A 72089-nucleotide genomic window follows, 5' to 3' on the forward strand; every position below is an offset into this window, starting at 1 on the left:
GGTAGTGGCACCCACCCTGTGGAACACCCTCCCATCAGATATCAAGACATCTGAAGACAGCCCTGTTTAGGGAAGTTTTTCATGTCTGATGTTTTTATTGTGTATTCTGTTGGGAGCTGCCCAGAGTGGTTGGGGAAACCCAGCCAGATGGGTGGGGTATAAATAAATTGTTGTTGTGGAGGCAGAGGCAGTAGAGGACTTCTCTGGCACCACAGTAGGTGCCTCCTGCCCGCCCACCCTCACCAGAGAGACAAGGAGAAGCACCTGCAGGTGACCAGAACCTAGAACTTCTCCAGTGAAGGGGGCACTAGGAGGGTTGCCATACGTCCGGAAATATGGCAACCCTGGCAGGAGGCACGTATGGTGCCTTAAAAAAATGAGATGAATGCCTGGATGGAAGCCAATTCTTGTGAGAGCTGGCTTCTCTGTGGGTGGGGGCCGCCGCCTGAGGCAGCTGCCTCGTTGGGCCTTACAGACGGGACGGCCCTGGTGAGACCCTAAGAAGGCTACCCCTTCCTCTGAGGCCACCTTCTTGCCCTCGGCGCCCTTCCAGCACCCGCCCCTCTGAAGCCGCAGCAGCTGCTGAGCTGACAATGGAAAGGAGGCATGTACTTTGCTCGGGAAAGGGCTGGGTCTTTTGGGTTCAACCAAGCTCTTGCTCCACTTCTGCTGCTGCTGCTGCTGCTTTTCTTTCCTTTTTGGCGGCGGCCGCCAGGGCTGGGTTTGCGCTTCTGGAGCATGTTGGAACTGGTTTCCACGCCCATCCCTGCCCACAACGCTCCTGAGAGCGAGCGCGAGGAGGACGGGAAATACCTGCGAGGAGGGGAGCCGTGTTGAAACTTGAAGCTCGCCACTTTTCCCCCGGTGCGCGCAGTTGCCTCCGCGCCAATTCCCATGCTAGGCGAAGCTTCCGAGGGGACGGACGGCCAAGCGCGCGGCGACGCAGCAAAGTAAGTGGTCCCGAGTTTCTTTTCCAGCCTTCCCCTCCGCCCTCTCAGTTTGGGCGAGTTTCTCTTGAAGGTGCACGGCAGGCAACGGAGGGAGTTTCCAATTTGCCAAGACACCAGCCTAGTCCCCCCCCTTTTTTTCCCCGTTCTCTTTTTGAACAGAAGCCGATGCGCGCCTGGTCATCTCACATTCCTCTCCACTGACGCCCTCTTTCTGTCGACAGGGGGGAAAGGTCTGACTCCGGTTTCTAGTGCTTTTTTGTTTGCCCAAGTGTGTAGACATTCTCATGGCTCCTAGTTTAAAATGGATGGGGCTGCTCTTCCGACGTGAGGAGAAAATAAAACCGAGGGCTCCAAGGAGGCTTTTCTCACTCCAGCCCATAACGGACGGGGCACAAGCCCTGGAGTTAATGGTCTTGTAAAAGGGAAGGACGTTGTTTTGTAAGGAAAGGACACCCGGTTGTATATCTTAGAGGGACTTGGCAGGACAGGAAAATAAGAGAGCTATCCAACAAAGTTTTGACTAGGGCTGTGTTCTTCAACCTTAAGTTCTCAGGTGTTGGTGTACTACAACTCCCATCATCCCTGACCATTGGCTAAATTGTCTGGGGAAGATTGGAGTTATAGTCCAATATCATCTGGGCACCCATGGTTGGAGAGACCAAGGAGTAAGGATAAGGTGAAGAGCTACCACATGATGGGAAGGGCAGAGTTGGTGTGATTTGGTTGTCTCCCTTCTCACCAGATAAAAATCATTCCTGTTTCAAGTGCCACAGTAATATTTGATGTGTTTCATGTGGAAGAGAACAGGGTTAAGAATTCCAGGCTATTTTCACCTGTGAGGCTAACATTTTTCTTTTTTTGTTTTTTGTTTAACTGATCTGGAAGGCAAATGCAAAACCTACATGGTTACTGGTGTACATTCAGGTTGTAAGGCTACTTGGGAGTAAGTCATTCAACCATGGTGGGCTTGCTTTCAGCATCTGAGTCTAGCTTTCAAGCAGTACTAGTAGAAAGACTGGACTGGTGGAAAGCAACCCTTGCCTGTACATCAGAAATGAGAGCCCAGTGGATGAGGCCAATGGCCCACCTAGTCCAGCATCCTGTCTTTGGAAAGCAGGCAGGCCCAACCCGAGCGCAATAACACTGTCCACCTGCGATTCTTAGGAACTGGTATTACAGTGCATTTGTTTTGCTCTTAAAATCAGATTCATCCACCAGCCGCACGACAGGAGCAGAAGCAGAATTAGTCGCAGAGTTCAACCTCTGTTAAATCAATAGTCTCACAAACGCACTTTTATTGAGGTTTAGATAATTAAAAACCACACAATTAATCAACCCAAAAAATCTTTACTTGGTTGCTAGCATGCTAACAGCCATCTAATTTTGCAACACATCATTTGTTCATCTATAACCAGGCTTTGGCGGATTAACATTGCATGACCTCTTAAATGTGTTGGGCTATTTTTTTGGGGGGGTGTTATTGCTTTGTTTTTGTTTTATTATGGATTTTGTGTTCTTGTTTTGTATTTTTATTTTGTGAACCACCCTGGATCTTCAGATGATGGGCGGTATACAGATGAAAGAAATAATAATAATAATTTGTTTTCATATTGCGTGATAGTGGATAAATTAACTTCAATAGTAAAACCCTTAAGGTCAAATGGGTAGAGCAATAGAATGCTTAGAATTGGTGTCCTTAATGTTTTTAGAAAAATAGCAGTAATGTAAAATGAAGGCTGGCTGATGAGAGGCATACTGTTCATTCAAACTTGCAGTCCACTTATTTTTTCTCAAGGTGCCTTATGTTTTGCATACCTCCTTTTAAGCCATTTCTCAAGGCGACTGTACATCTTACGTGGGCATTTATGTACATGCATACTTTTAAATCACATGTCCCAAATGTCATGGATGCTTGGAGGACACAGTCATCTGGAAGCTAAACAAGAACTGTGTTATTTTTCTCAAACACAAAAAACAACACAGCCACAGGAAACACCCAACTCTACCTCCATCCTGTTTCTTTTCCACCCGACTCTACCCCAGTACAATTAAGTCTAGTGCCTCCTAGAGAACAGAGGCAATATGACACTGTTATGGTTATACAAAAGGGCCTGATTTATTTAAATTTTAAAAAATTGTTTGGAGGACATCAGTATGTACCCAAAATACCCTCTTTTGGGTGTTACATTATACCACACTGAAGAAGACACAAAAACTAGGGCAGTGTTGGGTGCTGTGCTTTTTTTGCTCCTGGGTTCTTTTAATATTTCCCATATACAATATTTGCTTGCACTTTTAACCTGTAGCTAATCGAGCCCGTAACAATGAATTTCTATTATTCATATCAAAGAACTATATGTATTAATGAGATGAAATCCCTGATTCAAAAGGTAAGTTAATATGGCTTCAGTGGGGGGGAAAATGTTGAAGACAGTGATCTTAGTGTGATCTCCATTAAATTCAAATGCCTTGAGCAACTTCTCCATGAGCAGTTTGATTCAAGAATACATTCCCATTAGACACCTAAGCTTCAAATAAAACAACGTTGCGTATTAAATTTCAGTTCTTTCTTTGAATTTGTTCCCATCTGCTATAAGTGGTCTTTGCAGCTTGATCACCAGGCAGTAGCCTGTTCTGCATGCTTACTTGGAAGTGGGTCATACTGATTTCAGTAGGCCCCACTTCCTACTGGAGCCTTACAGCACATTCTTGTGCATGTTTATGAAGAAGTCCCTCTGTATCCACTGTGTTTATTCCCAAGCAAGTCTCCTTAGAATTGAAGCCATAATATTTTAAGCTTTTAACGTATATGGATACCTGTCCCTAACAAAATCTGATTACATTTGTTCTTCCTTTTTGTATAAATGGTAGATAATGTATTATACATGTTTAAATATAGGGCAGTAGGTCTTTTGCATCAGAGTTTTTGATACTTTCCTTGCTTTAAACCAGTGGTTTTCAACACTGTGCCGTGGCACCCTGGGGTGCCTTGAATGATGGTCAGGGGTGCTGCAAGCAACACTGGCCTCTGCCCCTCTTTCCTTCCCTCCCTCTGATGCCCTCTCACAACTCTGTCTCCCAAAGGCTTGTATGGCTGTTTGTTGCAGCAGCCCTGGCTCCAAGCTCCCCAGGCGAATGGTGCCTCTGGGGCTGGCCAGGGGGTGCTGGTTGCCAGGAGCTGAGGTGGCCTCAGAATAACCAAGCAAGCAGGTGAGGGAGCCCAGCCAGCCAGCCAGCCCTTGCTGTTGGGAATGGACACACAAGTCCCAGGCCCTTGTGGGGCAGTGTGAGAAGGCACCTCTCTTTGGGGTGGGGGGGCAACTGAGGCACCAGGGGCAGCAGCAGAGGACTCCCAAGGAGAGGGGAGGGGAGAGGAGAGGAGGCTGAAGGGAGGGTGTCTGAAAAAGGGTGAGAGGTTGCCAGCTTTGCATGCAAGGGTGACATAACTGGGCTCCTGAGCCCCACAGGGGAGCTGCAGAAAGAAGGTAGTTGGTCAAGGGAGCCATGGACTCAAAAAGTTAAACCTCTTCTTTAAACAGATATTACTAATCTGTTTGTTTTGTTTTAGAGATATTTTTTAATGACCTATATTATAAAGAACTGTTTCTCTTTTTTAAATAACAAATTATGAAGAAAGACAGTAGGGATGAAATAACACTTAATAGTTGTGGTACATTAGTATTGGTGTTATATAGTAATTAACTCAACAGTGCCATAGGTGTGGGTAGGTCTTAGTAGACATTTCTTTGTTATGTTATTAATGGCATTCTTGTGCAACAGTGGCGAGTGTCTGGAACAGTTATTGTTGCTTAATGAAGCATTGTTTTAGCAAGACTCATAATGTCCTAATTGGGTGGGGTATTATGTTTCAGAAGGGGATTTGAGAATGTACTAATCTGCGTGGATCACTTACAACTGCTGCTTTTCTTGTTTGGTCTTTCGTGAAGAATAGCAGGGGATTTTCTGAGGTGTGGGTTTTGGAACAAAACAGGTGTGCTGTAAATCAGTTTTAATAGGGATGCATACATTTGTTTTCTGATCAAAACAATGGTGTTGGTCTCTGACCCTGTGAAAAAGTCCAAGTTTATTTACTATGACCATTGATCCAGCTATAAAAGTACTTATTGGTTCCGTTCAGCTTCTTCCAGGGATCAGCTACAATGCCAAAAGTTAAAAGACACTGCAATTTAACATTTTGATTTTCTATAGAGGATTTGTGTGTGCGTGTGTATGGGTTTAATTATTATTATTCCCATAAAGCAGATGGGATACTAACCTGAGACCTAGTAACTTGCCTAAGGCCATTGATGGGCTGTTGCTTCCAGCTGTTCCACACACCTCCCAGAACCCAAAGAGGTGGCAAATGTTTTTATTGAACTGTTTTACAGCTGTGCTCTGTAGTTTCCATTTCATTCATTATTGACACTTCTGGAGCCTGTACTGATGAGTGCCTTAGAAATGACTGGTAGATTGGGTCTTAAGCATAACTTGATTTTGTTGGATTTTTGTTGTACTGTACACTGTTTTGGGCAGTAGAATCTTCAGCTAATTTAGTTAATGATCCATAAATAACCAACACCAATCTATGAGGAAACTGTTGGATTTAATTCAGTGATTTTAATAACTGTCATGTAATTAATTTTTCTTCACATCCCAGTTTTTAACCACATGCAGTATAACGTGGGTAACACATCTGCCTACCAGATAATGTGTGTGGGATTGCTGCTTTAAACGTATACAAATGCGATTCATTTACATCTATATTAATATCTGCTTGCTTTTTGTATTCTGTGCACATTGCTTATTATGGGGTGTGAGTCACAAAATATAGCCATCGGTTTGCACAGATCTGTTCATAAGCTAAAACATTTGTGTATTCAATTGCTAATAGATAAGCTGATGTTTTTGAGGATCTATTTGATGTCAGTAATGGTCTCTATAGAGTCTATACCAAACCAAAGTGAGGTGAAATTTAAGTTTGCTAGAACTGTATTCTGTGTAAGAAACATTTACTTCTCACACTTATAGCACAACTTTCCCCCAATAAGATAAGAGTGGCATTTCCCCCTGTGAAGTAGGATAGTCTTGAATGTGTGTAAGTGGCCAAGGATTACTTTAGCAAGCTTCATGGCTGAGCAGAGATTTAAATTAGTTCCACCTAGTGCACATCTGTCTAGGCCCTATGTTACACTCTCTCTAACCACTGAAACACCACATTGGTATTAAATCTGAATTTTCAGCCTGGGTGAAGTAATAATTCTATTTTCCTACACTTTCTCACTAGGTTCTGTCTAGGGCTGGGCAATATATCAATATATCATCCAAAACTGGTTTGAAGTCCATATGGTGTTACTGGTTTCGGAGTTTTGGACCTGGCAATACATCGTGAATAATGATGTGTATTTCAGCTGGGCGATATTATCGTCCAAATCTGGTTTCAAGCCCATATCATGATAATTGGTTTCATGATGTTTGTTTGTGTGTGTGTGTGTGTGTGTGTGTGTGTGTTATGTAAAAATCACAATGTGAGAAAAAACGTGAAGCCAATCAATGCCTCTACATAGCTCCATCCGTATTTCAGACATTGTGATATATATTGCAATGTTTAGCTGGTGATATATCGTGATGTTGAAAACCAGAATATCGCCCAGTCCTAGTTCTATCATAGAGACTTCTAGTAGCTCTTCTCTCCTACAAATGCACACTCTTAAGGACAGTGGTGGGGTACCTGTGGCCTGCCAAATGTTGCCAAGCTCACTTCCCATCATCCTTGACCCACTGGCCATGTTGGCTGAGGCTGATGAGATTTGGAGCCCAGCAGCACCTGGGGGGGGGCACAGATTATTACTCATGGTTGTAGATGGATCTGTACTAAACTGAGCTGAGTGTTCTTATAGTTGATTGCACCATTGACCAAGAACATAAGAAGAGCCTACTAGATCAGGCCAGTGGTTCATCCAATCTAGCATCCTGTTCTCGCATTGGCCAAACAAATGCCTATGAGAGGCCAGCTGGGAAGACCTGAGTCCAACAGCACTATTCCCACTTGTGATTCCCAGATTATTAATAGATAAACATGTTGGTAGGTGGGAGCAGGATTGGGGAAAAGGTAAATTCCAACTAATCTACAAGTGTCCTCACAGAATCTGTGAAGAACTGGAATAATGACCAAAAGAAACTCTCAGTTTGATGTTTTGTATTTTGTTTTTGAAAAAGGACTGTCTCACTGTGGTTAGAGATTTTGTGGCTGGTGAACAAATTGAAAGTTAATCCAGAGAAAACTGATGGTGTGATACTACAGTGCCTGCCATGTTAGGCTGTGTTTATTTAAGATATCTTTATACTGTCTTTCAAAGCCAAAGGTACTCTCAGGGTAATTTAAATAATAAAAAGTTAAAACATAAAGCAATTAACCATGCCACATAACGCCGTAGTGAAAGCACCAGTTTTATTCAGTTAGAAGCAACTTGGAACAGCCAGGTAAACAAGGTCCATTGAAAGATAATCACAGAAGGAGCCACACAATAGAATTCCATAAGGATGGGGCCATTACTGAAAAGGCCCAATCTCTTGTACTTCACCCCTCAAACCTACTGGGTTGTAATGGTGAGCTGGTGAGCAGGGCATCTGTGGCCAGTTTTATGGCCCAGGAAGGCTAGTTTTTAACCAATTAACTGAATAATAATAATTTTTTACATTTCTAGTTATGTATTACAAATCATTTGAAGATCCTGATAGAATGAAACAGTTTGTCTTATATGTAAGAACTCCTGATGTAACAATTAAAAAGTTGTTACACATGCCTTTAAAGAAAGGCACTATTTAATACCAGCATCCCCAAACTCGGCCCTGCAGATGTTTTGCAACTACAATTCCCATCATCCCTGACCACTGGTCCTGTTAGCTAGGGATGATGGGAGTTGTAGTCCCAAAACATCTAGAGGGCCAAGTTTGGGGATGCCTGATTTAATATATCAGCAGTGAAATTAAGTACCCAATACTAAACACATTTTAAGATATTAAAGTAGAATATGTGCTGGCATTGGCTTTGAGGAAGAAATATCTTCATTTGCTTTTGGGTTTTATTGCTAGAAGAGACTTTAGAAGAGTTTAATGTTAAAGTAGAAAATATTTCCCAGCTTTGTTAAAAAAAAAAGAAAAAGAAGAGAGAGAAAATCATTAAACTCCATCAAATTTAGCTTGGGGAGAAGAGAGATGGCACTTCTTGTGTGGCCTTTACAGAAACCAGCACTTCTGTAATTGAAAGTGCTGAAGTCTTAGCTTGTTGCCAGTCTCTCCAGTTAATTGGGATGCAGATCTTAAATCTACAGCTAAAGCTTTTCCCTGGGTGAGTTATCTTCATAAACTGCCATTTTGAACCTAGCCCACCCAAGATGTCAAACAAAATAAAGGCTAAAAGCAAATAATAATAACAATAAATTTCAAAAGCTGAATGAACAAACAGTTGATTAAAATAAAACTCAACCTGTATAATTATAGTAATAAGTAAACAAAAAGCAATTGTCATATACAATACAATGTGCTCAGATCATTCTAACCAGTCAATGCATACTAATAAAAAATACCTTTACCCCATGTCTTATACAAGAGGGTTTTAGTATTTAAGCACTCAGCTTGCCATGCATGTGCCAATTTGGTTTCTTCAACCTGCAGAACTTGCACTAGTGCAAGCACCCCACATAAGGTCTATTTCTGAGGAATCTATTGCTATGTTCTGGAACTCCCTGCCAATTTAAATCAGCCAGAAATCCTGGCTATGTTGTTTTAGGTGCCCGTTGAACACTCTCTTTTTTATTTATATTTGTTCCGGAAAGTCTACCCGGACACATATATTATTGGATATTTGCTTTTTATTGGTTTGTGGAATTTCTTTACAGTTTTATTTGTGCCCTTCTTGGAGTGACCCTTTGATCAAGTGGTACAGAGATTCTCTACATGAGTAGGGTTTGGCTAGGCTTTGACTGCAGGCTGCATGTATCTCAGAAGGGAGGAAAGTGATGGCCGTTAAGAAAATGCTTTCAGGGCAAGAGGGTTCATAAGAGAATGATTCATAAGGGAATTCTGCTGGGGCCTTTCAATATGGGAATACGAAGATTATAGATTGAGTTATATATATGTAAAACAGTTCCTAGTATTCAAATCAGTCAAAGCTTGCTCTTGGGTCCCATGGGTGTTTCACGGGGGAAATGTTCTAAGCCAGTGGTTGCTGCAGTGACTAATGGACTTGAGCTGTCCTTCTTGGTTACTTGTATGTTGGTAGAAGGAAGTGCTATCTTGAGAGTGTCCTGCATGTACAGTGGTACCTCGGGTTACAGACGCTTCAGCTTACAGACACTTCAGGTTACAGACTCTGCAAACCCAGAAATAGTACCTCAGGTTAAGAACTTTGCTTCAGGATGAGAACAGCAATCGCGTGGCGGTGGCACGGCAGCAGTGGGAGGCCCCATTAGCTAAAGTGGTATCTCAGGTTAAGAACAGTTTCAGGTTAAGAACGGACCTCCAGAACGAATTAAGTCCTTAACCCGAGGTACCACTGTATCTTGGTATTCCACTGAAAGATGGCAGCTCTGTTAAATTACCAAAGCTACAGTAATTGGTCTTCCACAAGCACTGGATCTCATTCTCAATGGGTGCACAAGACTAGCCAATCAGATAATGCCCAATGGCCAAGGTCTGCATTTACTAATGTGCCAGATCATTAGCAGTTGGATTTAAAAGCTCAGCCAAACCTACCTCAAAGGATTGCTGTGAGGATAAAATGGGGAGGGGCTGAACCATGTACACTACCTCGAGCTCCTTAGAGGAAAGGTATATACAAGATTTATATAGGTAATAAATCAAAAGAGAGCAGCATGATCAGCGATTTGTATATGTTTAGTAACAAATGTAGCACAGTGTTATTTTCTATGCATTTCTCTTTCTCAGCAATTAATATATCAAGTGTATTGTCATCATAAGGTGTGGGTGTGGGTATGTGTGGAGTGATAGAGAGAGAGAGAGAGAGAGAGAGAGTTGTAGCCAACAAAGTTGTCCTGTTGGCACTTGTTCAACAGAACTTCCTCTCCCTGCTGCAAAGGCAAATCACACGAATGTAGACTATTTCTTAAACTCTATAAAAGATAAGCAACGAATGTAGGTTTTACATTTAACCCTAACTGGTATCTCTTCCTGTGGCAATACTGAGCGGCTTTTGCTTGTAATGCAAGACTTAATGAACAAGTTTTGATATCGCTACAGATATATGTTGCTGCTTTCGAGAGCAATCAGGGTGGATACCTATAACCACCTTGCTGATTCAGTGTCTGATACAAGGTGTGGGAGAAAAGCAGTTCTTAAGCGTTTCTCTGCTAATTAGTCATGGGCGAGATGTAGGTTTGTTGTGGAGGCAAGCAGAAAATGGATTAGATCAGCATGGGAAAAGAAAGAGGAATGTAGTAAACTCAAGGGCACGTTCTAGGGAGCAGTGGATGAGTTGTATCTCCTTTCTATAAACTGTACAGGAGGCATGAGAGGTGGAAAGTGTTTGAAAAGGAGAAGGCAAGGATGGGTTTTTACAATGCTATTCTGTGCAAATGTATGTAGAAGTTCTGTTGAGTTCAGTGTGAATTGCTCTCAGATAGATGTGTGTAAAGCTGCAACCATTGAAGGTTTTCCTTCTTACTGTTCATGACATTCAACAACAGTAATATGTGTTTATACAATTATGTATAAAATCACAGAGACGTATACATTCAGGTGCTCTTAAATCCAGCCCATAAGGCAAGTTGAGTCAGTCACCTCAAGCAGCAGATGTGGTGACTGAGGAGCATGTCACCTGCAGCTCTCTGGTCTTCTTTTATTGGTGGTGTCAAACGGCAAAATGTCCTGGCCGGCCCTGTCTATATCTAATGTTTAGGGACCAGCAATAACCCTGAGGGGCTTCACAGGGAATATCATGGATTAACGACAAGCACCTCCCTGTCTTAATTTTCTGGAATCTCTGTACCAAATGTTTCTCAACATACCTGTGAAGTCTCATGACACTGTCATGAACATTTCAGCCACATTAAATGCCACAACTGGGTCAAAAGGGTACAGTTATACTTCCTTATCAGTCTCTAGGTTAAGATTGACATCCACCACTGTCTCACACCACACCACTCCCCAAACCAGGCTGGCAGAGGTCTGGAAAGTTTGATGAGACCTGGGTGTGTCAGTAGCTGGAAGGCAATTGCTCATTCTGCAGACTCGCAGGTGGTGATATAGTTCTCCTTGTTCCCAGCCATCCTACCCATTCCCTTGTAATAAAGTATCTCTGTCTCTATTAACCATTTCTAAAATGCCTTGTCTGTTTTGTGTCCTGCCTTTTAGAAGGACACGGTTAAAAAAAAAGAAAAAAGCATTGCCCATCAGAGGGGCATCAAGTGCCACTGAGTTCCAGACATTAACTGGATGCCATCTACTACTACTTGCAGCCATTGCTAACTGTTTGAATGCCTTCAAGCTGGTCTTCTAAGAAGCAGGTGCTTAGGGTGATGGGAGATGAGGCTGGACAGGACAGTAATGGAAGCAACTTAGATCTGTGAAGTGGCCTTGATGAACATTACAATCAAATGATGATAAACTCGTAATAAGACAACAATGATGGTTGCAATGTGCATGTGTTAAAAGAGCCATCAGTGAGAGACTAAAATGGTCAATCTGTCCATGATATGCTCTCAGACACTGTGCAAAGAAGAAAATATTTAAAATAACATTTGTAAAAAACAAAACACCAGAAGCATTTTTGTTAGGGATTGTAGGACAAGACCTGCCAAGGAAAACAAAGAACTTATTTATGTATGCTACAACAGCGGCAAGAGTCTTAATAGCACAAGGATGGAAGAATGAGGAAACCCCGACAAAAGAACAGTGGCAAGAGAATTTGATGAACTATGCAGAACTGGCTAAATTGACATAGAAACAGTGAGACAAGGACAACTGTGACTTTAAGGAAGAATGGGAACTTTTCACAAATTATTTAAAAAGACAACAAAATGAATTGGACTCCTTGGCAGGTTTTGAATAAACATACACAAATTTATTGGTTGATAACATGGTAGATAGATAATGTGAGGATCTGTATAATTTTATAACATGCAGAGAATCATATGTGCTGAAAAATCAGAGAGAGAAGCTGAGGGAAGTCTTGGGGGGAGGGTTTGATGGGCAGTGAAGGGGGGAAATAATGAATATGATATGTTTTGATATTTTGGTATGTTGAAATTGCTAATAAAAACATTTAAAAAGAAAAAGAAATGTGATGATAAAACAAGGGAGGTCTTTTCTCTGTCTTGGCTTCATATTATATCTTCACAGTGCTTAAAATAATGTAAATATTGTTGTACACACTATTGACTGTTGTTTGTTTCTGTTTTGTTCTCAGATACATCCCATAGTGCATGAATGGACATTTAAGAAGCCTTGCTCCTAAATTACTGTGAAAATGGAAACCTCATCTCTGCTGTCATCCTTACATGATGATTGTAGATCAGACAACTACCTTGAACCGCACTACAAGGAATGTTACAGGCTTGCCATTGATGTGTTAATTGAAAGTGGTTCAGAGGCTTACCAAGAATTTCTTTCCAAGGAGAGATGTGCAGAGTTTCTAGCGGATGATGAAATCAATTATATACTGAACACAGTTCAGAAAATCCCTCAAAACACAGTTTGTGCTACTGACAATGCTGCTGATGATACCTCTTCCTCAGGAACTTATTGGCCGATGGAATCAGATGTTGAAGCTCCTAATCTTGATTTGGGTTGGCCTTATGTAATGCCTGGAATTAATGGTGGTACAAATATTGAGTTGCTCTTCCATCCCCCTCGAATACAACCTTTTACAATAAAGGAAACTATTAGGAAGATGGTAAAAGAAGCAAGAAAGGTAAACTTTTATAGTTTCTTTTTTAAGCATCTAATTTATAATAGATAAGTGACATTTTTATTTCATTATTTTATTATTCATATCAATGTGAAACTGAAGTTCATTACAATGCAAAGGGACACTTTTATCTGTCAGATTACTTAAAGTGCTTCCACCCAGATGTTGAGCTACTTGTGAAAGAATCATAAGAATGTAGCCATTGTGGCAGCATGGTCAATGAGACTCTCTTTCTTTTGCAATTGCAGCCGGGCTTTTAAATTTAATTCTGATTTAATAGTTGAAACTCATTTTTATTGTTATTGTACTGGACCTCCTGTACATTGCTTTGAGATGACAATGATTAAGCAGCATACGAATAGTTGAAATCAATAAAATAAATTAGGAATGTAGTAGTCAATATATAGCAAACCAAGAAACAGAGAAGCAAGCAGAAAAATAAACTCTGGGGCAAGACATCACCAACTCTGGTGTTAAAACTTTCAAAACAATTTCCTTTTTGAAAAAGGAGCTGCTGATATAGATTGGTGTATGTGTGATCTAAATGTTTAAGCCCACAAGTTTCCCCCTCCATAGGTAAGCTGTGACTAACTGCAGCTTAATGTGGTTGCAGACTATCTAGATAACATAGCAGAGGAATGGTTAGACTGTTCCATGTACTGTTCCCCCAGTCTAAAGTGAGGGGCCCATGGGTGCCTTTACAAAGAGAAAATTAGTTGCAGAGCTCCAAAAATGGATCTCCAGTATAGCTTGGCATTTGGCCCTAGTTTCTTTATTTTCTCAAACTATTAAACACATTTTTAATGCTGGTGGATTTCAGTGAAGGAAGTTTACCACTTCTGTAGCAAAATCAATGGGATTTAATTGTGATTTCCTTTGCATGGGTTGCAGAAGTTTGGAACATGAGAATAACCAGTTGTACGAAGTAGGAAAGCAATACGGCTCATGCATATTTGTAATCACTCTACATTTTTGTTCCTTGATTGTGGTATGTTTAAATTCTGTGTGAACTAATTTTGGAAGAGATGAATATTTGTGTATTTAGATCAGTATTAGTAGCAGATAACCTTGCAGGCAACACAGATGCATTGGCAGTGGCTGCCCAGGTTTGGCTTTGCAACATAAACTTGAAATACCAGAATATAACTAGCTAAAAGTGTAATGTCTCTCTCAAAGGTATTACTAACTCACTCGCACTCATTGATAGCTCCTTCCCACCATCAGCACCCAAAGTATTGACAGATGTGTGCAAAATTTATGCGTGTTCCCTTCCCCACCGTATGTCATCTTTTTGCATTTTTGTTGCTACCTCCCTTTTTCCTCCTGGTGATTTAAAATTTAAGGGTATATTCATTCCTTATGTGCTGCTTTGTGCCTACATAGCATTCCTGTGCCTTCTAGGCAACTTTTATTTGTTTCGGGAGAGGTGAGGAGTGATTTTCTACTTGTGCCGGATACCTTGGGATGCAAACCATGGTTCCCAAACATTTTCAGGCCACAACCACCTTTGTTCCATATATTCATGCCTGGTGCCCCATATTCTACTCTGTAAAAAGCATTATTAAGAATAGCAGGTTGCCCAATCCACTAAGGTAACACAACAGCCATTTTTAAAATAGCAATTAATTGCCACATTTATTCAAAATCCAGTTGAAACCATTTAGCTTAATAAATTCAACAACATTGATTCACTTGATCCAGTGATACCAGCTTTTCAAAGTTTGATAGCCATTGACGCCCCATTACTCCCCTCCTGCCCCCTTCCCTCTTAGTGGAATGCTAAGTAATCCCAGTGCCTCTGAGAAGGTACTACCACCCACCTTGGGAACCACTGGGCTAGATCTTTCCTGTGAAATAAATGGCACTTGCAACATTTTTGAACACAGATGGAACTCGGGATTGAGTCATTGTTTTATTAAGCCGCTTCTGTAGGATTTAAGAGGACAATTTATTTAATGACATCATTACTAGCTGACAAGTCACTACAGATGAGACAGCACAAAGGTTATTTGGCTACTACAGTATACCTCAGTCACTACAACACAAAGTGAAAAACATTGTCTTTAAGACCATTGTCAATGTTGTGTGGATGGATTGACCAACTGAGTTAATCGCTCAGACTTGAAAGTGGAGAAAGAGGTTTATTTGAGTCTTGTATTATAGAACTTTCCTATGAAATTATCAGTTGCTCTGATTTACAGTTTCTTTTGGGTTCTGTGTCAGTGCAGTTTATAAACTGTGTAAAGAAAACTTCCCTTTGAAGTTCAAATGAGTGAATGGTTATAGGCGAACTAAAACAGTGAAGTCTGTTTTTTGTAATCCAGCTCAGAAGAGCACATGTGTCACCTTAAATGAGAACTGAAATAAGATCAGCCCCCTCCAATGACTATTCTACATTCTACATTCTAGCTTTATTCAATAATATAAGAAACTGTAACTTGGGCTGAATTAGATACATGTAGGATTACATTTATGCAACTATGTGTTTTGTAAATAGCTACTGCAGGGAAGGCTGGGTTGTCTCAAGATAATGGAGAGGGAATTTTAACTCTCACCCTGCCAGGGTTTCAATTAAAATTGCCCCTCAGAAGCTGCTATTGGTATTTCATTTAAAATTATTTAGAAAGCTTTTTGTAAAAGCAATAATAAACATCAGCTTGAGTACAATCACACAATTATCCTCTTTCTCAATACCCCTAGTTCATGTTGTTGAGCTTCACTTACCCCTTCCTCCCTGGCAGGGAGAGGGGAACCATTTTGGGGGTTACCTTAGGTGCCAAAATGTCTTGGGCCAATCCTGCCTTATCGACACTGCTAGAGCTTCTACATGGCCCCAAGATCTATACCTTAAGATGTCCATCAATACAGTACTGACCTTTAAAAATGCCTTGAACTTACACTTGTTATAGTTGGCTTTTGCGTGAGGTAATTTCTAGGTCACTGCTGTTTTGGAATATAGGCTTTAATCTGCTGGTTTTAAGTTTGTTTGTTTTTTCAGATGCGGTTATTTTATGCTGGCCTATCATGTTCTTGTAATCCATCCTTGCTGCTCATTGACCTATAGACTGCCCTAGAAATCTTTTAAATACTGTTTTTTTAAAAAAAAAAATCTTTGAAATGCAGATAGCAGTTTCTTGACCCATTCTATAAACTTAGGCTTTGTGCCAGCACAGAGGCATGTTTGGAACTTTTAGACGCTAAAGCCTTTGAATTTTGTGTAAAGAACTCATTTCCTTAAGGGGAATTTGTGTCTTCACCCGCATACCTAAAGGAGCAGGGCAAGCACCATCGTGCTCTGTTTTCTTTCAGCTGATGCAGCAGCAGCAGGTCTGCTCTTAACAGGCTTTTAGTTCTTCTCTCTTCAGCAACCTAAAGGCTTATTTTAAGACCCTTTCCCCCCTCTTCATTTATTCTATTCCCCCATTGTGTATCATTGCATTTTCTTTTCCCAGTTTTCCTCCAAGCCTTGTTCCTATTGTGCATATGCATAAATAGCATTTTTTTTATAATAAAAAAACCCTAAGGTATTCAAGAAAGGGTTGAACCCATCCATGTCCTTTGATGGAACTATGAGAGACTTTGGTTTAAATTAGTTACTTTTCTCCATATAAAGGTTGACCAAAAGAGATGGCATCTATCAAGAAAAAAAGTGTGTGGGGGGGAGAATTAATATAAAGTAGTCTCCTCAGGGTACTTTGTATTAAAAAAGCAAGTTTATAATTTTAGACTTCCTAACTTGAAACAAATCGCATATTTTTGTTCTTTCATGTTTGGAAAAGGACACACAATAACAAATAATAAGTTGAAAAACTGACCTTGAAGCAATATAACAAATAAATTGAAAACCAATGAGCACAGTTATACCAGAGACCACTCTGAAAAGGCCAGTACTGTCTGCCTCAAGGTAAACCTTTCCTTAAACCTTTTCAACAGCAGTGTTAATCGCTGATCTGGGAAAATAACAATTTATACCAGTGCAGGCATTTTCATCACCCCTTTGCTTGGAAATGCCATGAAGATGACAGCTACTAAAATACTGTACTGACTGGTGGAGAGTTTTATACTACAAAGGTTGTTTGGGGTTTTTTCGGTGCATTGGTTATATCATAGCACAGATCTAAGGGATTGTGGAGGAGATATACATTCCTGAGAGTTCTTAACTGAATTTATTGAAATACATTTTCAAGGAGAATTAGACAATATGTTGCCATCAGCGCTTCTCTTTGTTGCCTATCCATGCTGGAACTCCATTGCGGTAATGATTCACAAGTAGGGTCCTCCTGATGTTGGATGAGTGAAATGGATTGCAACATGTTTTCAATAAAGTAACATCAAAGGATGCAACTATTAACCAGGATTCCACTGGACAACACCCAAATAATTTTTTTTATGACAGAAAAGCAAATTTAATGAAGGTTAGAGCAGCAATATTTGGCTTCTTACATGGACATCATAGGCATATTGTAAAACTGGCCCTACAAATGTTGCTGGACTACAACTCCCATTATCCCTGATGACTACTTATTTTATAAAGATATTTTTATATCACCCTTCACAACTGTCACAGGGTGTTAGGTACCATCCAAAGATAAGTTTCATGGTGAATTCCCTTCTTTTGGTTGAGGTGGATTTAAAGGGAGGTTTAGAACATAGTTCCATTGGGTAGGGTTTATTTTGTAGCCTATGCTATGCTCCCATTGTTTTTAGATTGAGATGAGGGGTTTGGTGGGATTCTGGAGCAGTGTTTTTTTATATTGTGGATCCTATCCCCAAGCCAAGTCTCTCTGATGTCAGAAGAAGCCGCCCCTCCTCTCAGTTGCAATGATAACTAATAAAGAATAGAAAGGGAACCTTTCCCATGTGACGCCAACACAAAAACCTGGCACATATACCATGTAAAAGAATGAAAGTTTACTACCCCTTTCTCTCTCCCCACACCACGCTGTCTCACCAACTCTCTTCTCCCCCAACCTTATACTGTATAAAACATCAAAGTCTCATATTGAATATAACTGATCTGTAGAAAGGACTTTACGATCTGAAAATAGTGGCTATGTATGTACTTTTGTAACCCCAGAAAACCTTTAATAAAAAAGCAATTTTAAAAAACAGTCACAGGATAGAGTACAACAAAATAAAACACAGCAAAACATTAAAAAAAAGATTCACATAAAATTGTCAAGTAATAACAGAGTAAGTTGCATCATACGTAAAACTGACTTCACCTATCACAGCTCTCCATCTCTAAAAGCCTAATGTAAGAGGTTTCTTCACATGTTGAAGTGAATATACTGTGGGTTCAAGGCACACCTAGGGAGATTATTCCCCAGCCATGGAGCATCTACTGAAACATGCTAGCTTATTCTATAAACGTATTTTTGACTGGGGCTGATGAGAGTTGGGGTCCCAGAACATCAGGAGGGTCAGCACAGGTTACCATTCCTTCTCATAAAGGTTGAATTCATAGGACTATGAAAACTATATCTGATTGCAATTTCACAAAAGCTGCTGTCCTGCTGCTTGTGGTCACACCAAATGCACAAATCGTTCAGATCCTATCTTCAGAATGTGGGTATGTTTGTTGAAAAGCATTTATTAATCATTTGAAAATGGAGACATGTCACACTGCGAAAAGAGAGGTGTTGGGCCGAGCTGTCTTTCCACCATATAATCGAATTAGAGCTAATGAGAAGTCTGAAAACAGTGGGTGGACAATGAGTAGTAGCATGGCAGCGTTCATTATCAGGGCTGTTATATCCAGTTTGTTCGGTAATTAATATTCTAATGGGGAATATGATGAAGACATACCGTGTACAACACAAACTGCTGATAGAAAGGAACAGTGTGACTCCAAGCTCACAAAAACTGTTCTGATTTTTTTTTTACAAGATGAATCTCTCTTTTTTAAAGACCAATATCATTTAAGGAACTTGTGATGGCTTTGGCCCCTGTTACTATTGATGCGGCTATGGAAGTTAAACCAAATACTGGAAGCTCTGAGTGGAGAATTCTTTACTCCTAAGTGAAAACACTTAACACCAAAATGGCAACTAAATAAATGTGGTATGTGCTTAAACTATTGCTTGAAGAGTAGGAACCTCAAGTCCTGAATGTCTCCAATAGATTTTCACCTATCAAACATTGTTTTGTGAGTCCATGACAATTCCAAGCGAGAGAGAGTTCTGTTGGTTTCTTTTGGTTTATTGCAAGTTTCCCCCATATTTCCTCTGTATGCCTTCTATGATAAGTTATTAAGTTTGTAGTCTGGTATAGATGATGGGTGCTATTACAGAGAGTTAGTAAGGTGATACAGTGGTTTTAGGAGAACTAATGTTTCTTTTTAATACGAAAACCAGAGGCTGTCCCCCCCTTTATTTTTATTACAACAAAGCTTAATAAAAATCTGCTTTCAGATCGGAAAAAAGCATTAATCAACTTCCAACTAATGATAAATATGTTTTATTATAGGAAGAAAACAGTAGAGCAGGTTTTGAGAGCATGTGTGTAATTAATGATCAGTAGTGTTCCCTTTATGTCAAGATGTTTAAAAAGCACCACTGGACATAATAATCATACCCAATAAATGAGAGACTGTGGCTGGAAAATTGTTCCAACAGAACAAAAATGCAAGTCAATATAAGCCCTTGACTCGACTCAGCTCCTGAGATGAAGTAGTATTGCAGGTATTGTCATCTTTATAATATTGACTCCACATTTTCACAAGTCCCTTGGATGTGCACAGCTCTGGAGTACAATACTGGATGCACTTGCTTTGGAACTTTAATTCTGCACCCCCCCCTTGGAGTAATTATGACAAAGTGTACAAACATCTGCTGTTGCTGCCCTCTGTAGTAATTCAGATTCTGGAATAAGGTCACTGTGTCTTCTAACTGGGGTTTTCTCTTCTATTTGTTTGAGAACAAATGTTGTAAAATTGCTCATGATTCTGTGCCTGCCCTAAAGACTCTCTTCATGAGGTCTCTATTAATATCTGCTACAAGGTTACAGCACATTTGGCTTGCAGACCACGTAGTGTTTCCAAAGGCACATCAGTTTAGCTTTCTTGACCCCTCCAGACAACTTCAATTTTCAGTGTGAATCCCTGGCCCTGTCTCTCCCTCTGAGTGATAGACAGTGATTGGTACAAGGACAGCAGAAGTTCTCAGTCTTCTGTGCTCTGCTATGGAAGTGAATTCTGCTTTGCAAACTGGCCACCTCACATGTGATGAAAATTGGCACCATATAGCAATAACAGCATGCCACGAATGATGCACCTCCTCCATTCGGGCATAGCATACCTACACACATGTACATCTTGCCTACAAGCCTTCAAAGAGACGTGCAACATTAAATAGTTAAATATTCCTTAGCCACTTATTAGAGCTTGGGTCTATCCTTGGAGGATAGGCTTATCAGTGGGCATCAGCCATTATGAGCATAGGGAACATTCATATTCAGTATGCTTCTGAATACTACTGAATAGTAGCTGGGGAACCACACTGAGAAAGGGCTATTATTTTTGTATCTGTCTTGTGGACTTCTAAGAGGTATCAGGTTGGCCACTGTGGGAAAGAAGGATGCTGGACTAGATGCTGGCTTGATCTAGTAGGGTTCCTCTTATGCACTTAAATATCCCATCTGCTCCTTAGGAGTGGAAAACTGGGTGAAAACATTTCACCATATCTTGAATAAAAGTAGGCCTGGTTCTCTGGGCACTCAGGAAAAAACTATCTCAAGGACTAGATCCAGTCTTCATATCTCCACTCACATACCCTACTTTGCTAGAAGCAGCTTTTTGATTCTCCTTGAGATAGAGACCACAAATCCTAAAGATACCCAACTGCTTTCTCCATTGTTTTCCCCCTCTTCGGATGGGAAAAGCTCTAAGTTCTGCTAAGCCTAACCTGTCTTATGATCCTAGCCTTAATCAACCTCCTGCCCTCCTGCTGTGCTGCCTGGGACTGATGGGAGTTGAATTCCAAAGCAACTGAAGGTCACCAGTAGGGCTGAGCAATATCTGCTTTTCAACATCGCGGCATATCACCAGCTAAACGTCACGATATAATGATATGCCACGATGTCTGAAATAAGGATAGAGGCATTGGCTGGCTTCCCAGTTTTTCCCACTTCATGATTTTTGTATATATCACCCAGTCCTAACACATATCATGATTCATGATACATTGCCAGGTCAAAAATTATGAAAATGATATCACCCTATGGACTTCAAACCAGTTTTGGATGATATATTGATACATCTCCCAGCCCTAGTCACCAAGTTGGCAATGTCTGCTTCATCCTATGAATGTTTTTTCAGAGCAAGTTCCATTAGGTTCAGTGGGATTTAACTCCAGGGTAAGTGTTTAGGATTGTAGCCTAAATTAGACAGCCAGCTTAACAGTATCTGAAAATACTGTTTCTTGTTTCAAATGCTGTTGCACATGATGAAATTGCTAATGGGTTGCTAATATTTTATCTGGCCTTTAGCTATCCTTTTTAAACAGTGACACTGAGATCGGCATTTACCTCCATTCTGTGAAAACTTTCATCTGTTTATTTCTACACACCAAGCTGCTGAGAAAAGCAGGCTAGGTCAATTTTTCTCTGATCAGTTAAGAATCTCACTGATTGCTAGTGAAGATTGCGAATAGGCTGGACCTGCATTGAACTTGTCTGTAAAAATAAATGTGTATGTGTGCTTTTGGAGTCATGACAGAGCTTGTGTACTGTCAGTTTGATATGACTTGAAAGAAATGCAAGCCCTTGCAAAAACACAGCTACTTATGCGTGCCTTAATTTAGCTGGATTTAATTAGCCAGATCTAAGTTTCAGCATAACAAGCCAGTAAAACAAAACCTGCTTGGGGGTTTTTTTTTGGGGGGGGGGACTTATTTCCTTTTGCATTTCCAAGACCTAGGCATTCAACTTTCTGAAGTCTAGTGTATACGAAATATACGGTTTTAATTTAAGCATTGTAAATTTCTGCATCTGTATTAAAAGGAAATGTTTTGTATGTAGAAGGAAATGTATTGCAGGAGATGGGTGTGGAAGACTGGATTGAGAAATTCCTTTTTTCATCATCTCAACAGGATTCTTTGCCAACTCTCTTGAATATCACTTAAATGCAGACCCAAAACTGTGAGAACACACCTTAGCCTAGTTTATTTACTGATGCCCTCATATGTGTGAGAGAAAAGAGTGCAGGAAGATTTGGTCTGGAGGACCTCCCCCACCCCCAACAAACTACACACATGTGGAATCTAGACACATATATATAAAAACCCACTGTGAAAATGCTTTTTAAAAAATATATTGAATTTGCCATAAGCTCACCGTCACCATCTAGCATCACATTTGTATAGTGCACTTAAAACACACTTAAAACTTTCTATTTGCAGCTGTGTAGCTGAGTCCATATTCTGCTGGTGGTGTGATGAACAAGGAGCTGGTAGGTGACTCTCCCAAAACTGAAAGGTAGCAGTAATAGTGGGAGTTCATTACCTTTCCAAGTCAAATCTTCTTTCACATCCCCCCCCAAAAAAGTTATTTCTCCAAGTTTGTAAACATTTTTTAAAAATTGCTTTGCCAGCACCAATGCGGATAAAGTCCATCATTATTATCTCATATTGCAAGGGATAGGGTTGTGGCTGAGAGAGGTTATATCAGCCCTGTGGAGTATTTAACTGGGTGGAGGGGGAAATTAAAATAGTGTATGTCAACAATGAAGTCCAGTCCAGCGTTGTTTATCTTGGTGTGTGTGTGTGTGTGTGTGGATGCTGGGTAAATACAGTGTGGGTGTTAAGTTTATTTTAGCAGCAGGGCAATTAATTAAGGACTGGAGGGTGTCAGGAGGTAGGTCAATTCATAGGTGAATAGCAGTTCTACCCAATGAAAAACAACAAAGGACTGGGAGATGGGGCTAACCTGGAATACTAGTTTCTCAGAGGCCAGGTCTACTCAGACCTCACTGCAGCTCAGTCATCACTTCTTCCAGCAATGGGAGGCCAGTTCTCTGATGCTAGTGATGAATGTTTGCAGTATTACCCCTCCCCCCTGGAAAAAAAATCCGCAGGTGTCCATGCTAATACCTCATTGTATCCTTCTCTTGTCGTCCTGTCCATGCTACTCTGCACGCAGAGCTGCCAAAGGCCTTGCTCCTGCATGTACAGTGCTTTGTATATCCACAGGACTGAACATGTGCATCTGTCACACATAGGGAACAGATTAGACAATCCCATAGACAAGGATAATAGATAGGAGCTGGTGGTTACATTCTTGGTTAGGTTCAAGTGAGCCTGTATTAAACTGGAGTGCTTAGCTCTTTAAAAAATAAAATAAAAATTGCAATTAGATGAGCCTCCTCGGTACTGAAGACATCTGAGTATGCTAAAATTATAGTCAGAATTCAAAATATTCTTCACACACTATATGAAAATTATGTGCTTGTGCATTCTGGGATTTAATTTAGCGTTTGCTCTATGCACCAGTAATAAACATAATTGAACAAGTTCAGCAATATGGCACATGTCTTCATCTAGTGTAGTTATTTCATATTTGAAAATAAATTAGTGAAGTGTTTTAAATGTCCCCCCCTCCCCCGCAAACAGTGGAATGGATTTGCTTGGGAGGTAATGGACTCTCCTTCATTGTGAGGTTTTTCGCCCCCCAATATAATTTGGGGGGGGTTTCCAAATGTTTAGAAATTAACTTCAAATTAAATAGTTATATTGCTTTAAGTTTTGAGATTTATACAAGTTACAGTGGTGCCTCGCAAGACGAAATTAATCCGTTCCGCGAGTCTCTTTGTCTTGCGGTTTTTTCGTCTTGCGAAGCACGGCTATTAGCGGCTTAGCGGCTATTAGCGGCTTAGCGGCTATTAACGGCTTAGCGGCTTTAAGAAAAAGGAAACAAACTCGCAAGAACTCGCAAGACGTTTCGTCTTGTGAAGCAAGCCCATAGGGAAATTCATCTTGCGGAACGACTCAAAAAACGGAAAACCCTTTCGTCTAGCGAGTTTTTCGTCTTGCGAGGCATTCGTCTTGCGGGGCACCACTGTACTTTCTTTTCATATATACATTTATAAATGTGTGTGTGTGTGTGTGTGTGTGTATTTATAATATATACACATACATACATACATTTATAAAGCAAATGAGCCCATTTCAATGCATCATTCCATAGAGAATGATGTATCTGCACTCCCAGGAGTTTGTCAGTGATTGTGTTGATAACACAAGGAAAGAATGCTGCGAGATTTGAACAACCGGTAACCTATGCAGTCTTATTGTCCAAGGAGTCATCCTCTGTTAGTTTTTGGATCAGCTTGCATCACTTTAAGAATATGCAAGTGTTCAGCTTACATACGACCGGACCAGTCACTTAAATCTTGCCTAAACACAAAGCTAAGCTACTAACAAATGGAAAAAGTTTAATTGTTGCTGCTTGACGGGGGCCCAGATACAATATTTAAGTTCTTCAGTCTATTGATCAGTGATGGCTCCATGTTGCTGTGATTACCCCTAAAGCCTGGTATCACTGTTTAGCCAATTGTGTTTTGTTCAGCTGTTGATGATTTTAAATTCCTAGATATGCTTTTTTTAAAAAGATTGCTTTCCACTTATTGTCATTAAAAAATGAACTGGTGCAATGTCACTTAGGATTGGTCGGCTAGACTTCTAGTTAGCCACCTATTCTTCTGGCTGAGTAGATTACAAGACCTGTATTCAAGGCACCCTCTGACTATACAGTGGTACCTCGGTTTAAGAACAGTCCGATTTAAGAACAATTTGGTTTACGAACTCTGCAAAACCTGAGGTAGTTTCCTGGTTTGCGAACTTTACCTCAGTCTAAGAATGGAATCTGAACGGTGGAAGGGCACTGGCGGCGGGAGGCCTCATTAGGGAAAGTGCACCTCGGTTTGAGTACGGTTTTGGTTTAAGAACGGGCTTTCAGAACGAATTAAGTTCATGGGATGCGGGTGGCGCTGTGGGATGCGGGTGGCACTGTGGGACACGGGTGGCACTGTTGGGACATGGGTGGCGCTGTGGGTTAAACCACAGAGCCTAGGACTTGCTGATCAGAAGGTCGGCGGTTCAAATCCCCGCGACGGGGTGAGCTCCCGTTGCTCGGTCCCTGATCCTGCCAACCTAGCAGTTCGAAAGCATGTCAAAATGCAAGTAGATAAATAGGTACCGCTCCGGCGGGAAGGTAAACGGCATCTCAGTACGCTGCTCTGGTTCGCCAGAAGCGGCTTAGTCATGCTGGCCACATGACCCAGAAGCTGTACACCGGCTCCCTCGGCCAATAAAGCGAGATGAGCGCCGCAACCCCAGAGTCAGCCACGACTGGACCTAATGGTCAGGCGTCCCTTTACCTTTACCCTTGTATGTACCACTGTACATACAAGTAGGCAGTAAAAATGCTGATTAAAAAAAAAGGTTACATTTTATTTCGTACTTACCTGTTATGCTGTTACCATTATAGTCTGTTTGTTTTCCAGATACACTGTCCACAAATGTAAGACTTTGATCTTACTTTGGAATCCATGAACATTTTCTTTTAAAAACCAATAATCCAAGCAGTTCCACACTGCAACTCTGTGACCTATGAGTATCAAACACTGAGATTTCATGTTAGCAGTAATTTATGCTCAGTGGGGAATAAAACGCCATGAGTTATTGAATTTCAATAATTAAGTCCAGGCCAGTGGCCCCTGTACTCCATTTACAGACGGTACATGCCCTGGCTGTTTTTCAAATAGCACAGCCCATTTCCAACCCATGCAATTTAGCATCTGTGTGTGTTTTCCTAATCCAGTTTCTGTCACCTTTGTGAATTATTTCCAGAAATGTTTTTCATTTTAAGCACGTATGCTCCTATCCACTCAATTTCCTCTCCCCTCTGGCAATATAGTCCCTCTGAGGGCACATATTTATTTAGGGAGGGAAAGGCTTTCTGGCAGCTTCTCTTTAAGCTTGGTAGCTAGTCTTTGTTGAAAATCCTTTGAGAAATGCACTGTACTTTTCCTTCAAGCCAGCCAGGGGTGAGGTGGTATTGAATACCAGCTAGTTTAGTAACCACCATGCATATTCATGACACCATCTTGAAAAAAATGGCCCTTAGTTTCCATTTTGGAGATCACTGGTGATTTGTATAGATTATGCCTTGCCAAGGAGCTGCGAGCATAAGCAAATTTGTACCTTGCAGTAATGTTTTCTTCTTATTATTGTTGTTGCAAATAAGTGGCATTGGTTTCCGTTCTGTCCCCTTGGTCTGTGCATGATAGACAGCAAATTGACCAGGTTTAGCTGCATGAGCTAAGGCAGCTAAACCATCATGGCAAGACTTCATAGGAGCAAATCTGACTGCTATCAGATTCGTATCCAGTGATATAGATTAGGGCCAAACGGTGGTGCTGTGGGTTAAACCACAGAGCCTAGGACTTGCTGATCAGAAGGTTGGCGGTTCAAATCCCTGCGACGGGGTGAGCTCCCGTTGTTCGGTCCCTGCTCCTGCCAACCTAGCAGTTCAAAAGCACGTCAAAGTGCAAGTAGATAAATAGGTACCGCTCTGGCGGGAAGGTAAATGGCGTTTCTGTGCGCTGCTCTGGTTCACCAGAAGCGGCTTAGTCATGCTGGCCACAAGACCCGGAAGCTGTACACCGGCTCCCTCGGCCAATAAAGCGAGATGAGCACAGCAACCCCAGAGTCGGCCATGACTGGACCTAATGGTTTACCTTTACCTTTAAAAACAGTGTTAAATGTTTCTTTGTATTTAAAATTAACATATTTTTAAAAATACAAATAGCTGCTGGGGAGTGGGTATATTTGGATTGCAGCCAGTTGGGGTGGGGGGGCGAGTTTAATCCCTTTGCCGCTCCTGTGGTCCTTATGAATATTGCTCCCTTGCAGAGCCTATTTACATTGGAAGAAGTCTCTCACTGGCACCAATGAAGGGTAATATTATTCATTATTATTATTTCTTAAATTTATATACTACCCTTCACCCAAAGATCTCAGGGCGGTTCACAACCTAAAAATTGTAAACCACCTTGAGTGCGTTGCCAGAAGGGCAGTATGCATTAATACAGTGAACAATCAACTTTTACTTCTTAATTATAAAATAATCACAATACCCAGACATTTCCCAATGAAATAGTTCCAGGAGAGGAAAAGTTAACCCACCTGCCCACTTCCTGCTCTTATCCTGATAACTGGCAGGCAATTCAACTGCTACTCTTTGCATTTCCTCTTTTGCGTTTCTTTGCATATTAAATACCAAGATGTGTTGAACGTGGTAGCGTGCTTGGCTCTGTGTCTGGGTCCCTAGGAAGCATTCCTTTCTCCTGTACTCCACTCCTTGGAGAGGAGAAGTATCTCTGTCCCAGCCTGGTAGGTAGTAGCTCTGCAGGACTGTTTCACAGTATGGAGTAGCACTCCCCCCCCAAAAAAAATGTGTGGGGTACCTCTGCCCCACCCCATGTTGCTGGACAAGGACTGCCATTGCGTATCATTGGCAATGTGCTAAATCATGTGCTAAATCTGCTCCTACTGATGGGATTGGCTCTGGCGGCAACCACTGTTTTTACCTTTGCAGCTTGGCTTCTTCCTGGGTCAGAGCACTGTGAAGGTGACTTCATAGGAAAAGCACACACTGTGAATGCTCTCTATCTCAGGGAGGCCTTCCTGGTTGCCCTAGATCTACAGATAGTACGTTCACAGTAAGGGCGGAGCCATGCAGCAACCGCTACTGACTCATCATATGTAGGGATGCTAACACATTTAGGGCATTTAATGAAATTTCACAGTTTGTTTTGAATAAGGCATAAGTGATCATAGGGTTTCTTTTTAAACTTTCTGTTGTGTGATGTGCACAGTTCTAGACAATGCAAAGCCTACACCAGAAGGCTTGAAATCCCAATAAAAGTAAAAGACAGGAATTTTATGTTTTTTCACTTGATGCCTTTTATGAACTTTGGAACTTTTCTGAACAGTCTATACACAATATTGTGTTCAAGTTATTTTATTTTATTTTTTAAAAGAAAGATTGCAGTGTTCGAAAATGCTGGATTTCTTTTTGAATAGTGGCAAAAGTTCACTCATACATGCCAAGGTTTTCTTTTTCATTTTTCAATAATACTGAGCTGCTGCATTCAGATCTCTTTTCCGTGAATGTCCTGTCCTGTTCTATAAATAAGTTTTTTTCCTATACTATACTTATCTTTTTCCCCTTTATGTACACAGAAAATGCTTCTTTGAAACATAAGTTTATGCAATGTCCGATGCTCACAGATTTTTGGAGGAATGTATTAAGATGTAGAAATACTACAGTCATACCTCATGTTGCATTCCGCTCTTGTTACGGACTTTCAAGGTACGAATGCGGCAAACCCGGAAGTGTTTACTTCCGGGTTTGCCACTTGTGCAGTAGTGATCTGCGCACTTCACGCATGCACAGAAGCACTCGATCACGCCACACACATGTGCAGAAGAGGTGCTCTAGTTTTGGACTTTTTGGGGTGCGAATGGCACCCCGAAATGGTAACTAGAGGTACCACTGTACGTTGCGGGAGATTAAATTGTCAGATGATAATATTATCCTACACCACATACCAGCTATATGTGGTTTGACAGAGGGTCAATATAAATGGTCTCTTTGTGCCCCTACTTCTGCCAAAAGACTGATATTTAAAAATAACACCATGGCCCCCTTTGAACGATGGGTAGAAGATATGACAACTCTTGCAGCATACAGACGGATTGCTTTTAGATGTAGATTGTATATGGCTAAATATCAGGGGTTGTCAACCTGGTCCCTACCGTCCACTAGTGGGCGTTTCAGGATTCTAGGGGGGCAGTAGGGGGTTCTACGGCACAAACTGAATCCTCCTTCCATCGAGCACTGGTGGGCGGTAAGGAAATTTTACCATCAAGAAAGATGCATTAGTGGGCGGTAGGTATAAAAAGGTAAACGTACATGTTAAATCTGTACAGTCCCCAGAACACCATTAATTAGCTAAAAGTGATTGAACACTTACTTTACAGCACTTTCTTTTCCCTTGCTTTACAATAGAAGGCTGTTGGGGTGGGCATTATTTGTTTACAATTGGGGAGAATCAGGATGTGGACTTGTGGATTTCACAAAGGCCTCTCCTACCCTTTTCTTCAATAAATTAAACATTTATTGTTTATCTTAATATTTATTCAATAGTCCACCCTTTCTCCCAAAGAAGCCCATTTGTATTTACTTTATCTGCTGTAGCAATAATGACAAAAAATTAGTGGTTTGTTTGTTTTTAACTGCACAGGGTATTTGTTTTGCTTAAGGAAAAGTATATCCCTCGCCCCAAACTGTGTTTAGAATACAGTGGTACCTCGGGTTAAGAACTTAATTCGTTCTGGAGGTCTGTTCTTAACCTGAGGTACCACTTTAGCTAATGGAGCCTCCTGCTGCCACTGTGTCGCCGCTGCACAATTTCTGTTCTCATCCTGAAGCAAAGTTCTTAACCTGAGGTAATATTTCTGAGTTAGTGGAGTCTGTAACCTGAAACATATGTAACCCAAGGTACCACTGTACTTAGGACAGAGAACTGGTTTCTAAGGGTGATCCCACCTTCATCCCCAGACCCTGAAAGCATAAGTCTTCTTGTGAAGAGGAGGCAACCCTTGGGGGGAGGGGAGCAGTAGTGACAACATACTGTAGAAATGTAAGGGTGGGTAGGGGACTTTTTAAGCAAAAGTTGATGTCAGGAATTGTATTTATATCTCTTGTAAGATAAGTGAGTCATAGGAAGCCTGCAGCTCTGAAGGTGCAACAGTGAAGGTGGGGTGGATTGGCAAAATGTTTGTAAAATCAGGGCTAGCACAGGGCAATAGCCAGGGCTTTTTTTCAGCCAGAACCACCTCTCAGGTGGGCGCTGTTGCCATTCTAAGAGAACATAGTGAGTCCTCTTTTTCTAGGGGGGGGGGAGCACTGGCAATAGCAATGTAACAAGCAATGCCTATTTCAGTAAGCCTAATGCCTATTTTAGAAAGTGATGAGTTTTAAAACCATCCGTAGCAACCGAGTTCCCATCAGTGTAAATAAATGTGTGTTGAGGTTCAGGGTTCCTGTATTGGTTGGTTGGCTGGTTTTTGTTTGTTTTAAGTAACTTGACTGGCACTCCTGCTGCCCCTTTTCATCTTGATCTTCATGTGTATCTTTCCCGCTGGGACTAAACACTTTTTCTGTTGTGTTCCAAGGATCTAAGTAAAGCAGCTCTCTGTAGTTATCCTGCAGTTCGTTACGGGAGTAATAGTACATTCGTAGTCCAAAATGGAAAGCAATGATAATTTACATTCAACCAGGGATCCAGAACTGGTGGGCTGTGGATCTCCTGAGGGGGACGTGGTGGCAAACCCAGGGAGCAATACAGGTGACCTGCCCCACCGCTCTGTACCTTCTATTCAAACTATCCCTCCAAACTAAATAGAAGTCTAATGAAGTAGCAAGCAGGACTTAAACCCTCAATGGAAGTGATATAGCAGAAGGCATTGCATACCCTCCAACATTTCTCCGATGAAAATAAGGATGTACTATTCCATAGTAGTAGTAGTAGTAGTAGTAGTAGCAGCAGCAGCAGCAGCAGCAGTAGTAATTTTATTATTTATATCCCATCTGACTGGGTTGTCCCAGCTACTCTGGGTGGCTTCCAACATATATATATATATAAAATAATAATACATTTTTTAATACTTCCCTATACAGCACTGCCTTCAGATGTCTTCTAAAGGTTGTACAGTGCTACCTCAGGTTACATACACTTCAGGTTACATACGCTTCAGGTTACAGACTCCACTAACCCAGAAATAGTACCTTGGGTTAAGAACTTTGCTTCAGGATGAGAACAGAAATCGTGCTCCGGCGGTGCAGCGGCAGCAGGAGGCCCCATTAGCTAAAGTGGTGCTTCAGGTTAAGAACAGTTTCAGGTTAAGAACGGACCTCCGGAATGAATTAAGTACTTTACCCGAGGTACCACTGTATAGTTATATATCTCCTTGGCTCAGGGGTTGCATGACTCCATACCCACCAATATTTCTCTAATGAAAATAGGGACGTCCTAAGGAAAAGCAGGACATTCAGGGATCAAATAAGAAACTGGTATGGCTTCTGTGAACCCAGGACTTTCCCTGGAAAATAGGGACACTTGGGGGAGGGTCTGTCATTGTATTTGGCAGAACCACACTGCAGAATTATGTTCTGTTTTTAGAGGGCAGAAACACCAGAACTTTTTTGCCGTTTGACAGAAGATTATTTTCTTGTTTAAAGGTTACAGTCTTTCCTGTTAAATGTTGCAGCTGCTATTGGGAAATCTGCATGGCAAGCTCTGTATTTCCTTGGGGTTTTACGCTGTCTCTTTCCCCATTTTGGCTAATCAGTCCACCGTGCTACATGATTGCAGAAGTAATTTCACAATGTGCTTACAAGCGCATTTACATGCCTGGAGACCAGGGGCTTTTCCAATAGCAGCCTACATTTCAGGTTTTATCTTATGGATTCTCTAGGTGGAATGTTACTCCATTATGGTAGCTAGAAGACAAGGTCAGCAGCTTTGCTTGACTAAGTGGAATGAGTAAGATAATAGGATTTTGACTGATGTGTGTGTTGTCCCAAGGGCTTAGAGATCATTGGTTTCTTGATGTTGTGAGTCATGACCAACAGTCAGTCATGCAGTGAACACTGATTTCAACCCCTGTAAATTATTTTGTTTTGTTTACAAGTCTTTTTCCTACTGGTTTCCCGAAAATAAGAAGCAAATGAATATGGTTAGAACCTACAGTTGGTAATTGCAAATCACACCTTATTGTTGTAAGGTCTGTAAGGTCAAAGAGGGGGAAGAAGGCTGCCCTACAGCTAAGCACAGTAACGGCAAGAATTATTACTAGTACAAGAACAATTACATTGATGCTGCATAGTTATAGACACACACAGGCAAAGAATTCCAACCTCTTACACATGTGCCGTGGTTATTATTTGCAATCAGCTGATCATGACCAAAGGTGTTAAAGCTGTAGGAAGGTCCATTCTACCTCGGATCAGACCCTTCTCAAAATAAAAATCATGGAGGAAAAGTCCAGGAGAAGCTTTACATGTGCAAGTTCTCAAGTTCAGTCCCTGGCATTTCCAAGGACTGGCTCCCAAGAAGCCTATCTGAGACCAGAGACAATTGCTGCCAGTTGGGGTAGGCAATACTGGGATCAATAAACCAATGTTCTGACACTCAGTATCATCGAATGATGAAAATAGGACACCAAATGATCTTACCTCCCATTGAGAATGATTGCCATCATATATGGAAGCTTCGGTTGGTGAGTCCATAATGTGACAAAAATGGATGCATCTTTCCTTGGTCTGATCTGCTGCTTCCCTGGGACCAAATGTCATTGTACTTTGTGTGTTCACTGTATAGGCCAGGGGTGAGGAACACTGGACCTTCCAGATGTTGCTGAACCATAACTCCCATCATCCCTGGCCATTGGCCATGCTTGATGTTATAGTTCAGCAACATCTGGAGGACCAAAGGCTTCCCACACCTGGTACAGGAGGAATATAAAGTGGTTTGTTGTTTGTGTATGACAAAGATATGAGTAAAATGGAACTATCCTATATGAACCAGAGCTGAACTGTATGAACAGAAGTCGCTGTATATATTTTTCTTGTTTAAGTTCCTTAAGATATAACTATTACTATCAATGAATGTTCTGGTGTTTCTACTCGGGAGGGGGGTGTAATGAAAAATGTTCATCTTAAAAACTTTTTAAAAAATACTTTGTATATTTTAGAGCTTGATGCATAAACATTTTGTTCACTCAGACTCAAAGCAATAGCATTGGTTTTTGTTTTGTTTATTTTTACATATTTCCACAAGGAGCTATGAAGAGACAAATCTAGGGTGCTGAGATGTTGTTACTCTGCAAATCATTCAATGTAGTCTTAATTATCCCTAATCTCTCATTTGTTTCCTTCCTGGTTTGTCATGACATGTTTCCTGAGATGCACTATCATCTATCTATCTATCTATAATCTATCTATATGGTGCAAGGTTGCTGATCATATTTGAAGAATGGGGTTTGCTGAACTGCTTCACCCAAGTCATTTTCTCAGTTTATACCTCAGGTTGACATGAAGCTAAAATCTTGCTCTAATCCTTGGAGGGATATAATTACACAAATAAATGAATAACGCTTGAATCTTTTGCTTTATTGCTCTCTCACTCCTCCACGCAGACTTATATTGCAAACTCATGCGGAAGATGCAGGGGAACCATTCAGATATGCTTCCAGCTGTTTACAAACAACCAGTCAGAAGTCTGACTAATAATCTATGCTGTGTTAGCTGGTTGTGATTTTCAAATGATTAAGAACAAGCTCCATTAGTTCCAGAGAGGTTTCAACAGAATTTTTAAAGTGGATTTTCCAGCTTCACAAATTCCCCATACATCGCCCCACATTGAAAAAAACCCAAAGCCAAATTAACACAAAGTGTTCTTTGCTCCTTGCTTGCACCCTGTATCAGTGGCGGTTTCTACACAGGAGTCAGTCGTTCTTATTGACTATGCAGTAACAAATAAGACAATCCAGTGGCCCTTGCAGCAATGAAGATCGAAACTCAGCGACACACCAATACAAGGGCCATTGGATCATCCTGAAAGCTATCTTACCTATTCCTGCTGATTCATCAAATTGGTGCTGCCAAAATTGATACCTCTCAAACACTTCGCTTTTTCTGTTTTCACCAAGATTGCCTGTTAAGTACAACTCTGCTGGTGGGATATGCCTGCTCATTTTATGCTGCAGTCACTTGGGCCCACAGTGCAGTCTTTCAGTATTGACTGCCATCAGGGTAGCTCCAGACATCATGTGGTATTATTCTTTGGATATTTGTAGGCTCTGTGGTGGAGGGCATACATATGAGTAAAGAAAGAGCAAGGTAACCACTCCCTCCCCTTCCTGACTAAAAACATCCCTGTATCATTGTGTCAGACACGGACCCTGACTTGTGCTTGTTCTATCCCAGGCTATTGTTCACCTCTGCCATCTGGCATATATTTATGCAACGCCCATGAGGGTCATCTTGCTCAGCCTTGGTTCTGCTATGTTCTTACAGTGATGAGTCACTGCCCATTCTCTCTCAGTTTAGAAAAATATCACAGGACAGGCCCCAACTCTTCCTTCAGGGCTTCCAGGTTCCACATCTCTCCTCCTCCAACCCGTCTCCTCTCAGTTTACAGCAGCTGGCAAGCACAGCACAAGCTGGGAGAGGCTCCCAGGCTGACATCGACTAGGCCAAACAGACTGAGGTGCACAAGGTTTCCAGGCCGCTTATCTGAAAAATACCTTTGAATGAGATAAGCTTACCGATAAACTGGCCTTGCAGTGGATTTTCAAAAAGCATTCCTCAGCAAAGCAATAAAGTTGCTACTTCAGCCAGGTGACTCAGTGGCGTCAAAGCACAGCCAGAGCCAGGGCAGCAGTAGGGCTCTCCATTTGGCAGGATGGTCTGCTCAGCGTCCTCTGCCAAAGTATTTTGTCTATGTCTGCACAATCAAGTTGCAAGCCACTGAAGTATTCTTTTTCAGAGGATTTCTAGATTGTCTGTTCAGACTTGGTCCATGATTATGATTGGTCTATCTGAAAGGCCCGGCTAGCAGACAGAGCGGGGTTAGTGGGCAATACCATATGGATTAATAAATTAACAGCAGATTTCTCTGCCTCACTTACTGAATATCTTCTGCCTCCCGTACCCAGTAGAGCTTCTCTCTCATATTTATGTGTTGTGGTATGAGTGGGTGCGGAGAAAGGAAAATAGTGTGCATAGCACTCTTCCAAGAAAGGCAAAGGCAAACGGAACCTGTTTTCATTGGTCAAAATTTGGGCATTGAATGTGTTGACAGTGTATTGTACAGTGGTACCCCGGGTTACAGACGCTTCAGGTTACAGACTCCGCTAACCCAGAAATAGTACCTCAGGTTAAAAACTTTGCTTCAGGATGAGAACAGAAATCGCAAGGCGGCGGCATTGGTTCATTGTGGCAGCGGGAGGCCCCATTTGCTAAAATGGTACCTCAGGTTAAGAACAGTTTCAGGTTAAGAACGGACTTCCAGAACGAATCTTAACCAGAGGTGCCACTGTATGTACACACTATACATTTTAAGCGTATCAAAAGCACACCACCATACCCCAAGAATGAAGACAGGAGTCCATAGGGTCTATGCTCTGGTCCATAGGGTCACGAAGAGTCGGACATGACTAAACGACTAAACAACAACATACCCCAAGAATCTTGGCAAGTGTAATTAACCTTCACAGAGCTACAAACTACAATTCCTAGGGTTGTTGGGTTTTGGGGGGTGGGAGGGAAACTTTAAATGTACAATTATAGGCAACCAATGTCAAATTCTTTGCAGGGCCCCCAACTTATTGTCATGATCCTCACCCATATTTGTTGCCAAGCCCCATTATTCCAACCTCAATACAGTAATCTACATCCTTAGACACAACCAAGTCTAGACATCTAATTTTTATCTAACTTTGAGAGGTGGGTCACCCAACCTTTGCTAAAGTGGGTTGCCCACTCAGTTCCTGAAAAAAATACCTTGAATAAGATTTGTTCACAGCCAAAGTCCTTGGCTTTTGCCAACGTTAGTCCTTTTTTTAATAGAAACTAATGTTTTTAGGAGCAATCTACCTTCTTGCCTTCTTTGGGTTGTGTATCTTGCAGTAAGTGGAAAACTGACCTCCACTCCAAATCTTCCACCCTCTCCATAGCAACTATACTGTGTATTATTGTTGTATGTGTGAGAGAGAATTCATTAGTGCTTCTTTCTGTAAACTCCTGCATTGACCATTTCCCCACAATCATCACCACCTGGTGGCTGTGAACAGCAAAAACTCCCAATTGTCAAGTTTTCTCAGCTCAGTCTTCCAAAGAAAATTTTACAACACAGTACAATTTGCTCCAGAAGAGTGGCTGCACTATTCTATTGCAGCAAAACAAAACAAAACAAAAAAGGGTCTTGTGAAACCTTAAAACTATCATTGCCTCAATAATATGTGCTAATATTTTAAGGTGCCACAATACATCAACTTGCCAGTTAGGTGTGCAGTGCAATGCTTATGTCTTTCTTTATAAGTCAGCCCTTCTGAGTTCTGTGGGACTTGCTTGGAATAAGTATGAGGAGGTTTAAAGTCCTATGACTTAAGTAAACATATACTTTACGGTGCTGTTTTTCTAGAAAAGAGGTGCCAGAACTTACCACGAATGCCTCCCTTGTTCTCTTATAATGGCAATGGCACCCACCTGAGAGGTGCCAGAACTGAGTTCCAGCAAGTTCCGGCTGAAAAAAAGCACTGCTTGTGAATGACATTTAAGCACAAGAATTTATAAAATAACCAGTTACCATTTTCCTGTATGAGGAAGAAAGAAATGTTCAGTACATAGAGCTTATGGTTCATTGCAGATGTCATCAGCAACACTATGTGTAGGGTGCACATTTTAAATTCTGTAATGTTTCATAATGGCTATCATCATCAGTACACTAAATGCTATCAACACTTTTTGCTATCCGCAGGTTGTTGCCATCGTTATGGATATGTTTACAGATGTGGATATTTTTAAAGAAATTGTAGAAGCATCTACTAGGGGAATTTCAGTGTATCTTCTACTTGATGAATCTAACTTCAACCACTTTCTGAAGATGACAGAGAAACAAGGCTGTCAAGTTCAAAGGCTCAGGGTAAGTCATTTGTTCAGTGAGAGAGGAAAATATTTAGCACTCAAGTGCTCCAAAATAATAGATTGACATGTTAGTTGCAAAAACTGAATATAGCAGCAGTGTATGAATATTGAGCAATGTCTGTAAGGAAAAGCTTTCTATGGGGCTTGCAAATATCCTACTGCACCTTAAAAGCTGCCTTTGCAGTGATACTGACATGAGAGCGAGATTTTTCTAACAGCGCAATCCTATCTGTGTTTACTTGGGAGTAAGTCACACTGTGTCCAATTTGAGCTTTACCCTCCAATAAGTGGGTTAAGGAGTGTGACCTGACACCCTTTCTCAAGTGCTCATTAGTAAATTCCATTGAAATTAATTGGATTTCTTTCTGAGCAAGCATGGGCAGGATAAAGGTGTGCAGCTGTAATTGCGTGCAATCTGATGGGCTTTATCTGGGACGTGCAGACAGTGCACCCCAGGATCTCCAGGGAGCGAGCTGCTTAAAACTGTTGATGCAAGGAAGTGAGCAATGATGGGAGCAAAAAGAAGGAGCCATGGGCCTTCATCTCCTCCTGGAAGTAGTGTGTGTTTAGCCCAGAGGGAAAGAGCAAATGAATGGGCAGGAGAAACAGCAATGAAGTGGAGCTGGGGCTGCCGTCCTGAGGATAGCTTGCCCAATAATATTGAGTTGGAAGCGTGGATAAAATTATGGAAGGAGGGTTTGAGATTCACTGGATGTATGGCTTTGAAAGAGAATGTATTAAAAATGGTGTATAGATGGCATCTAACACCAACAAAATTGGCTAAAATGTATAGAAAGAGAGATAGAAGATGCTGGAAATGTAAAGAAGTAGATGGCGATTATTTTCATATGTGGTGGACCTGCGATAAGGTTAAACGATTTTGGGAATCAATTTATAATGAACTTAAAAAGAACTTAAAAAGACCGGAAGCCTTTTTGCTAGGTCTATTGGGAAGGGAGATTAAAACAAAAGATCAGAATTTGTTTATGTATGCCACTGCCGCCGCAAGAACCCTACTGGCCCAAAAATGGAAAACACAAGATATACCAACCATTCAGGAGTGGCAGGTGAAGATGACAGACTTTGGAACTTGCCAAATTGACAGGGAGGATCCGGGACCAAGAAGACCAGAGATACAAGAATAATTGGAGTAAATTTATTGAATACTTAAAGGAGAACTGTAAAAACTTAAAGACACTAGCAGGACTGGAATAATACCTTCAATGTAAAATAGTAGTGATATAAGAATAATATACACGATAAGAATGTGACAAATATACCAATTGCAGGGAGGGAGGTAAGTCAAGACTCTGCAGAGTCAAAGGGAATATATGGTAACAATAAGGATTGTTGAATATTTAAAGAAAATAATAAAAAAGATATCTTGCCCAAGAACCAAACAAAACCTGGAGTCAATAGTGTGGGTGAGAATAGCGAGGAGAACTGGGGGTGGGGTTTTTTTTGCCCCCTTCCATCCATTTGCATCCATTCTTTTGAAGACACGCAGAAGGTATTTCCTTCCTTAAAGAACTTTGGCAACCAGAATCCAGTGCTGTGTGATTAGAACAGCAATTGCATGTTCTGTTGGCTCTCTGATTTTAAAAAAGAAATGTTTTATGATCTTCAAATGGAACATTCCCTAGGATACCAGCTTCAAGCTGCCACAAGGACATTTCACAAATACAGGTTTTATACTGGCAAAGCGATAAACAGGCTGTATCTCCATGCCTGCAAATTTTAATTGGCTATTATGGTATCATTGCACTGATCTGACCCAACTGCCCTTAACTGAGGGTGTTCCTGTTTTGTTTTGTTTTAATAGGTTCCTGTTTTTCCCCCACACACTGCTGTGTTGGTTTTACTCCTATAAGTCACTTGTGTTGCACCTCTTATAGCAAATTGTATGCAATTATAATGTATCAGGGTGACTTAGGCTGGCTTGTAGTTGACCAACTATTTGGGTGGAACCCATGAAGCAACACCAGCTGCTGCGTGAAGCTCCTTAGTAGTGATGCAAACCTTAGTAAAATAATATTTTTATTTTATGCTGCAAAAAATTACATACCACAGTTCTAGGGTGGTTTACAAAGAAAATAAAAATAGAAAATAGAAAAAAAGTTATCATCCCTTTGCACTCTCTGAAAATCTATCTCAGAAGGTTAAGAGACTCTGGGACAGTGTCAGAGGTGCTATCTGGAGCTGCTGAGGAAGGGGGGAATTGACAAAAGTGGCAAGTCCTCTTCCATCAGCAAGATCCCTTCATTTTATCAAAAGACTATAGTAACCAAAAGAGCAAATATGTTTTGCCTATCAAAAATATGCTGTATAATGAGGTGATTAACCAGGAAAAGCATATATGAGGGTTGCTCATTGAAAATGTTGGTTTAGTATGTGGCAGTGAGAAATTCCATGTTAGAGAGCCCTAGGAGAGGAATTGAAAATAAGGCTGGTGATATAATGCCATTATATAAATCGATGATGTGACCACAGTTGGAATTATGAGTAATAGCTGACTAAATCAAGGTAGGAGTAAATGGATTTACTTATCTGCATTGATTTCAGTGTGTCTGCTCTGAGTACGGCTTTTCTGAATATCACTAACTATGGCCAGTTCTGGTCACCACACCGAAAAAAATGATATTGTAGAGCTGGGGAAATGGCAGCAATGGGCAACCAAAGGCTGAAGGGTGGGACAGACACTAATTCTTCACTTAGTAACTAACTAAACTGCGGAATTTGCTTCCGAAGATGGCTCTGAAAAGAAATTAAACAGATTCATGGAGGGTAAAGCTATCAGTCTGCCTACAAGTCATGATCATTCCAGAAATAGATGCAGTATGCTATTGCCTTCATGCCTCGATTACGGGATACCATAGACATCTGGTTGACCACTGTGGGAAATGGATTGCTAGCCTAGAGAAGCCTTTGATTCAGCAGGACTCTTCTAATATGCTTCTATTCATATGTGTAGTACCAGAGCACTATGGGCTTATCTACACTTACCTTTTCTCCTACTCTTTCCAGGCAGAGATCTGTGTTTTAATGCTCAGTCTGTGAGCATTGTCTTTTTGTTGTTGTTGTTTCCCTAAGCTTTTTCTGCGGAAACCCACTCTCTAAAGCCGAATTGGAGCAAAAGTCAATTTGGGTTTTGCACAGATTGATGCTTCATCTGATAGAACTTTAAAGAGTTGGTTTTTTTGTGAGGAAAACTCTGGGGCCAAAAAAAGGAGGCACTTTAAATTGCAGCCTGGAAAGAGCAGAGGAAAGATAAGCATTGATAAACCTTGTGGTCAGCCTCAGCTATAGGTAGACACAGTGGGTTTTTTCTAAAAAAATGTTTAGGGGTACTCTCATTTTGACTCAAGAAAACCACCATTTTATAGTTCAAATCGGGGGAAATAAATACAGTTAATGGACAATAGTACAAAGATTCACAAAATGTTTAGGGATATGCGTACCCCTGTGTACCCCCAGAAAAAAAGCGCTGGGTAGACAGACACACACTCTCACTTTCTCTCTCCCAACACTATTTTATGGTCCCATCTTAACTAATATGGATATGAAAACCTCTTTCTGTGGTGTTGTCTGGATTAAAGAGATTAGGGTTCCTTCTACATGTAATAAGAACTGTGAAGTGTTTAAAATCCAATTAAAGGTAAAGGTAAAGGTACCCCTGCCCGTACGGGCCAGTCTTGCCAGACTCTAGGGTTGTGCGCCCATCTCACTTAAGAGGCCGGGGGCCAGCGCTGTCCGCAGACACTTCCGGGTCACGTGGCCAGCGTGACAAGCTGCATCTGGCGAGCCAGCACAGCACACGGAACGCCGTTTACCTTCCCGCTGGTAAGCGGTCCCTATTTATCTACTTGCACCCGGGAGTGCTTTCGAACTGCTAGGTTGGCAGGCACTGGGACTGAACAACGGGAGCGCACCCCACCGCGGGGATTCGAACCGCCGACCTTTTGATCGGCAAGCCCTAGGCGCTGAGGCTTTTACCCACAGCACCACCCGCGTCCCTTTAAATCCAATTACTAGATAGTTAATCCAATTAAACAAACTAGGTTCCCCCCCCCCCTGCATTAACATGCTTTGGATTTCTCAGCACAGGTAGTGTGCAAAGCTGCAACTCTCTGTACCCTTGCTTGGGGCTAAACCTCCTTTTGATTTTACTCAAAACTGGAAAATAGGCATAAGACCGGCTTGTAAATTGTTCTGTATTTGTTTATATTAATGCATTCCGACTTTTTCATACAATTTCTCATTATTTTTTTCAGAACATGAGGGTGCGTACAGTAAAAGGACAAGATTATTACTCCAAGTCAGGGGCGAAATTCCATGGGAAAATGGAACAAAAATTTCTTCTCGTTGACTGTAAGAAAGTCATGTATGGTACCTATAGGTAAGAAGCTATGCACATGTTAGATATAATTTATATATCTTCAGTGTAATGTTGCTGTGTGTTCTTGTCCACAGGAGGAACATGTGCTAGGGTGGTCTTGGGCCAAGAGACATGGTGTGCCATGGGGACAACTGAACCTTTCCAGTAAGGGGGTTAGCAATGGTATGAAGAGCCAAGTTCAGGGTTATTACAGGAGTGAAAGATTATTTACAGAGACCAGCAACTGTGAGACTAACTCTATAGAGGGGATGGAGATAGATGAGTCAAGCACAGGCAAAGGCAAACTTGGCCCTCCAGGTGTTTTGGGACTACAACTCCTATCATCCCTAGCTAACAGGACCAGTGGTCAGGGATGATGGGAGTTGTAGTCCCAAAACATCTGGAGGGCCGAATTTGCCTATGCCTGGTCAAGCATAATCAATGTCCTTGCCCTATGTAAGAAAGCTGGAGAGTACATATTGGGTTACAAATATGAAGAGATGAAGGTTGTGTGTGGCAGATAAGAGGAACTAACATTTGGCTGAGAGAAAACATAGGTAATCTAAAAGAAGGGAGAGGAGTCAGTTTTTTTAAAAAAAAAAGACGTTAAGGCACAGATTTTTACATAGCTCAAATGGAGCAAGAACAAAGGCTGTTTTCCTGGAGGAATCCATGAAGCCCAAGAACAACCTCAATACAGGGGCTGATTTACCTTTGGAAATCTGTGGTTTTTTGTTTTGTGGGAAAAGAAGCCCTTCGGGTCCCGTTAGCCTAAGAACAAGAGGAATGTTGTCAGAGCAGACCAAAGGCTCTGATGTACATTGTTAGAAGGATGTACATTTTGTTGCCATGGGTACTTTGTGTGAAATGTGTGACTCATAAGGATATCCATGTGCATAATTGGGACGGTGGTTTCTGAACTTACAGCTTCTACGCGGGAGCACCAGAAACAAGCATTTTTGATAGCACACTGAGAGGAGGAGACATTTGAAGCAACCCATTGGTATCTGTCACTTTAATACTGAGCTCTTAAACCATAGAGTGATTGGATGAAGTAGCCAGAGAAATTTATGTCTTCACACAAAGATTTCAGTCCCTCTTTTTCCTTTTGGCTCCAGCTTACAATATACTGTCAACATGGGTTCTTTGGGGGAGCATGCATGATTATTATGAGAACCAAATATCAGTAGCAGCAGCATCTTCTAAGAAAACTCATAGTGGCTAACCTAGAACTTACCATAGTCTGTTACGCAGAAATGGATTAAGTCCACATCTGTTTTGCCTAAACAGCATTGTAGCATTGGGTGCTCCCAGCTCATTCACCAGACCTATTGGATAATCCCATGCCTGCCATCTGGAGTGATTTTGGAAGAAATAATAATAATAGTTGTTATTGAAAATAATGATATTCAGTGCCATCCCATGGTTTATAAGAATAGTTCATTCTCACTGAATCTAGTTTATTGTTGGAATAATTACTTAATGGACAGATTTTTTTTAAAAAATAATGTGTTACATCATTATATTCGCAATAGCCCTTGAGATCCATGATTCTTAATTTGCTTCTTCTTTTTGTTACATTCAGATGTGACAGAGGAGGTAAGGTAAATTACGTTTTCTTACCCTCAGATTCTTCTGCAGATTGTACTTTGGCATAAAATGGATTGTAAACAGATGACCATTTGGGGATACAATGTATACTTTACTGAAGATTCCTGGCAAAGCAGTGATTTCTAGGGATGTGTTTTCCAAATAAGTTGTTTCTAGAAGTGCTTGACCAATATATGTATTTGTTAAATTATGTGAATGCAAGGGATTGTCTTTGGTTAGACACATCCCAGCAAAACATACAATATTTTAAAACATGATAGTCAGAACTGCTATGTTTGAGCAGCATGGCTATGTGAAAATATTAGTAAGGTGGTGTTGATATCTGTAAATACCTATCCTACAGGCTCATGGCAAATAACTATGAAAATTAATGTAAAATACATTTGCATGGTTTCAGTTTATGGTACACCAGTAAGTATACAAATATAAAATACTATTCTGGTTAACTGTGTGATTTAAAATTACTTTTTTCCCATTCATGAAATTATTTACTCATGATGATATTGTGTCTAAAATTCATTTCAGCTTCTCTCAATTTATCAGGGATTGTGTTTGGCTACTGGGACTCTCCTTGAAGAAATTTTCCGTTGAGTTATTTGGGGAGCTACTTCATAACCCTCAGTTTAGGGCTTTTGCCCTAAATCTTGTCTGCAAGATAGAATGCTTACAATTGTCAACATGTGTTACACACACACACACACACACACACACACACCACTAGTGAAAAAGTGGTTCCATGTCTGCTATTAGCTAACACTGTGTGTGTGTGTGTGTGTGTGTGTGTGCCTTCCCCAACACGGTGACCTTCAAATGTTTTGGACTCCACCTCCTTTAAGCCTTAGCCAGAATGGCCAGTTGTCAGAGATGATGGCAGGTGCTACCTACCTCTACTTATAGCTTGTGTTGGTAAAAATAGGTATCATTCTCAATATGCTTCTCCAGCTTTAATCATCAGTGACTCATCACTAAAAAAAAATCTGATTGATCATACAGTGCCTGTGCACATTTCTGAGGAGAACAGATTTCTTTTCTTATACAGAAACCTATCACTATGTAACTTGACCACTAGTTAACAAGTGTTTGCCTGTTCCTGGTTTGGATTACTAATTGTCATTTCTTCATCTTTCAGCTTTATGTGGTCCTTTGAGAAGGCAAACCTCAGCATGGTCCAGGTTATCACAGGACAACTGGTTGAATCTTTTGATGAAGAGTTTAGGACACTGTACGCCCGTTCTTCTGTTCCCAGCTCATTTGCTCCAGAATTAGTTAGAATTAATAGCCGCCGAGCACTCTGGGAGAACGATGCCTACCAGCATTCACAGTCTTCCTTAGCTTCAGCTTCTAGCCTGCGTAACCCTTTTGGGAGGGCCAACAAAACCCACAACTTAGACACCAGCTTTCTGAAGAAACAAGGCAGATATGGAATAAATGACAATGACACATTCACTCCTAGAAACCACATCTTTCAGAAACCACAGTTTGCTCCAGGTTTTCATATGCAGAGTAGAATCCAGCAGTACCAGCCCAACGATGTAAATGAACATTGGAAAAGGCACAGCTATGCAGGGGAGAAACCAGAAAGGACTCCATACATGATGCTCAACAGGGCAATGAACCGGGCAAATAATCAACCGCATGGTTGGCAGGTGCCATCTGACAGTCTCAGCGTTGTATCTTCGTTGCACGGAAGTTACAAAAACCTCAATGTGCCTCAACAGAGTCTGGTTGACCGGCTTCCACAGCCGAAGCTGAATATTGCAGACAGGAACTCAATTGTACGGAGATCTTTCAATGGAACAGACAGTCACATCCGCTACCTACAGCAGAGAATGCCGACCCTTGAACGTACCACAAAATCTTTCCTGCGCAACTGGCGCATTGAATCGTATTTAAATGACCAGTCGGATTTTCCAGCAGACTCAAATGGCTCAGGGATAGGTGATAGGTGTGAGGGCTTTGATGCAGCGGAAAGTATCAAGGCCCATGCCCTTTATGCTCACTCTCGCCTGCGCTCCTCCTTTGTCTTTAAGCCTACTTTGCCAGAGCAGAAAGAAGTAAACAGCTGTGCCAGTTCTTCTAATTCAACTATCATTGGTTCAGATGGCAGTGTGACGCCCAAAGGAACTCCCAACCATGTTCCCAAGCCAGAAGATGGAGCTGATGACATTGAGGCAGAACCAAGCACACACGTCCCACTGGAACCTGAGGTAGTCAAAAACAACAACCTGCCGATTTCAGAAGATAAGAAACCTAGTGTAACTCCACCAGTTAGTCAAGAGAAGCCTACCTACCTATATTCAACTCTGAGCACAAGCAGACCAGTAGAATTTCTCAAGAATGAAAGCATACTGAAAAGGCGAAGTTTTCCAATGTTTGACAATTCAAAATCTGCTTTGGATCTTGGGAATAATAAAGAGGCAGCCAGCTACGTCTACAGCACACTAAATAGGAATAGACTTAGACAACCGGCTGCTCTAAAGCCATCGCTAGAGGAGGACCTACAAAACTCTAAAAGCTTGTACGATGTTGCCAATCATCTATCACCTGACAGTAATAAGCTGAAAAGTGAACAGGCCAGGTCTCCCACCACCCCGAAGTCCATCTCTGTGGCTGCACTAGCTGAATCGAGCAAAGATGACCCTGGGAAAGATGCCTCGCCGAAGAAAGAGAACAAGAATTCCCCAAGTTTCCTGAAGAAGGGGTCGCAGAAACTGAGGTCGTTGCTGAACCTCACACCGGAGAAGAAAGAGAGCCTGTCCAAAAACAAAGCGCCTGCTTTTTACAGAATGTGTAGCAGTTCTGACACTCTGGTGTCAGAAGGTGAAGAAAATCAAAGACCCAAAGTGGCGGAAATAAAGGTGGAATGTTCTCCCAGGAAAAAAAGAAACTCCTCATCTAATTCACAGGGGAGCCTACATAAGAGTAAAGAGGACATTACTGTCAGCCCAAAGTCCCCCAAATCTCCAAAATCTCCCAAGTCCCCCAAGTCTCCAAAATCACCAAAGTCTCAAAAATCTCTGAAACCTCCATCAGAAGAAAACATGAAAAGGGGGCCTGTTGTGAAACCAATAGAAAATATGCTGTTAGAAGTACCTCCAGGTGACCCATCTGCTCCCAGATTCAACACCGAGCAAATTCAGTACCAGGATGTCAGGGAGCTGCGTGCAAATGCAGGCCGGGATCGGGTCCCCCCACCAACTGCGGCCGCTATTCCTCCGCACAGGGTCAGTGCAGCGGCGCCTCGTCTATCGAGCACCAAGCCAAACGATGAGCTAATAAGACCTCGCTTGAGCGATAGGCGTATTTACAGTCGCTTTGAGCCGTTTTGCAAAGTGGAAAGCTCTGCTCAGCCAACAGGAACTCAGCAACCAAGCAGCACCCAGAAAAACAGCGCTCACTATCCGGAGACAAATAGCAAGGCCTCTAGGAATAATTATGGAAGGAGCAACCAGGTGGCGAATTACAACCCTGGTGTCTACCACCCATTGCACCCCAATGAAAACAAGTTGCGAGGAATTATGCAAAAGTTTGGGAATTTTATATACAAAAATAAATGAAATCTACTTATGGAATTTTTTTATTTTATTTTTTAAAATATACCTGCTGTAAATACTTAAGTACAGACTGCTGGACAGCTTTTGTAAAGCTTAACTCAAATCACTACAGGAGTTAGAACACTGCTATACATGTATATAACTTTGGTTCAGCATAGGTTTCGGAATCCGACCTGTTGATACGTATTTGCGTTTTTATGTCGTTTGAGGTGTAACTCACCTCAGTGCTGGCAATAAACATTCTTTTATAAACCCTGCCAAAACATGCAAGGTGGTGCCACTCTTTCCATAAAATTGCTTTCATGCACAATAAATGCTCATTGGTTACTAATCTTTTTACATGCAGTCTGCATGTCTACTCTCAAGGTTGTGCTTCTGTTGGGGGAATATACTGTTTTCTGAATGCTGGACTTGCTATATTTTTGTAAACGAAAGAAGCAATGCTGCTCCCCTCCAATACAATATCTACTAGGCTTCCATTTTCAGCAGCAGCTACATGTATATTGTCACATGCAGTGATAGTAATATGCATACGCTAAAGTAACACGTGACTGGAGAAGACTGTGATTGCAGTTGTCCATAACACAAGTGCAGTATTTGAGTTGGCGCTATTAATCTGAAAGCCTATCCTTTAAAAAGTGCAAAAGAATGAGCTTAAGTTAACATGACCAATCTAGCGGATAGGTAAATCTGGATCAAAATCAATAGGATGTAAATATGCTTTATTGGCACAGTTGAAATATCGCAAACCTGATTTTTCCAACAGTGTCTTGAAGCTCGCAAAAATGTGGTAAACTCACCATTCCTCCTTTCTCACACATGAGGCCCCACCCCCCAGTTTTCTCTAACCATATTTTGTCATTGCATCCCAATTGGCAACTATTGTTTTATTGTTATGTAAGCCGGTATGAGGAGGTATTTTGTTTTTTTAAAAGCAAACAAACAATCAAGCATTATAATTTTTATGAAATATATAAAAACAAACTCCCTGTTACTGTTTGATCCCACCCAATTCAAACCATGGTTTCAAAATACAGTTTAAAGGCAAGTCATTAGCTATGGCTGGCCAGTTGAGACATCGCATCAAAATGTGGCTAAGGGAAAGAAACAGGAAATTAGAGAGTCAGAGAGTATAAACATCCATAACACAGGAGAGGGGAACCTCAGCTCTAAGGGCCAAATGCAGGCTTCTCAGTCTGGCCTTTGGATCTTTTTCTAAGCCATACGCCTCACCTTCAAAGACAATTGCAACCACTATCTATTCAGTGCAGGAGATGCTCACATACATTATTAGCGTGTTCGGATCTTGCTGCAGGCAACAGTCTCCGGATCAGAAAACCCACATATCACTGTCTTTTTTAATATAGTAGCTGCTTCAAAATGATGATTGTGCTCATTTATGGAAGCAGAGAACAACTGTATTTCAGTCTGCCCATTCTCATACTTGCTTTATTATATTCTTATGTTTAACAAACCATTAAGTTATTACTGTTTGCTGTATATATCTAAAGATGAGGGGAGGCAGACTTTAGAGAATGAGAATTTATAGGCAAGAGCTTGCTGGCCTTAAAAAGCCCCAACTTGCTTTGTCATAAAATTGTATTTTATGGCCTTCAGCATTTTTTTTTAAAGAGATGTGAAAAATAAGACCATTAACATCTTGCATAACTATGCAGCAATAAATTTTAAAGCCATGCCATTAAAGTGAAGTTTTGTTCATAGTTCGGTGATATAAAGGTTTTATTAGCAATCATTTGGTTTACATCCTTAATCCACTTGTGATTTTTCAGCTCCAAAAAGGAGGGAAGGGGAGCCTTACATTATGAATGAGACATCAAAGTATTTTTGCCCTGAAGTGAACTTTTTTTCTGAGTTTTATTGGATAATATGAACATGTGCTAGCATCCCATAATGTGCACACTAATTAGTGGCTCTTCCTTGTTTCCCTCCATGGGGTAAGCAATAATGGTCATGCTCACACACAGTGCTAAACCATAGTTTGGCATAACCATAGTTTAGCATTAAACTATGAGTGACTTGGGATTGCATACTCCTTCCTGCTCTCCTCCCACTGTGTGACTGCGAGGATTTTGGTACAGCACAGCTTCACTTTAGAAGAATCCCAACTTGGTGTTATGTTCAAACTAGGGGTCCTGGTTTAGAACAAACACTGGTTAACAAGCCAGCACCAATAGCTCACGATTAGATGTTGGCTTCTTCTGAAACCTACCAGAATTTGTTTAGGCTCATGCACCATGGTTTAGTGTCATGAAGACCAATTTTCTTTTTTTCTTTTTTTATAAAAATTTTATTAGGGTTTTTACATTACAAAATAGAAAAAGAAAAAAGAAAAAATACAAAATAAAAGTAGTTAAAAACAATCAATCTTTTCATCACATTATTTTTCATTTACTTGTTTCCCGGACCTCCTCATACCTCCCTTTTTTGTATTCCAGTTCAATTTATTAGCTCAGCAGTTTCTTTCCCTCTTTATTCTACCCTGATCTTTAATCTTACGTTATTATAACATTAAATTTTTACTTATAAAAAACCATTTTTTCATATTCTTTTATACCATTACGGCTAGAAACCACTTAATTTCAATCCAACATCATTCTAACATTCATTAATTTTACAATATTTCTGTAAATAGTCTTTAAATTTCTTCCAGTCTTCTTCCACCGACTCTTCTCCCTGGTCTCGGATTCTGCCAGTCATTTCCGCCAATTCCATGTAGGCCATCACCTTCATCTGCCATTCTTCCAGAGTGGGTATATCTTGTGTCTTCCAATACTTTGCAATAAGTATTCTTGCTGCTGTTGTAGCGTACATAAAGAAAGTTCTATCCTTCTTTAACACCGATTGGCCGACTATGCCCAAGAGAAAGGCCTCTGGTTTCTTCAAGAAGGTATATTTAAATACCTTTTTCAATTCATTATATATCGTCTTCCAGAAAGCCTTAATCCTTGGGCACGTCCACCAAAGGTGAAAGAATGTACCTTCAGTTTCTTTACATTTCCAACATTTATTATCGGGCAAGTGATAGATTTTTGCAAGCTTGACTGGGGTCATGTACCACCTGTATATCATTTTCATAATATTCTCTCCTAGGGCATTGCATGCCGTAAACTTCATACCTGTGGTCCATAACTGTTCCCAGTCAGCAAACATAATATTGTGGCCAACATCTTGTGCCCATTTAATCATAACAGATTTCACCGTTTCATCCTGAGTATTCCATTTCAACAGCAAGTTATACATCCTTCACAAAGTCTTAGTTTTGGGTTCTAACAGTTCTGTTTCTAATTTTAATTTTTCCACCTGGAAGCCAATTTTCTTATCCAAATTATATGCCTCCATTATCTGATAATAATGAAGCCAGTCTCGCACTTTGTTCTTTAGTTTCTCAAAACTCTGCAGTTTTAGTCTATCTCCAACTTGTTCCAAAATTTCCCAATATTTCGGCCATTTAACCTCCATATTGAGCTTTTTCTGAGCTTTCGCTTCCATCGGTGACAGCCACCTTGGGGTTTTATTTTCCAATAAATCCTTATATCTTATCCAAACATTAAACAATGCTTTCCTAACAATATGGTTTTTAAATGCTTTATGCGCTTTGACCTTATCATACCACAGATATGCATGCCATCCAAATACATTGTTAAAAACTTCCAAATCCAAAATGTCTGTGTTTTCAAGAAGTAGCCATTCTTTCAACCAGCAAAAAGCTGCTGATTCATAATAAAGTTTAAAGTCTGGCAGGGGAAATCCACCTCTTTCCTTTGCATCTGTTAATATTTTAAATTTTATTCTAGGCTTCTTGCCCTGCCAGACAAATCTTGAAATATCTCTCTGCCTCTTCTTGAAACAGTCCACTTTGTCCACAATTTGCAATGCCTGAAACAAAAACAACATTCTAGGCAATACATTCATTTTTATAGCAGCGATACGGCCCAGCAATGAAAGCTTCAAATTTGACCATATTTCTAAATCTTTTTTCACTTCAACCCAGCATTTTTCATAGTTGTCTTTAAATAAATTCCCATTTTTTGCTGTCATGTTGATCCCCAAGTATTTGACTTTCTTAACCACTGTTAAACCTGTCATATTCTGAAACCTCTCTCTCTCAATTGGTGTTAAATTTTTCTCTAAAACCTTGGTTTTTTACTTATTCAGTTTAAACCCTGCAACCTGACCAAATTCTTGAATCAGTTCTAAAACCCTTTTAGTACTAGATTCTGGCTCCTGTAACGTCAATACTAAATCATCTGCAAATGATCTCAATTTGTACTGTTTGGCTCCGACCTGTATACCTTTAACCAACTGGTCCCTTCTAATCATATTCAGCAAAACCTCCAGAACCGATATAAAAAGCAATGGGGAGATTAGGCAACCTTGTCGTGTCCCTTTTTCTATTTTAAATTCTTCCGTCACCACATTATTTACAATTAATTTAGCCTTTTGTTCTGAATATATTGCACTTACACCGTTTTCAAAACCTTGACCTACCCCCATACCCTGTAAGTTCTTTTTCATAAAAGTCCAAGAAATGTTGTCAAAAGCTTTCTCCGCATCCACAAATATTAAAACTGCCTTAGTGTTTATATTCACTTGTAGTTTCTCTAGAATATTAATTATGTTTCTCATATTGTCAGATAAATGTCTTCCTGGGAGAAAGCCTGCTTGGTCTTTATGTATCTCTTCCACTAACACTCTTTTTAGTCTTTTAGCCAAGATATCTGCAAAAATTTTGTAATCCACATTAAGCAGTGATATGGGACAATAGTTCTTAAGCTGCGTCTTTTCAGTCTCTATTTTCGGTACAAGTGTGATATATGCTTCTTTCCACGACTCTGGTGCCCTTCCCCCCCCCATTATTTCATTACAGACCTCTTTCAAAGGTTGTACTAGCCATTCTTTTAAAGATCTGTAGTATCTAGAGGTCAGTCCATCCGGTCCTGGAGATTTACCCAATTGCATATTCTGAATGGCACCTTCTATCTCCTGTTCAGTTATTTTATTGTTCAACATTAATTTGTTTTCTTGAGAGATTTTTTGTAACCCATTTTTTTTCAAAAATCGGTCTACTTCGGTTTCTTTCTGTGGTCCTTGTGTATATAGTTGTTTGAAGTACCTCTGGAAGCAATTTCTGATCTCAGCTGGGTTCTGTATGTTCCTTCCTTCCACTTCTAAATTTGTAACTGTATTTAGTTTTTGTCTTTTTTTCATTTGCCAAGCCAACAGTTTCCCACATTTGTTAGCCGACTCGAATGTCTTTTGTCTCATTTGTTTAATTTTCCATTCAATCTCTTGATTCATCATTTTCATAAATTGCACTTGATATAACTTTATTTCTCTCAAAATCTCCTGCGACTTGGGTTTTGCTCTCAATTTTTTTTCACCTTCCTTTATTTTCTCCAAAATTATATTCTGTCCCAAATTATTAATGCTTGTAGTGTTTTGATTAATACTTGTAGTGTTTTGGTCAATTTTGCTTGATGCCTCGGCTACTGGTTTGCTTATTCTATCCAAAGATTCATTTATTTTACTAAGTGCCTGGGCCAGGGCATCGTCAGCAGCCATACCTTTAGGTTTAGGTTGTGCCAATGGGGTTGCTGTTGGCAAGCCAGCAGGGCCGGATGTCGATGCTCTTCTTTGCAGCCCACCTTCTGTGCGAAATACTCTGCCAGACCTTGTTGCTTGTAGCGAATCTATCTTGTCTTTCCCATCTGCCATAACCCTCAAGATAAAAGTCAAGGTCAGTCACACACTCAGAGTCAGAGTTTGTCAAGGTCAGTCACACATTCAGGGTCAGAGTTTGTTTTGAAATGGAAAATTCCCTTGGCCCAGCTGCTGTTGTAACAATTTCAAAGTTCCTCTAGGGGGACACAGTAGCAGCAACAGTCAAAAATGTCTTAAAGTAACTAACTTTTCCCTTTCGCCCCCCCAGTCTCAAAAGGACAACAGTTTCTATCTCAATTATTTCCTGATACTTTGAAATCAGGAGAATCCAGTCAGTAATATTGTGTCTTAATTGTATCTTCAGACGCAGAGCTAACAGTCAAAAGAAAAGATAGTTTCAGCAACAGCACGTTTCTCAATACGGCATTTTTTCTGTTCACTGGGAGCCCGTTTCAGGGATTTGAGCGGTGGATTTTAGCTCCTCTTGCTCTCTCTTTTTGCAGGGAAATACAGTTCAGATCCTTTCCCCCCTCCTCCCCTGCAATCAAGAGGGGGAAATCGCTTATTAGATGTTCGAATTATAATCCTTAGGAACGTCCTTTGAGGTTTCCGCTTACAAGTTCATTGCTTTACTCCATTTACAAGAACGGAAGGCAGACTTCCTGTTTATACCTCTCCGCATTCGGTGCCAAATAGTTTATAAAGTTCCTTTAGTTCCGAAATTGACCTACTCACGGATCGTTGTTTTACAGCCAAATTTTCCAAGAAGAAGGCAGCGCTCTCCGGCAACGGCTATGCGGCTTCACTCCACGGAAGAAGCAGACGACTCACAGCACCACGCCACTTCCCCGCTCCGCTCCGGAGCCCTTAACCGGACTCCTTCGCCGATTGGGGGGGGGCGCAAAATGTGCCCGCCGAGTCCCACGGTCACAGGCTTCACCCGCCTGTGATTTTTGAAGGGTCCCCGCTGCGCCGTAGCGGTGCAGACCTGATTTCCGCAGAGCCGGTCCCCTCCAAGTCAGAGGGAATCTGCCATTGCCGATGGCGCCACCCTGGAAGTCCCATGAAGACCAATTTTCAGCCTATGTGGACAAAGTGATTGGTCATGGCTGCCTCCAGACAGGTTAGAGAGGAGGAGATCTCCCTAGTTACCAGGGCGTAACTACCCATTGCACATAAATGTATGCAACCAAAATGAGCACCTGCCTTTCCTAAGTGGAAAAAATTCTCCAGGGTGTGTGTGTGTGTGAAGCAGAGATGTGGTGTCTCTCTGTGTTTAACCTTTTCCTGCTTGCCACTTCTTTGATTCCACAAACTAATCAAGAAGCCGCTCAGTGGCTGAATTTGCTCACAGGATGTGTTTAACTTAAAGCCCTTAAGAGCTCGAACAGTGCTTTGCCTGATCACACTAGACAGCATGTATGTTACAAAAAAATATAACTCGGGTATAGAAAAGTATAGGGGGTTGGACCAGAGGCCCCCCACCCCCCGGGTACCTTCCAACTATACAATTCTATGATTCTATGAACATGGAGAATGCAGTGGAATAACAACAATGTTGTTTGGATGTCTGTAAAATGAGGGGAGACAAAGGATGGCATTTCCAGAGAAACGATGAAAGCCACTAAGGAAGGGAGATCATTCTTTGTTTTTAGAGAGAGTGGGTACCATGTTATGTATTTCATTTCATCTTTATTTCAGCATATATATATATATATATATATATATATATATATATAAAATCAGATAATCGGGCATTTCTAAGCAGTGTGCAGGAGACTCGGTATAGTTTAGCAAGACTAAAAATGAGTAAAAGCCTGCTGGAATAAAATAAAATTCAGTTAGAAACAAGAAGTTCAACAGAAATAGGTGCCACAAAATTCGGTCACCAGTACTGGATGCACAACTCCTTGTGACTGCATGCCATGAATCTGAGCCCTAAGGGAATTTTATTTTCTGTATAAGAAAAAAGGGACATGTTTCTCCTAAGATGTCACTTGCCACCTCTATTTTTTAAAAAATATTTTTCTCATTCCCCCCATATTTTTTTTAACAAACTGTTACCCAATTAATTAAGGCCACTTTTTAATTACTAAAAAAGGCTTTCAATTAATTTGTCTGATGAATAGATTAGATGCAGCCCTATCATTGCAGTTCCTGTTTTTGCTGGTCATTTGGTGTATCCAGTAATTGACAGGCCACCCTGGTGAGCTGCATGAGGTTTGGTGGGTGACTCACAAACTGTTCTGTTGCCGTTCTGAAGGAGTTTGTTCCATCCTTTAAATGTCACATTTTAAAAGAACCAATCAAAACAACTCTCCATAATTAAGCATCTCGATTGAAATGTGTAATCAAAACATTCCAAAGGCCAATCGTAATGAAAATAAATGAGCGAAATTATTCCAGGTGGTTAGAAGCAAGTTTGCAAGCTAAGTCTAATTGCTTAGACCCAGGAGCAGTCCATTTTATTATTCATTTGAAAGAGCTATCCCTGAAGTAGTAGATCAAAATAAAAGGTTACATTGCTATCAACTTATTCAATGTGTTCCACATCTAAATCCCAAGTGTTCAGGAAAGCTTTTCTGCATATCACTAACCCCAGACGTTTGCAGTGTGTTGCCCAGTCCAGATGGGAGCTTCATGATTGGGCAAGAGTTCAAATTTGTGATTTGTACTGTACCGTTAATTGAGTTAAAAATTCTTTCCTTCAACAAACCTTATAGGTTTTGTACGTGCCATGTATTTGAAGCACACCACCAAAGAATCATGGGAACTGTAGTTTGCCCCCACTGTTCCTGCCAGCCTTAACAAACTACAATTCCCAGGATTCTTGAGGGGGTGCTTTAAATGTATGGTGCGTATATAGCCAAAGAGATGGCATGGATATTGTAAAGAAAATGGAAAGTTAGTTATGCTTGGATCACATCCATTTGTTTATTCATTATTCAGTTGTAAGCTGGTTTTCAAGGCCAAAACACTTCACAAAGCAGCCTACATAAAATCATAAAAGCATACAACACAATTTCAATGAAATTCAAACAAAGCAAAATCTAATGTTCCAGCTAAACAATCTCTCAAATTGATCATGCTGTGTAAATCAATCGGACTTCAGTTAGTTGTGACTAATTTTCCCTTTGATATGTTTCAATAGGACTTAAGTGCTAATGGCTTTTTCTGAACTAGGACCAATAAGCTCTAGATTAGAGAGATGTACAATTGAAAAGAAAATCATTCCATTTGCCGTTTCGCTTCTGACAGCCTGACGTTTAATTTTCATTGTTGTCATATTCAATTCATTTCTCCCTTTTAACCCTCTAATTTGCCGTTTTTCTTCAGTGATCACAGTGGAGACTCTGCTTATAGCTCTGCTGTTTAGAGCTCTGGAGTTTTTCTTCCACATGGCGCTATGATTTTTCCCAGTGCTGGTTTGCCCATTCATTGTTTGTTTCTAATATACATGGATTGCAAATGAATAGGAGAAGGTGCATTCACTTCAATTTTTTAAAAAGAAATAAATGCACACACACTCTACTAGGTTCTTTGAGCACATTGGTCCAGTTTATAGACCAAAGAAAATGTAACACTGAACAGATTTACTCTTCATCTTGCCTCTCTAATGCGCTGTTAGTATACTAACTTAAAGATGCAGACAATATGAAAATTTGCAAGGGTGAGGCCTGTGATTTAACTGAGGGTTGAAGCAGCTTCCAGTGATGTAGATCCTCACTGAATTCATAGAATTGGAAAGGATCCCAAAGGTCATCTGGTCCAACCCTCTGCAACACAGGAGCACAGAAGAGCAAGGATGTAAATTCAACTTCATACTTTTGTTTTCCCTCTCCCTATTGGATGCCGTGTTTCTTTCAATCCCTGCTGCTGAAGCAGGGGAGTGGGCTGTGAAAGAAAACAGTAAACAAATCCAGAGCTCTCCAGATCAAAAGCAAGAAAATGATTCACTGTTCACTAATCAAATCATGCATTTTCTACCCCAGAGCCTTGCTACACATTACACCGAGTGCCAGGAAACTCAAACCATAGGGGCTGAAAGCAGCCATCCAGCCCTCTCTGTTCAGTCCTCCAGACTCTTCCCCAGGTCACATTCCTCATTGCCCCTGCTCCAAAGCCCTGGGTGGACAGTGACAATGCCTTTTGCTTGCCTGGATGGAGAGATTCAGGGGTACAGAAAACTCTGGATTTTGCATGGCTGGAAGGTAGCTGACTGTACAAAGTTAAGAGTTCCATTTGTAGCCGTGTCCCCTTTTGCATCTGACCATGCCTACTTTTGCCTTTGTCCTACCCATCACTGGAATGGTTGCTCATGAGGGAATACAGCCATCAGGCTGAAAGATGTTCTCTCCCCCGGCACTGTATCCATCATATAAAAAGTAGCAAAGAGTAAACCAGGCTCTGACTTCTGGAAGAAGGCTTCTTTGCAGGAAGCTGGAGGGGAGCTTGCAAGGCTGGTTGCCTTTTCTTGAGGTCTTTATCTCTGGTTCTCTTGTGTATCATTAGCAGCTAATTGTCTTGCTCCTCCCCTTCCAAGTCCCTGGGGATTTGTGTTTGCATCTGTCATATCCGCTCTTAAAACATGCATCCTATGCAATGCAAGGCATGACTCTAATGATGACCGAAACTGTTTTCCAACTCCAAATGAAACTATTAAAACAAAGATCAGATATCCATGATTAGGAGGTGTTCACAACCAGCCTGTTGTTCCACTACTCATTCCGCCCTACTTGTACAGGGGACATGCCACCTGCCATCTTGAATGGTGGCAACCTTGACCTCTAGTAGGAAGTGTCTAAGGGTCATGAGTGACTAGATATGATGCAGCAGAACCAGGTTCTTATAGATACAGATCTGACCCTGTTAGGGGAGAAACATTAGTAGTTGAACAAATGTTTTTGCATGCAGAAGGTCTCAGGTTCAATCCCTGGGCATCTCCAGCTAAAGTAATCAGGTTGCAGGTGATGGATAAGAGCTCCACTCAAGGCTCTGGAGACCCCTTGCAAGTCAGAGTAGACAGTGCTGGCCTAGATATACAGTGGTACCTCTGGTTACGAGCTTAATTCATTCCTGAGGTCCGTTCTTAACCTCAAACTGTTCTTAACCTGAAGCACCACTTTAGCTAATGGGACCTCCCGCTGCTGCCGTGCCGCCGCCACGCGATTTCTGTTCTCATCCTGAAGCAAAGTTCTTAACCCGAGGTACTATTTCTGGGTTAGTGGAGTCTGTAACCTGAAGCATATGTAACCTGAAGCGTATGTAACCCGAGGTACCACTGTACAAGTAAATTGACCTGGTATAAGGCAGCTTTCTGTCTTGTCGAGGAAAAGACTGCCATCCACCCCTGCCACTGGGTGGCTCGGATTCTTTTGGTGAAATTGAGGAAATGGTTCACAGATGGTGGTAGCAACTCTTCTCAACAGCTACTGTGCAGTGACTGCCAGCCTCCACCTCTCCCAGGACATCCTCTATGTGGGTCATATGAGGCTGCCACCTTGCTGAAGCTAAGCAGGTTTGGTTCTGTAGACGGGTGACTGCCTAGGAACCACATGTATGCTGCCTTGGCTTCCATTGCAGAAGAAATGCAGGGCATAAATGTAATAAAAGTATTTTTTAAAGTGATGTTATGTCCTGAAGAGTTGCTGCCGCCGCCACCAACTGCCCACAAAATCCTGGCAGTGGCTGTGAAGCAAGTGAAAGGGACCCCATGTGGGATAGTGGTTCGAGTGATGGACGAGGACCTGGGAGACCACAGTTCAAATACCTATTCAGCCACGAAGCTCGTTGGGTAATCTTGGTCTTCCAGCCTAGCCTACCTTGAGGGTTGTTGCCGGGATTAAATGAGAAAAGGGAGGCCAGGTGCTCCAGCTCCGTGTACTTGGAGGAAAAGGTGAGATAGAAATGCAAATAAATAAAGACACCTCAAGGCTGCCTCCAATTCAGAGAACTCTAATCCTTGGAGTAAGCAAGCCCTCCCTATGTATACAACAGCATCTTAATAATACCAATTTACTAGTTATAAAAGTCGGCTTTAGTTCCTTAGCGTAAACACCCAAAATAATCTCGGAGGCTATTTGTGCAAATGAGAATCTTTCTCAATGCCTTCATGTGCAATCTTCCCTCTCAAGTACAGAGTCACTATGGGAGGCCCAGGAAAGTGCGTACGGTATTTGTGTATTCCAGTTTGGGTTAGGTGAGCCTTTAGCTATTCATGTGGAAATTTTGCCTGTTTTCCTAAGATGGGTTCAGATGTTGGAAAAGAGCTCCAGGAGATGGGTCTAATGACTGCCCTTGTGCAGCGAAATATAAGAACAGAAGCACAGACCTTTGGAATTAGGCCAAAGGCAACTATCTTCTTTCACATGGTGGCCAGGAAGCCCACAAGTAGAGCATGAAGGCTACTGTTTTTCCTGATAGTCACAAGAACATAAGAAGAGCCCTGCTGGATTAGACCAAGGGCCCATCTAGTCAAGCTTCCTGTTCTCACAGTGACCAACCAGATGCTCATGGGAAGCCTGAAAACAGAAGCATGAGTGCAACAGCATTTGCCTCTACTGTGGTCTCCAGCACCTTGGATTGAGAAGGCTATTGTCTATGACAGTGGAAGCAGAACATAACCATCATGGTTAGTAGCCAGAGGTAGCCTTATGCTCCCCACAACTGGTGTTCATTGGCAAACTGCCTCTGAAACAGTAGGTTCCCATTTTATTGCACATTTGTTCACAGACAGACTTATTCTCCACTGATGTAATCTAATCCTGCTTCAAAGCCACGTAAGCTAGAGACCATCAGAGTATCTAAGTTATCTGAAGGCAGCCTGTTTAGGGAAGCTTTTAATGTTTAACAGACCACTGTATTTTAATACTTTGTTGGAAGCCGCCCACAGTAGCTGGGGAAACCAAGCCAGATGGGCAGGGTATAAATGATAAATTATTATTATTATTAGTAGTAGTAGTAGTAGCCAGCAGACCAAATCCCATACGTTTCATTAGGCCTTGTATGAAATTTTCGCTTCCCTGTCCTTAATGTGATGTCGATCAGTTTCATGGTGTATAACACACACATTCTCCAGGGAAACAGCAATTATATCCAGGATTGCTCCAACCTGTTTTTTTCATATGTTCTATGTAACAAGATGGCTCTAGAAGGGATCCTTCCATTTGCACAGGGATCCAGGATCCAGCAGATGTTTCCCACTGGAAGAAGTGGTGGGGTAGGTAATGTTTACTGATTCCCATTCCCACCCCTCTCCATCCTACAGTGCAACATCCTGTGCTGCTGTGGAGGGTCCCCAAACTCTCCACTGCTGCTTTTCAATGGATCACACGGGGGGAAATTGCCAAAAATTGTCTTCTCAGCTCACCCTCTTCCTCCAGCATGAGCAGAACTCCTCTTACTACCAGCCTGCAACCCAATGAAATTCCTGCTGGGAAATTGCAGGTGTATCGACTGAGGCTCATTTCACATCCTACAGTTCTCCATTTCAACGTGTTCTCTGTGCAAGTAGAGTTACATTTGTGCAGGATTGTAGATTTTCACCCATTTTCATGTAGATGTATTATTGACTAGTATTGGGATTGGCTGAATAAATTCTCACATGGGATGGTGCACCTTTTAGCCTGCTCTAACTTTCTCAAAGGGACATGGGTGACGCCTAGGACTTGCCGTTCAGGAGGTTGGCTTTTCGAATCCCGTGATGGGGTGAACTCCCGTTACTCGGTCCCTGCTCCTGCCAACCTAGTAGTTCGAAAGCACGGCAAAGTGCAAGTAGATAAATAGGTACCGCTTCGGCGGGAAGGTAAACGGCGTTTCCATGCGCTCTGAAGCGGCTTAGTCATGCTGGCCACATGACCCGGAAGCTGTACGCCGGCTCCCTTGGCCAATAAAGTGAGATGAGCGCCGCAACCCCAGAGTCGGCCACGACTGGACCTAATAGTCAGGGGTCCCTTTACCTTTACCTAACCTTCTCAAGTATTACTGTGTGCATGGTACTTCATGTTTTTGAGTTTTTATACAGGTTTTAGTTACTATTTTAACGGTCGTTTAATTGCGCTTGTGTTTTGTGACTGCTGTGTGCCACCCTGGGCTCCTACAGGAGGAAGGGTGGGACAGACATCTGCTGTTGGATAGAAAACCAGTAATAATTAATAATAGTACAAATACACATAGAGATACATGCAGAGACAGGCAGAACAATTGAACCTTGCTTAATCAGTGTTGGTGTGTGTGTGTTGGATTAGGTGGAGGAGTCCTTCCCCCGACAGTATTTGTTGTTGGTAGGGAACAGCATAAAGTCCAAGGGCAGAGAGGGAATGTGGTTTCTGGCAGGGGTGGGTGGGAGTTAGGGTTGTTCCCTAAAAGCTAAAGTCAGCTTTCCAGCACTGTTGTGCGTGACTGACCAAATACCGTAAAAAGAGTTAGTATCCTCTGCAAGGTGGTGAAATATAAAGCCACATTATTTCCACCCTGTTCAAAAGGGCTTCTGTAACACCACACCCTTTGCAGCTAAGACTCCAATGAACCAAGGCTCCTGTTTACAGGCATGACTACATAAAGCTGAGGAAACTCCCTGCTGAGTCATCGGAAAACGCAACTTGCAAAATCCCAAGAGCTTGCTTGGGCTCCCCAGAATGTTAACCGGTCCTACAGTACAAGCTAAGCTTCCCTTTTCTCATCCCACAAGGAAGTGCAAGGAAGTTGCACAACTATGTCTGGACAACAGGTATAGATTAGGGTAATCCAGGGAGCATACTTTTAGTTTAACCTTTGTACTGAACACATCAGTACAAGAGGCAGAGCGCTTCAGAATGACATTCTTTCCTGATACGGGCACTACGATCTTTAAAGTTTTCAGACCTTGCAACACTTAATGGCAGAATTACATGTTACAAGGCAATTCACCCCTTCCTTTCTCTGCCCCCATGTTCTCATTCCATTAGCAAATGCCTTCTGGGAACATGAGTTTGCTGAGGCAACGCAATAAAAATATTGGATTGGAGCCAATAGCCCATTTCATTTTGTTCACAGGAGGGACCAAGATCTAGCAAAGGTTCCTACCAGAGGGGAGGCAATTTGAGGCGATTTCCCCTACAACCCCATGGGACGTGGGTGGCGCTGTGGGTTAAACCACAGAGCCTAGGACTTGCCGATCAGAAGGTTGGTGGTTCGAATCCCCGCGACTGGGTGAGCTCCCGTTGCTCAGTCTCTGCTCCTGCCAAGCTAGCAGTTTGAAAGCATGTCAAAGTGCAAGAAGATAAATAGGTACCGCTCCGGCGGGAAGGTAAACGGCGTTTCCATGCGCTTCTCCGGTTCACCAGAAGCGGCTTAGTCATGCTGGCCACATGACCCGGAAGCTGTGCACCGGCTCCCTCAGCCAATAAAGCGAGATGAGCGCCGCAACACCAGAGTCAGTCACGACTGGACCTAATGGTCAAGGGTCCCTTTACCTTTACCCCTACAACCCCACATAGCATTATAGAGCTCTCCACAACCTCAGAATTCATTTTTCTTTGTTTCTACTTATATATTATATCCCACCTTTCTTCCAAAGAGCTCAAGGTGGTATATATAGCTCTCCCCCACACTTCCCCTGTATTTTATCCTCACAACGACCTTGTGAGGCAGGTTAGGCTGAGAGATAGTGACTGGTCCAAAAGTCACCCAGTGAGCTTCATGGCTGAGTGTGGATTTGAACCGTTGCCTCCAAGGTCCTAGGTGAGCAATTACTAAGCTCCCTATATTTAGCTTAGTAATTAGAAATGTGAATAATTTAGTCAGTTTAGTCAGCTGAAGCAAAAGACATGGATATTGCTTTATCATTGCAACTCTGATTCTTTGCATATAGAGCATGCCTGAAGTAAAAGATTCAATCTTCAAAAAAACAAAAAATGTCAATATATAATCATGCTCCAGGGCAATCTCTGAATCTATTAGGAATGAAACATTCTGGATGCATGAATTATCTTTTAACTGTTTCGTACAGCTTCCTTTAGCTCTGTTCCCCTCCCCCTTTGGAATATACCAGGGCCTGCTTCACATAAGGGTAGGGAAAAGTCCTTTCTCTCATTCTCCAGTCACACATTATCTGAGTTTGTGGTGGTTGGGTGGGGTTGGGGAGTTGACTAGGCATAAAATGGCAAAGAACATCAAAGAGAGAAGCTCTTTTCATCTCTCCTCTGTTCAGAAGGGAGGGAGGGAGGGTGTCTAGTTGTGGAATCCAGTTAAATGTGAGTGTTGCTCAGTGCACAAATAAACTGAGGAGGAAGAGCAAACAGTCTCCTGCTTCCCATTTTGAGAAGTGGATATTTCTTGAGACCTTTTGTGGGCATCACAGGAGTCACAGTTGGGCTTCCTGGCACCTGCAGACACCATCTTGCGACAACTCCATTGTACACCTGTGCAAATTAATATTTCAAAATGCATTCCCCGAAGGGAAATAGAGTTGGCAACTTGTACATTCCAAAAAAGGGGTTGGGATTGTCCTGGTGAACAGGGGCAGGTGGATCATATACTTGACCATATAGTAATCCTACAGCTACACATCGTTGCCAGATAGCTGAATTTTACCAAATGCATAGATTTGAGAAGTAAATAGCCAGTGCAGAAAATTATATATGAGTTACTAAATAGCTTGGACATCTTGCATCCTTTTCGTTTCTGCTTTCCACAAAATCTTTTTTCAGTCACCAAGAAACAAAGAAAGAGACCCCAAAGGTGGTGAAATATTTAATGTACAGAGCACTGTTAATTTGTTTACAATGAATTGTTCCTGAAGTTTTACCTGACCTACTGTATATTATTTTGTTGTGTTTTATTCTTTTATTACAGAAAGCTCCTGAAAGCTTTAGCTGAACAGCAAGATAATAAATAACTTAAATAACCAACCAAATAAATAAAACAATGTGCTTACCTTATGTAATACAATTTTCCTCACAAAATTCACAGTCAACCAGGAGTTTGCCTTCTGGTAGACTGCAAATTCACATGGGCTTTGCTAAGGCCAGAGATAAATTGACAGTTATTCCAATCATGGTTCTTTTTCGAAGTATCTGGGTGTGCTTTTTAGCATTACAGAATTTTGTTACCTCTTTATTTATTTATTTATTTATTTATTTATTTATTTATTTTTATTATCTCTTTCCCATGTCTCAAAGATCACAGTTATTATAATTGTGAAATAGACGTCAACTGCATGAGTAGATTTCTTAGTTTTTCTTTACTACCAAAACCGTTTTGTAGTTTTAAAAGATTATTTTCATTATTATTTTATTAAATGTGTCGGTGACTTTATCTTGACCAAGGCAACCCAAAGCAACTTAAAACCAACCAATGAGACAATAAAACCCACATAGATACATTAAAACCAAGTACAAAGTGAGATGCATTAAAAACACCTTGCCCACATCTAAAAAGTCACAGATAGTAAAAATGTTGCCTTCACCTGTTCTTTGACACTGAGGCTGTGTAGACCAGGCATAGGCAAACTTGGCCCTCCAGATGTTTTGAGACTACAATTCTTGTCATCCCTGACCACTGGTCCTGTTAGCTATGGATGATGGGAGTGGTAGTGCCAAAACATCTGGAGGGCCAAGTTTGTCTATGCCTGGTGTAGACTTTTAAAACACACACACACAAGATAATTGTAATAACCTGCAGTTTTAGAAGAGTATATATTTATAGTAGATAAATAAATGAGCAAGTTAAATGAATTTGGATATGCAGAAGATATTTAAAAAATAAATTTAATGAACCACAGAAAGAGGGGGAAGGAAGTCAGATTTTGAAATGATAAATGAATTGTAAAACTAATGAAATGTATAAATTTGAAAATATAAATAAAAAACTCTCTCTCTCTCTCTCTCTCTCTCTCTCTCACACACACACACACACACACACACACACACATCCTGGGAACTGTAATTTACCTCTTGCAGAGCTAAAATTCCCATCATCCTGAACAAATTACAGTTCTCAGGGGGTGCTTTAAAAGTCTAGTGTGTATGCAGTCTGGAAAAAAGAGACCAAGTGTGGGTGTGTTTTCTGCCTTTTGTGCTCCATCCAACCTTTCTCTCCATCCTTTCCAGAAATCATGATGTCTAATAGCAGCTCTTTAATGCAAGAATTAGTTATATGGGTTTGTTTCATTACAGGGTGGCCACAATCAAGCAATTCATCTGCTAGGTGTTTGTCTCCCAACAGTTATCAGCCACATGCGATCAGCAGGGCATAATGGATATGGTTCAATTATCACTTTGAACGAGGTGTCACAATCAGATGCTGGGAATGTTTCAATAGCTGGCTGCACTAATTTATTTATTTGCTTATTTCTGAAGCTGAGATTTAAACATTTGGGACCAAATTTCCTGCCAGTATGCATGGGGGTATCTTGCTACGGGACAGACTGCCAGTTAATTCTACTGGCAAAAATGTTGAAGTCAAAGTGGAACAACCTTTTTCATTGTGGAATCAATCTTGCGTATGGTTCCGGAAAACCCACAGTAAAACTAATGTTGCAATCGCTAATTGGTTTAATTTGAAGATTAACCACCTGATTAACAAGCCTTTCTTTAATCAACGAGACCAAAAATTAATTGGTGCAGCACTGAATTAAGCACTTGTTTAGCTGTTAGGTGGCTATTTTGTTGTATGACTACAACAGACGGTGAACAAAATATTTAAAATGTTTCCTTCTGATAAGGTAAGTGGCAACTCTTGGTTATTAGATGATAGTATCAATATTTTAAAAAGGCATGCATAACAAGGTTTAGAAGATGTACAAATTTATTTAAATTCAAGGGATGAATTAAGTAATAAAAAGGCACATGATTAACCCACTAACAGCAAAATCCTGTACTTGCCCCACTGAGTTCAGTGGGGTTTACTCCCAGGTTAGAGAGTATTGGATTGCAGTCTAAAATTCTTGAATCAGTTGATGGCCTAGTAAGTAGTCAATAGGTGCAAAGTGAGTTTATCACTTCAAGGGAAATAGATGTTTTAACTGTAAGCAACATTATTTTTCTGTTGTAATTATTTTAGGATAATAGTTTTTACTAAACTTGATTGCGTTTGGTATGTCTTTTGCTCACATCTCAGCACACCTGGGGAAATCCTAGAAATTGGCGCTCAGGTAAACCCCCTGAGCCATAATATTAGGTGTGTATTCAAAAGTAATATTAATAGAATAAATCCACAGGGGGGGGAAATCTAAATATAAAGTTTTTGAATTCTAAAGCTTATTTAACAGGACTAAATAAACAGGATGAAGACATAGTCATATTAAAACATTCAAAAAGCTGCTGTGTGTGTAAGTGTGTCAGAGAGAAAGAAAGAAAGAAAGAAAGAAAGAAAGAAAGAAAGAAAGAAAGAAAGAAAGAAAGAAAATCCATCTTGGGACCTGGGCATGCATGGAATAGATTACAACCTAGCTGCTAATTCTGCCAGTTGAAAAATATGTGTGTTGCCCTGATTCCACAGCTTATATCTGTGAAAATTTACAGATAATGGTGTATTCTTTCACACATCTCCTTCATTATCTAGGATGGTCCTCAAAGGCTTGATTAAAGTACTAATAATATACTCAAGGAAGCATACAGAGGGTCAAGGTTGAGACTGAGACCACAACCAATTTTAATTATCAGGGGACTGCTCAGGGCTTGAGAGTTCCTTCATGTTTTAAAAGCCTGTCTAGAACTGGCCCTGAACTTTTGTACCCGAGTGTTTGCTCAGTCACTGCATGCCAACATCCTTTCCATTATATGGATTACATGACTCTTCAGGGCGTAGCTTTTATTATGTCCAGCATCAAGAGAGGCTGATGGGGAAGACGAAGAGCCTGTGGAAAGACAAACCAATTATAGCTAGTGAAACAAAGAAGCATTGAGGGCGGAAATGCATCTTTGCTTGATGACCTAATAACTAATAATACAAAAAAAAGAGAGGCAGCAAACACTGATTTGTTTACAACCTGCCCCCTCTTTTTTTAGAATTACCCAGTAGCTTTTTTCAGGCATGAACACACTGAACCCATGTGGGGAGGGTGAGCATCCATCAGCTTCTGTCTTACACAGTCATTGGAATGTTTGTAGATGTTCCCTCTCCAAGTGGCCATGTGGATTTGCATAGGTTGGGCAGCTGAGCTTGCCATCCTCCCACTGTAGAGTCAGACCTCACAGATAATGAACATCTGAGAAGGGCTGGTGCCTTAGGTTCAAATGAGACACGATACAGGAAATCCATGATTAGGATTGAGCCAGTGTTTGAAAGACAAACAGATACAAAGAGACTACATAAGAAGCATGGCACTGGAAAAGGGAATATTTAATGCTTCCTGAACCTTTTCCCCATTCTTATGGGGCTTACGTATATGAAATCACTTGACCAGATGATCTAGGTTGCCTGTGGGGAAATCATGTAACTATGTTGTGAATGGCCCTGACATCTGCAGATGAAGGGTGGGGGAAAGAAAATATCCCTCAGCCTAGCTGTACTTTTCTTCCATTGGGCTCCAGTTCTCTCTTTCTCTCTCTCTCTCTCTCTCTCTCCCCTTCACATCTACTTTTAATGACATCTCCTCTCACCACCACTGTACCATAACTTCTGTCACAGAGCTTCAGTATGCTGATGACAACTCAGATGCACACTCAGATGATGACCTCCAAACCACCCTAAATATCTTTGCAGAAGCTTACGAAAAGTTTGGCCTATTGCTCAACATCCATAAAACCAAAGTGCTGCACCCACAAGCACAAAACAACCCCTCTGCAGCACCACAAATCCAGCTCAATGGTGTAACGTTGGAAAGTGTCAATCATTTCATCTACCTGGGCAGTTATCTTTCCACAAGGGCCGACATTGATGCCAAAATCCAGCATCGCCTGAGCTCTGCGAGTGCAGCTTTCTCCCAATTGAAGCACAGAGTGTTTGAAGACCAGGACATTTGCAGGGAAACCAAATGCTTATTTACAAAGCTATTGTACAAAACTATCTCCAACTCTTCAAAAGATTCCATCAACAATGTCTCTGAAAAATTCTACATATCACTTGAGAAGACAGGCAAATTAATGCCAGTGTACTGGAAGAAGCAAAGTTCACCAGTGTCAAAGCAATGATTCTTCAACACCAACTTCATTGGACTGGTCATGTTGTTCAGATGCCTGATTATTGTCTTCCAAAGCAACTACTCTATTTTGAACTTAAAAATGGAAAGTGTAATGCTGGTAGTCAACAAAAGAGCTTTAAAAACTCCCTCAAGTCAAAACTTTAAAGAGTAGGATAAACACCAACAACTGGGAAACACTGGCCTGCGAGCGCTCCAGTTGGAGAACAGCCTTTACCAAAGATGTCATGGACTTCGAAGACGCTCGAACTCAGGACAAAAGGGAGAAATGTACTAAGAAGAAGGCATGTTTGGCAAACCCATACCATGATCAACTCCCATCCAGAAACTTATGTCTCCACTGTGGAAGGATGTGTGGATCCAGAATTGGCCTCCACAGTCACTTACAGACACACACACACACTGTTAAGACCGTGTCCGTGGAAGACAATCTCACTTGGCTACAATAATTGCCTAAGAAAAAGAAGACAACTTGTCAGCTTTTCTTCCACCCTTCCTCCACTTCTGTTTCCCAGCACTATTTGCAGTTCTCCTCTGTACCTTCCCACTTTCTCCTCTTCTTGCTTCTCCTTGCTGCCTCTTGCCATTCTCCCCTAACCCCTTAGCCATGTTATACTTGCTCCTGTGGCCTCCTTGGGCCTCACCCACCATCCCTTCTCTCCACTACCTAACCCTACCTCAGCTTCATGCCAACTTCCAGGTCACTACACATGTCATACATGAGGGATGGGGACACAGCACTCCATATCACCTCCTCTTTGGCCTACACCTTCATGCTACCAATCTCCTTGCTACATTATCAAGCATCCTAATGATCTAGAACCTTCTGGTTCTCTCATGTAGCTCCAGAAACATGGCTGCTGTCACTAGATATCAATCTAGAAGAAGCACTTGAGTGATATCTCACTAGAAAATGCAGGTTGTGTGCAGGTTGACCTAGGTGTGTGAACCAAGTGATTCACTAAAAAAGAAAAAGAAAAAAAGACAAAGTATCAGTTGCAGAATATATAATGACAGAGGGGGAGCACATTAAAGACCATGCAATGGCAGAATGTAGAAAAGTGTGGTACAAGTTGTTACCAAAACCAAATCATAAACCACAATTTCAAACCAAGAGTCCTTCTTTGGGTGAGAAAATGGTTCTGTGATGGGTACTTCAGAACTGACTACAAACCAGCAAGAGAAAGAAAAAGGGCAGGTGGAGCGAATGCGATGGTGTGGGATACGCACGTGAATTAACAGAAAACTCAATGGCAGGTGGAAAGGTTACTTTATTTATTGTTGTCGTTATTTTCCATTTCTATCTTCAAGTTGTTGTAAGTGAATATCCCCTACTGAGCAGAGCAGAATGTGAAGGCCATTAAATATAATGTTAGAGAAATGAGTCCAGGAACAGGCTATTAAATGTAACCTTCTTGTCATGAATGTAAGACTGAAAAACAGGCAGATTTCAAAATGTGTCTTAAATGCTGACATCTAACCAATTTAGTGCCTTACTTTAGTTCCACTTTATAAGGATAGAGTACAGTGCAGAAAGCACTGGATTTCCGAGAAAACTACACACATTCACACACACAGCATGCATGAGAGAGAGAAACATTTTCTTCTTCTTAGAATTGTCAAGGCCTTTTCTAGCTACCTACATGGCTGGATCTTTGTGCTGTAGCCATATATCAAATAAGACAATATATTTGGGTAACTATTTGGTTCCTAGCAATGTTAGGGAAAAAACTATTTTCAGAGATGTTAGTGTCAGCCACAAAAGTTAAACAAAATATGCACACAAGGAAATAAAGTATCTAGCTGCCCAGTTCTGGGCTGTGCTGGATCCAATGTAATGACACCAGAAGTAGCCATTGGTTTTCCTGATTCATTTCCAGCAAAGGTCTTGGCCCTGAGATTCCCTCTCACACCATCTAATAGTCCAAAACTAATAGTCCAAAACAAATCTGTCTCCCTCCCATGGATCCATCGTTTTGATTGCAAGTTAGAGGAGGAAGTTGTTTACGTTGATGAGGTTTCCAGGAAGTGAGACAGAGTTGTACAACTCAGCCTTGCACATCTAACATGAAATACTGCTGCCTCGGACATGACAGGAAATGCCCTATCCTTTCACTGCCACCACAAAAGCATCAGCATACAATTGGGTTAACAACAGTCACCACCCAAGACTTCCCCCCCACAATTTACATACATACATACATACATACATACATACATATATACGTACATACATACATACATCATTTTATTTGTATACAGTTAAAACTCAAGGCAGGGACGCGGGTGGTGCTGTGGGTAAAAGCCTCAGCGCCTAGGGCTTGCCGATCGAAAGGTCGGCGGTTCTAATCCCCGCGGCGGGGTGCGCTCTTGTTGTTCAGTCCCAGCGCCTGCCAACCTAGCAGTTCGAAAGCACCTCCGGGTGCAAGTAGATAAATAGGGACCGCTTACTGGCGGGAAGGTAAACGGCGTTTCCGTGTGCGGCTCTGGCTCGCCAGATGCAGCTTGTCACGCTGGCCACGTGACCCGGAAGTGTCTCCGGACAGTGCTGGCCCCCGGCCTCTTGAGTGAGATGGGCGCACAACCCTAGAGTCTGTCAAGACTGGCCCGTACGGGCAGGGGTACCTTTAAAACTCAAGGCGGCTTACAACATGAAGGAAAAAAACCCCCACACAATTCAAAACACAACAAAAGTAGCCATAAACAATAAATAAAACATTAAAAAGTACACAAGCAAATCAAGCAATTTCCAACAACAACAACAAACCAACCCTAAGCAATACTCCAGCCCAAGATTTTGTTCAGCAGCCTCAGCTTTTGTAGCTGGTGTCACTCAGGACCTTGTCTTCCCAGACCAGGTTAAAAAATAAAAAAGGCCTTCAAGGCAAGGAGCAGGTCTCCCAGGACTCACAGCCTGGGGGGGGGGGGAGGAGAGATCTAAATACAGAGAGAAACATATTGTCATGACAACCCTGTGTGTTAGGTTAGGCTAAAAAATATTGACTAGCCCAAGGTCACTCAGGGAGCTTTGTGGCTGAATGGAGATTTCAACCTTGACCTCCTAAGCCCTAGTCTGACACTTTAACTACACTGGTTCCCATCTAACAACTCCTCTGTGTCCCAAGTGGCCAGAAATTTCATTCACCCCCACAATAATATGCCCTCCAACTGACTAGCAGAATGTTCAAGGGCTTTCCACAGAGACTCTTAATGAACATCCAGCAATGAACACTTAACCTACAAGAGGAAAAAATGTACTTTGCTGGTATTTAAGAGAAGACATTTTCCCCAGAACAGCCAACTGTTAGCCATCAACAAAAAGTGCAGCTGTGTGTCCTTGGATTAAGCCCTTAAGAAATAAAGAAAATCTAACCTGCCATCTAATAGAGCATGATATTTCCTCAGCTTTGCTCTGGTTTTCTGTCAAGACTGCCATCACTCGCTTGGGTCACAATAAAACAGTAGCAACAAGTTTCCTTGATCCAGGGGTGCCGACGTGCCCCCCCCCATTGAGGGGGCCCAGCATCGCATGGCATCATATGCATGATGTCACACACCCCTCTGCCTGCCTGGCGTTCAAGCGCTGCCCAGCGGTGGGCTGCGGGGGATGGTGGCCCCTCAGTATTGGGGGGTGGGGCTCAGCCCCCTACCCACAAATATTCAGGGAGCTGAAGCCCCTTCCACCTCCTAGAGTTGGTGCTGCTGCCTTGATCCATAAGGCTCTGTGCCCGGTTTGCTGGACCTAGCAACTGAGATGCCTCCTGCACATTTAAGAACTACATCACAGGAAGAATTTCATCCGGTGCAGCTTTTCTCATGGCAGCGATGCAACCTGCTGGAGTATTACCTTTGATGCGACTACAAAGATCTCGGAGGAAGGGAGGCAGGAACAGGCGAACTGAAAAGAGTTGCGTGGCAAGGCCCTGAACCCTCCCCCTTTGTTGGAATAAAGACACTTGACACCAGTATTTTAGGTTAAAGGCCACAACTTTATTGGTGACAGAATGTGAGTGGTATTGGCTTAGGCATTGGAACCAAACTGACTATATCTGACTCCTGCCCATCTGCAGGAAGTCTCAGAAGGGTTAATCACCAGTAGGGGGAGCCCTGTTGATGCACATCAACTAGGATCTTCCCCCCAGGGTCACCGATAGGGGTAGTGCCATGGCCCTAGCCCCCGCCTGGGCTTCGGACAGAGAACATGCCCCTCAGATTCCTTTAACGGAATACCCTTGAAATAGGAGGGGTGGGTGATGGCCACTCCCTCCCCTCACCTCCAACTGAATGCTCCAATGCCTAACCACCAAACTTTACAATTTGCTATGAGGTAGGCAGAAAACCAAATGGCTGGTGCCAATTTGACAAGTGGAAAAAATTCCTACCGGGCCCCTTCAACAGGATTAAGAGCCTAACCTTTGGGAGGGAGGGAGAACTGTGCGAGCGGGAACAGAGAAGGGTGAATCCCTGGCCATGGGCTGCTTAAATAGAGCAAGCCACACCCCGTGGACTCCCTATGATGCAGGGGCTAAACACACACACACACCGTGTACGGGGCGTGCTCGTAAAGTGAGATGAGCGCCGCAACCCCAGAGTCGGTCATGACTGGACCTAATGGTCAGGGGTCCCTTTACCTTTACCTTCCTTTTAATAGTGACCATCTTGGCTGCAAGTACTGTGTTTTCTGTCGAACTTCGACTACTTTCAGTAACTAAGCATTTTCATTAAACTGAGTTTGGCATGTGCCACAACCACCCCTGACTGAACTCTTAATGTAGGCCTGCAACAATGTTTTTGCATACTTCAAGAGTGGAGAGGAAACAGAGATCTGAAGGTTAGTGCACAGTTAATTCGCAGTCATATGTTGTAATTCAGGTGCATTTGCCCGGTACAAATGTTAAAATGGTTACCATAATGTATTATTTGCAAATTAATATTAGGAGTGTGTTTATCATTCTGCCCTAAAGTCTGCAGAGACATGACAGAAATCTAAATATATATGGTTGTGTTAGAAAAAGACATTACTGTATAAGCTCTACAGGGAAAAAAGCAACTCTAAAACCAAATTGGTAAGCAAAATCATCATAGAAATAAAATC

General features: G+C 41.5%; 1 protein-coding gene across 1 annotated transcript; it reads left to right on the forward strand.

Moving 5' to 3' along the window:
- The first annotated feature begins 712 nt into the window (after positions 1 to 712).
- On the forward strand, positions 713 to 47912 carry FAM83B (family with sequence similarity 83 member B). The gene is made up of 5 exons (XM_053381078.1): positions 713 to 950; positions 12376 to 12879; positions 36485 to 36649; positions 40923 to 41047; positions 43767 to 47912. Exons 2-5 carry the CDS (start codon positions 12436 to 12438, stop codon positions 46192 to 46194), a joined length of 3162 nt encoding a protein of 1053 aa, XP_053237053.1. The 5' UTR covers positions 713 to 950; positions 12376 to 12435; the 3' UTR covers positions 46195 to 47912.
- The last annotated feature ends 24177 nt before the right edge of the window (positions 47913 to 72089 follow it).

Source organism: Podarcis raffonei, chromosome 3 (assembly GCF_027172205.1).
Source record: "Podarcis raffonei isolate rPodRaf1 chromosome 3, rPodRaf1.pri, whole genome shotgun sequence".
NCBI lineage: Eukaryota > Metazoa > Chordata > Lepidosauria > Squamata > Lacertidae > Podarcis > Podarcis raffonei.

What these genes read in the sequence shown, in the direction of transcription:
- FAM83B (XM_053381078.1), top strand. Translation starts at nt 12,436, where the DNA reads ATGGAAACCTCATCTCTGCTGTCATCCTTACATGATGATTGTAGATCA. An exon ending in GTCAAGTTCAAAGGCTCAGG is followed by an intron (nt 36,650 to 40,922) that starts GTAAGTCATTTG and finishes TATTTTTTTCAG; the next exon opens with AACATGAGGGTGCGTACAGT. An exon ending in GTCATGTATGGTACCTATAG is followed by an intron (nt 41,048 to 43,766) that starts GTAAGAAGCTAT and finishes TTCATCTTTCAG; the next exon opens with CTTTATGTGGTCCTTTGAGA.